General features: G+C 46.2%; 1 protein-coding gene across 1 annotated transcript; it reads right to left on the reverse strand.

The window, feature by feature from the left end:
- Positions 1-26,400: 26,400 nt before the first annotated feature.
- Positions 26,401-49,696, reverse strand: RIPK4 (receptor interacting serine/threonine kinase 4). The gene is given in 11 exon segments (XM_032678168.1): positions 26,401-27,542; positions 27,544-27,819; positions 27,821-28,206; positions 28,209-28,571; positions 29,545-29,797; positions 30,319-30,425; positions 31,321-31,479; positions 32,510-32,559; positions 33,363-33,511; positions 41,192-41,483; positions 49,292-49,696. Coding segments are annotated over 11 exon segments (2,367 nt in total). The 5' UTR covers positions 49,474-49,696; the 3' UTR covers positions 26,401-27,392.
- Positions 49,697-60,948: the final 11,252 nt, after the last annotated feature.

The raw sequence follows: 60,948 nt of genomic DNA on the forward strand, positions 1-60,948 counted from the left end.
AACGTTGTACAGAGATGTGACTTTTTTGGCTGTTTGGACCATGCATTGCACTCTGGTCTCTGGACTGAGCTGTTGTTATCACTATGTTTCATAAGGACAATATTTAGTTTGACACCCATGGTGTTTTTCTTTCCTGTATCTTACCATTAAATCCCCAACTGAAAGCACGTTGCTGCATAATTACACACACACACACCCCTTCCTTGGGGCTTAGAAACAAAATTGCAAGTGTCTGCAAGGGGCTTCTCTTTCTGTCTTTTCAAATAAATAGCAGCCACGTCGTAAAACTTGCAATGTTCTCCTTTCAGCCTCAACTGGAATGAATTCTGCAGTGACAGAGGTCACCAAAACGTGTGACGGGGTTTTTTTTCATCCTCAGAAACGATGTTTGATGATGCTGAAACACTTTACAGCTCTTAGAGGGTGTTATATAACAACTTAAGTGTGTGCTCAGAGGAGCTGGAGAAGTTTGACCAGGAAATTGGGCTGGGGAGAAGAGTCATCGCGGGTCAGGCCCGTGTCAGGGAGTGCGGCTGCCTGCGGTGGGGAGGAGGTCGGGCAGCCTCCGAGTTTTGGAGCAGAGCCTGATTGCAGACACTGCTGCTTTGGTGGAGAAGCATTAAACCACAAACAGGACGAGAGGTGTCTGTCAATCTGTGGGCAGTGCTGGGGAGGGTTGTCCTGAGAACTGAATAGAGAGGTGCTTTGTGACCTATGCCCTGGTGGTAAATGTCTGCTTGTGGGCAGAGCTGTCATCAGGGTGAGCAGGTGGTGTTCAAGTGCTTTCCTTGCCCCACGAACCCCAGCTGCCCCCACAGCCTTCAGCAAAGACAGCACAAGGTCACATCTTTGCAGTTCACTGGTATAGTCCCAGCACCTTATGGGACAGGAGATGGTGGATAAAGTCTACCATGAACAACAGTGCCTGTGCCTGGTGGAAACGTTCCCATCCATACTGTAGTCCAAAGCAGAGTTGGACTTTCCCTGCCACCGCTCCTGGTGCATGCCTAAAGCGTGCAGTGAGTTTGCATTTGTGCACCTCATAGCTGTGCTCCAGCTGCAGCAGGGAGCCAGGAACCCCCAGGTGTCTCCTAAGGCCATCACAGGTGCTATTAAATAGAGGAGGGGTTAGAGGAAAATAGGCTTGTCTAGTGCTGTTTTGTCAAAATACAACCAGGACAAGTGCAAACTAATTAGAAATCTAGACAACTCCCATACAGAATGCAACGGTGTGTCATGTGTGTGCCAACAGGCAGAGTCATTACTCAGTTGTTGTTCAGGCAAATTCCCACTGAGTAAGGTCAGAGTAATCACCTCAGGATCTGGCCCTCCTGTGTTCCCCTCCAGTTGCCATAGTGCTTTCCATGTGACAGGCACCAGGTTCTTTTTGACCTTGTCTGGGTGCGTGTCTCACGCTCACGGCTTTGCTGAGTCAAGGCAAGGCTTCGCACGACACCTGGACATCACCCATCTTCTCTGAGAGGAAACACAACCTTTTGGGCTTCTGCACATTGTCCTCCTGCCCCTCTACCCCTGCCACAATTGCCACAGCGATTAGGCAACGCTGCGTGGAGGTTGCTGCCTGTGGGAGTGATCACAGTCAATTGATCCTCATTATCCATTCACTTCATCTTCCCCTGCCTTCCCATACCAGTGGGCAGGCTAACTGGAGGCAGCTGGGGTGATGCCCTTCACTCAGTCTTCCCCAGAAGCCCTCCTGGGCTTTTCCCCAGCGTGGTGAGGGAGGAGGACCAACGCCTGGGTGCTCTCTGACAGCCCATGTGCTGCCTCAGCACCCTGAGCCTCACAGTTTCCTGAGGCAGACGCATGTTTTCCTCCACTTGTACATGTTTGGTGCTTTGAAGCACGTGGGGCTCCTCCTGTGCTACCTCAAGATCAGTAGTGGTAGAGCTGTGGTATTTCTGGTCAGAATCCTGGCTGTGTCAGACCCTTCATGCACCTCTCCCTGAATCAGTGCTTCTCCTCAAAGGCCACCTCCAGGGCCTGTCCTGAGCCTTGCTGGTCTCTCTGGAGGTCCATGGGTTGGTCTGGTTCCCTTATGCTGGGTCAGCTTTCAGGATCCAGACCAAAGTTTTTGATCTACAGATGGGAGGAGAGGGTGGGCGCCTTTTTTTTTTTTTTTTTTTTTTTTTGAGGGGTAGCACTCTGGTATGGCTGCAGTACTTTTAGTAGGCTGGGTAGTCCTTAATGTCAGTGCAACGAGCACTGCTAGGCACTAACTGTGTCACACTGTGTTCCCCTCCTTCTGTTTCAGGGATTTTCAGTTCCCTTCTGGATCTTTCAAACCTGCCCCAGGCCAGCTCCCCTCTGCTCTCCTTTCCTCCTTGGGCTCCACCCAGCTTTATCTAACAGAGGGACAGAGGGATATGACACACAGCTGTGTTCAGGGCTTACTTCACTTGGCTGATGATGTTTCCCCAATTAGCCTAAACGCAAGCTAGCACAGCAAGAAGGAAAGGAAGTTATAGGAGGGCTTGAGAGAAAATAGCATTTCTGTGGCAATAGCAGGGGAAATGGATTTGATTTACAACGAAATGAGGCTGCAAGGTGGACTTCTAGGCCAGTTAACAGGAAATTAATGAAAAGCATAAAGTGTGCATGTTTTGGCCTTGATTATTTTGTTGCCTCTGTGCAATGGGCACCTGACTAAAGACAGTGAGAGGTGAGCTCTGGGAGATGTACCTGTGGCTGTTTGTCCTTTTCCTGTGCTCTGCTCTTTGTTGAAGGCTGGTGGTGTATGTGCAGTGGGGAAAACACTGAAGACAGGAGCACCTACAGCCCAGCTGCTGCTCTGTGTTCCAGCCCAGTTCCTGAAATCAGTAATGATGGGAGAATTGCACTGAGATGCTGTGAACCCATGGGATTGCAGGATGGACATAAGCCAATTTCTGGTCCCTCTTCTGAGAAGACCCTTTGGAAAAGACTGTGGGGTATGTGGGAATGTAGTATCTTGTCCAGCAGGGCTCATTGACAGTTCCCACTTCAACTTCATTTTCTTGTGCTTAGTAGTGGTTTTCTCTCTATATGCCCCATGGCTTGATGAATAATAGAATGAATAACAGAATCACAGAATGGTTTGGGTTGGAAGGGACCTTAAAGATCATCTAGTTCCAATCTCCTGCCATAGACAGGGGCACCTTCCACTAGAGAAGATGGAGATGTACTTTTTGACATTGTGTAACAGCAGTGCTTTGGAAGGAAATGTCTCCCTTTATGCTGATGTGGGTATTAAGTATGGCTGCTGGGAAGGAAAAGGCATGTCCTTTAGAAGAGTCTTATTAAGGGAAACCAGCTATTAACAAGTATATATGGAAAGGGTGGGGTTCCTCATTACTCCACTCATTTCAGCATCTCCTATCTGCCTCAGGAGTGCATCATGGTGATATCAGCCTTTATTAACATAAAACTCAGGATTACGCACCCAAGATTACACAGGGGTGTAATTCAGTGGGTCTCTGACACTGCAGCCTGTCTGATTAAAGTGGTAGTACAGAGATCAGTGACAGCAAATTAAGCTGTCAGTATCAAGGAGCATTTGGTGTTATGGTGTAAACTTTAAATTACATTCAAGGATTAAAACCTGGGAGATGGTGATGTAATTACCTGAAGTTTATCCTACGAGTGGTTGGGATTTAATGACTTGGTGATGCAGAGATGAAAATGCCCAATGGCCAATTTTCTCTGTGGGAAAGTGTGGAATTACTTGGGTTTGGTATGTGCTGCTTGACTTTTCTGTGTGCTTTTTTCGATTGGTTTTGTCCAGTCTGAAGAATATGCCATTGAGGAAGGATGTATTAACTTGAAATCTTTTCCAAGCAAGTATGGGTTGCAGAGTTTTCCCACTCTCCTTGAGGAGAAATATCTTTATCTGGTTCCTGCTTTTATTACAGGAGTTACCACGAAACTTAATTAGGGGAAGCATGTTTTTGGTGGTGGAGCTGCTGAGAAATTAGTACTTCTGTTCTGAAGGCCAGTGTTGACATTTAAATGCTATGTGGGAATAAAAAGCCCGCATTTCTCGCAAAACAAAACTCAGTAATTCCTAATAAAAACTCTCCAGAAACCTTTCATTTTGGTAGTATGGACCTCTTATGCTCTACTCTTCTACTGTTTTACGGGAAAACAGATTTTAATAGAGAGATCACAGTTTAAAGAAAAAAAGTCACACTATCAAAACAATTTGCTCACTCCATTTGTTAAACTGAACAATTGTTTGGTCTCTTCCTTTCTTGAAACACTTATATCAAACCATTTCTGCAAAACATTTAATTTTGTTTAAACTGACTTTTTTTCCCTTTTAATAGAAAACTTTTCCCTCGGATGTTTTGATCAGCGTTATTTAGCATATGAGTGACCAGTGCTTCACCTGAGAGGTGCAGGGTGGCTTGGGGTGAATTTTAAGGGACTCAGCACTCCCCAGGGTGAGTCCCACGATATTTACCCAGTGATGAGACAAGCAGGTGTAATTATATTGGCCTTTATCATTTTCTCAGAGCTCTCTTGCTGATAAGCTGCCCCTGGGGAGAAGTGCTCACGCATATTCAGTGACAAACCAGCGTGTTTGTGTTTGTGTCTGTGTGTCTGTGTGCACACAGAGACATCAGGGCTGCCCACTGGTAACATTCCCACCCAGCCCCAAAAGGAGGGAGGAAACTCTGGGCTCTTGCTGTCAGGATTAAGGGGTTTTGGGTCCTGCTGTGGTATTGTGGATTTCTGGTGTGATTCAGTCATGGCTCAGGACACCCCTTTCCCTCTAATCCTCTTCCTTCCCTCATACTTGGCTCTGTGAAATCAGGTCCCTTAAAGCTGACCCTTGCTTCGGAGAGCTTGGCATCCAAGCTGGCCTTGTTCTCCACAACTTGGCAATAAATCACCTTCTCAAAGTTCCATTATGCTCTGTTCTCATGATAGCTACTTGCTTGTTCTTGCTTTTTTTTTCTTCTTTTTTTCTTTTTTTTCTTTTTTCTTTCTTTCTCTTTCTTCTTTCTTTCTTTCTTTCTTTCTTCTTTTTTTTTTTTTTTCTTTTTCCTTTTTTTCTCTTTCTCCCTTTTCTTTCTCTTTATTCTTTCTTTTCTTTCTGTATTTCTTTTAAACTTCCTCTTTCTTTTCTCTTCTCTCTTTTTCTTTCTCTTTCTTTCTCTTTCTTTCTCTTTCTTCTCTCTTTCTCTTCTAGCTTTTTTTTTCTTCTTCTTTTTCTTCTTCCTTTCTTCTCTCTTTTTCTTTTCCTTCTTTTTCCTTTTTTTCCTTCCTTTCTTCCTTCCTTTCCTTCTTTTCCTTCTTTTTTTCTTTTCCTTCCTTTCCTTCCTTTCCTTCCTTTCCTTCCTTTCCTTCCTTTCCTTCCTTTCCCTCCTTTCCTTCTCCCTCCTCCCTCTTTTCTCCTTTCTCCCTCTTTCTCTCTCCTTCTTTCCTCTCTTCTTTTTTCTTTCTCTCTGTTTCTTTCATTCTTTCCTTCTTCTTCTCCTAAATCCAAGCTGTCCATGTATATAGAAGCCAAGTCATCCAGCTCTGTCAGTGAGCTCACAGCTCTTTACCTGGCTGTTTATGGAAAGAAGATTTTATTATTTCCAGTCAGTGGATGCAGGTGAACAGAGTGGGCAAAAGATGAGCTAAGAAAAAACCCCAAAACACAGGTATGTTTCAATGACAGTAAGAAAGTGATATAGGGATCAAAATAACTGTGTGCAACTTAAGGAATGAAAAACATTCCAGGTTCAGCTTATTTTCTATATGTCGATATTTAACTGTATTTAACTGTAAAATTCTATGGAGGGGGATATCTTGGGATCAATAGTTGTCTTTCAAATAGTGCCTTTGACCTACTTAGACGACAAGCTTATTACTCGCAGTCTAAATAAAAGCTCTGGTGATAAGCAAATGATGCTGTTCCCAGGTGAACTGTACAGGAAATGTGCTGGTTATTAGGTCACTCATTTTTCAGCCTGGGAGACAGACACCAGTGAAAGCTGAGCCTGAACTTGCTCCTGTAAGAGTCAAGCACTGGAAATGTTCATTGTTGCTCACAGCCTGTTAACTTGGTTTCCCATTCCCCAGTACTCTTTTGTGTTTACACTGTCAGGTTTCTCTCCTAAGGGATGATTTTCCAGCCTCGTCACCTCTCTCATTCCTCTTTTCATCAGCACTGCATCTCCTGTTGAGCTTCCTTATACCTTTAAAACACTTCCCACGTCTCATGGCCAGAAAATTCACCATTCTCCTCCACATCATCACTGGGGAAGCAAAGCAGATGTATTGAGGAAGATGTGAGGAGCTGGGGTGACATTTTTACAGTGGGTTTGGGATGGTTATTTTAAGGGAAAAAATTTGTAATTTGCTCAGAATTTACATTCATGTCAATTAGCATTTCACAAAAATGAAGTCGTTGTTCTTGTTCCATTTTTAATTGGCATTTTAAATATATCCTACTGTGTGCTGGCAAAGAGGAACATTTTCTCTTTAGTGTTTGTTCTCACTTTTGACTCTTTCCTTTCACTCTGTTTGATTCCAACATCTTATCAGCCAATTTGTCTACTTAAGGTTTTTAAGGTAAATATGTGATTTGTTATACGTATCAAAATATGTTATTCAGATGAATAGAAATAAGGAATGTCAGGGATTTTTTTAAGTCCTCAAAATATCTACATTATATTAATTTTCACAACAAATTATTTTGGAGGCATGTCACGTAATGAAGACTTTTTCAGGGTTCTTCTCTCGATTCTTTTTTTTTCCCCTTAACCAAAAATTCATGTTCTTTTGCCCGGTTACCATTATCTCCCATGCATATCTTTTCCTTTAAGTATTTCATTATTGCTGGAGACTGTGCTCTGTTTAAAAACAATTACATTAATTCCTGTATTTTTCACATAATGTGGTGTGTGTCTGCTGCAGTCTACAAAGGCTTAATAACATGGCTAAAAACTGTATGTTGGTGCAGTGAAGATTAAGCTGGTCTGAGCATGGAAAGTGCAGAAGCTGGAGGGGAAAGGCTTTGTTCAGATAAAGTGGGGTGAGAAACCTTTTCCTTACCTGGGGCCACACAGGATTCTTGGATACCAGTGTCTCTTGCAGTAGCACACACACCAGTCTGCATTTCCTTATCACCAGACTATCACCAATCAGTTCATCACAGGGCTGGAGCACCTCTTCTCTGAAGACAGGCTGAGGGAATTGGAGTTGTTCAGCCTGGAGAAGAGAAGGCTCCAGGGTGACCTTAAGGCTCCTTCCAATGCCTAAAGGGGCTACAAGAGCTCTGGGAGGGAGTTTTCACAGGGGCATGGAGTGACAGGACAAGGGGAACAGCTTTAGGCTGAAAGAGTGTAGGTTTAGGAAGAAATTCTTTACTCTGAGGGGGGGTGGGCTGTGGAATAGGTTGTCCAGAGAGGTTGTGGATTCTGCATCTCTGGAAGTGTTCAAGACCAGTCTGGATGGGTCTCTGAGCAACCTGGGATAGTGGAAGGTGTCCCTGCCCATGGCAGGGGGCTTGCAATGAGCTGATCTTTAAGGTCCCTTCAACCCAAACCATTCTATGAGTCGGGAAGTGGGAGTCCAGGATCATCCTTTGGGACAAAAGAGTGGAAATGAAGACTGGACAAATACCAGCAGAAGAGATGAGGAACAGAGGTGGGACTTTGCAGGGCACTGCGCTGTGCCAGGGAAGTTGCCATGAGATCTCACAGGAGGTTTCACAGCTCTGTGCTTGGGAGTCAACTTTCAAAATCAACCTAGCAAGGAAACAGTTCAGCCTAGCCCTGTACAGTGGGATTTGTGTATGCACAGATATATTCCCTGCTGAAAAACAGCACCTGTGGCTGTGGCAGAAGGAGAAGCTCATCCCTTTGGGGAGGGTAATGGCAGAAGAGGAGGGAGGTCCACACTGGTGCAGGCACAGGCAATATGTTACAAAATGATGATTGTGTCAGCAGCCAGCCAAGTCATGTGGATGTAGTAGGCAGACTTGTTGCCTTTAGCCTCTTTTTAGGGAGCCAGATTGGCTAAAACAGATTTACTAACCCAGGATTTAATTTCTAATTTCTCTTGGAGGAAAAATCAGAATTAATCTTACTCTTTCCTCCCTTCTCTTGACAACACCTCTGAAGCAAAAGTAACCAGCAGAGGTTTAAAGTGTTTTCTGAACCAATCCTGATGCAATGGCATACAGGGTGCAATAACAAGTTGCAAACCCTGCCTGGGAGCATGGAAGGTCAATGGTGCCGTGCTGGGGACACGAGCTGCCACCGGTGGTCCTGAGCCGTGGCTTCCCAGGCACAGTCTCACCTTTTAGCCTGTGGTGTGGGCTTACCTTTGGTGTTACTGGCTCAGCAGCCACAAGTGCTGAGCCAGTGCTGCCTGTTTAGCTAGGGCTCTCCCATCCCATCTCCCAAGGAAATCGGAGTTGCGCAAGGGCACAAATTGGAATCTTGCTGGGGCACAGGGAAAATGGAAGTTGTAATGGATAACTGTATGCAAGGGAAGATCCTGTGGAGAGGAAAGGGTATCAGCCAGGTTTCTCTCTGTTGGCTGGGAGCAGACATCATCCACCTGCTAGTTTTATTTTAACTCCTCAATCTACTCATCTTTCATGGTCTTTGCCTGATGTAAATTCTCTCGGTCCTATTTTCCGTCCTCCTCTGTCCAGCGGGACCCTGTGCCATCATAACAGCTGCTGGAAATGTTGGACCTGGTCTCCAAAACTAGATGCCTCCCTCTGGATTCAATTTGTCCGGAGACATATGTACGAATGTGTCCTTCACACACACACACACCTGATTGAGTGGCTGGGAAAAACTGTCCCGCCAAGTTCCTTACATTTTGCACACAAACCCTCAATTATAAAGAGAAAAAGGTAATATGCTGTAACAGGCCCCTAGAGTATGGAAAGGGATGCATGTGACTTTTTTAATCCCTGCCATGCCTGTCTGAGGGATGGGACCTTGCAGTAAGCAGACTTCTCACTCTCCCAAAGGTCACCAGGAGAAGGTCAACAGGAGAAGCAGTCGGGTGGCCAAGTTCCTTCAACATAAGGAGAAACAAGAGCGTAGAGACAACTAATCTCAGAAATAGGAGGCAGCTAATAATGGACTGGCTATTTCAGTATCTGTCCTGATTAATAGAAACTGATTGAACAATCCAGAGGTGGGAGTTAACTGAGTGATCATAAATAAGCCAGGTCACCACGATAAGAATCGTGGATTTCAGGAAAGGTATGGAGGTGTTTGGTTGTTATCCGGGACAAAAGTCTAAAGGGATGACTGGCACTAAGATGCTGTATCCAAAACATGCTGGTAGACTTTCCTGAGGTAGCAGCCAGCTGGAAAGCATTGTCTGAAATGCCCTGCAGTCCCTGGAGAGGAGTTCAGTACAGACAGGTGTGATCTCACTCCAGGATGTGGCACAAACTCAAGTGTGGGGAATAATTCCTTGGCAGCAATGGACCAGAAAGATCCAGCTGTGAACAGAGCACAGGGGATGTCCAGTGGCAAACTTGGCCTTCAGCAAGAATGGCCAAACTCTAAACAGACCTGTGCACCTTTATGGGCTCTCTGGGGTTGTTTGTTTTTGGGATTCCAGCACGTTGTATCCCAAGTGTTTCGCGCCCGCAGGAATGTGAAAAGCATTGAAATCAAGATTGGGCTGATTGATACAGTGCTGTTTGTTTGCTAACCGGTTACCAAAGGTATCCTGCTTTGTGGTGCACTCTGGGTTAGAAATGAAAGTATCCTGATGTCTGGGGCTGCTCCGAAACGTGCTCAGTGTAGCCAAAGGTTCACAGTGCCCCCCAGCAGTGCTGACGTGTTGGCCTTCGAGCACTCTGGGGTACAAGGGAGTACTCACCTTAGCTTATAAAATATTAATGAGAATAATAATGAAAAATAAGATATTTGAAAGAAATCCCACCTAATTACCAAAGCCCTCCAATTCAGCTGCACTTTTACTGTCCTGCAGCCCTCTGATGCCCCAAGGACGTTCTGTTAGCTAATGCTAGTGGTTCCTTTTACTGTTACAAAGCTGGATCATGATGAGAAATATGTGCCATGTCCAGCTTTTCCTGTTCAGGGAGTAATTTTTTCCATGACGTCTAATCTTTTCTTCTTTTGCTGAACTGTCAGCAAAGCCAGACCACTTTGGCTTGGCATTTTGCCCACATCCACCTACATATTTTCTTAACAGCAAACAAACTAATTAATGCCTTTATCTTATGAGGCATTCCTTTCTCTCAGGTAGTTACTGATTAAAACAAATAAATAAAACTCTCACTATTTTGAGAAAACAAGAGATGAGTCAGTGTGTTCACAGCCTGGTTTATTATTAAATAAGAAGCCAGGATCAAAAAAAAAAAAAGATGTGAGCAGGGGTGGAAAAAATTGTTAGTGCCATCATACTGTGTTTGTGGCCAGTGAAAAGAGCATGTTCTCATTCCAGTGAGCATTTCCAATATCCATTAAGTTCATGAGCATTACATTTGCACATGAAGGTGGATGGGGCACATAAATGAGGCAGAGGTACCTCTCACGTGAAAGATTATTGTAATAAAATGTAAATGTTATAACCGTAGTTCATAGCTTCTGTGTTCAATAGCCTTTCCAATAATGCCAACCTGAAGCAGAAAGGTCAGAGTCCATAGAGGTTCTACAAATCTATAGATAACAATGACCTTAAAAAGAAGACAAAGCTTTAAGATAGTGACTTAAAATAATTTGTACATTTATAGGGGAATTAATTGGAAACGGAAAAATTCAGAGAGCTCATCTAAGCCATTATCTACTGTTGGAGGAGTGGGGTGGGGGGCACAGCAGCTATGTGTAGTATGTAGAAGTTATAGCTCCCAAGCAATTTCCCCTAATGATTTGTATGTGTTCCCTGTATAAGACACATCTTGTCTAGTGGGTGTCAGGACATGTCTGGGCAGCCAGAACAGCACAGGTTAAAAAGGGAGCAGGACAAGGGACAAAAAACCTGGATGGGTGGTACCATGGGAGCAGGGGGCTTGTGCCTACGTGGCTTCACCTGCTAGTACTGAGGAGCAAAGGTGATGCTGGTGAGGCAGATGGCTCTGGTGTTAACTTGAGCTGAACCCCAGGGACCTCCTGGGCCTGAGTAAGAAAGAGCCACTGCCTGAGCACTTGACTGCAGCACCTGATCACCCAAGGCACCAGCCAGGCAGTGAGGGCTGAATATTTTGGTAATCTCCGTGCCAGGGCAGCAGTGGCTGTAATGCTCTAAGCTAAAGAGAAAACAACAATAAAGAGGTCTTCAGTTGTCTCCTTCCTTAATATTAAGCCCAGTTCTAGGCTTGCCTGTGTTTGTCTGGAGAACATTTGTGCCCCCAGACAAACCGGAGGACGCTTGCTGCTATTACCAGCAGCCCTCATTCTACCTTGGGAGGTGTTGCAAGATGTGTAAATCAGCTTAGCTCTTCATCCCTTGGTTTCCTAATCAGGACTTCAGCTCCAGCCTTTGAAGCAGGCTTTACTCACAACAGACCTATTAAGTTATTTGCTCCTGCTATTGTATATCCAGGAGATCCACACATGCCCCACAGTTACACAGAAGCCATCCAGACTGACACCAGTGTTTATGTAAATCTGCAGGATTTATCGCTTGGCGTAGACTTTGGGCTAAAGTGCCAACTCTATTTAAAAACCACTGTGCCATGGAGTAGCATCCCCAGCAAACTCTCCCTGCCCTAGAAAAAAAGCAGGAGCTGTTGGCTTCCAGTGGCACCATCTCTAATCCTCCCTCCAAGGGCTGAATGATTCAGAAGCAGACTGAGATCTCCCATGTATTTGTTTTGATCCCTAATCCTGCCCTGTCCTCCTTGCTTTGATATGCAATAGAGGGCTGCTGGCAGCTGTGGTGAGAGGCTGCTGGTTGCCAAAGGGTGATTAGGAGACACCAGTTGCTGGAGGTGCTGAGGTTTGGTGGCACTGGGCAGGGTAGTCACTGGGGAATTTTGCTGCTGGAGCTGGGAAGGCCCCAGAGGTGGAGCTGATGGTGAGTTTGGCCAGGACAGTGCTCACTATGATGGTGAGAAGGGCTAAATAACCCCAACTGTGACACCAGCTCCCATCCTGCCTTCCCACTGGGCAATTCAGCAGGAAAAACAGGCTCTTCCAAACCAAGCATTAAGTGTTGTGCCCATAGACATAAATGTGGGAGTCTCTGCTTCATCACCAAAATAGCCCACGAGTCATTTCCTCACTTTAATGCCAGCCCTCCTCCTGCTTGTGAATTTTTTCTAATCACTTGGGCTCCACGAACCCTGCTGTTCCTAATCCTACCCCTCATCTCAGTAGAGGATCTCAGGGAGCTCATCCCTATGAAAAACATATAATCCCTTGAGGACGCCGCGCAGGTTCTCATCCAGGCCCCAAGATTTACCTCATGGTAAAACAGGAAACTCCTCAGCTCCTGTTGAATGAAAGCTCTGGCCCTGCCCTAAGCTTTCTGGGGCGTTTCCACTGCCTTTGGGCTTTGATTAGCACTGGTGCCACGTGGGTGGGAGTTTGAGGCTCCTCTGTCTGAGGGACCATGTGGGAAGGTAAGAGCCTGAAGAGCTGCATGGGTCAATACATTCACAGAATCATGGAATGTTGAGGGTTGGAAGGGACCTTGAAGATCATGGAGCCCCAGCCCCCTCTGCTACAAGCATGGCACCTCCCACTAGACTAGTTTGCTCAAGGACTTATCCAAACCTGGCCTTGAACACTGCCAGGGCTAGGACATTCATAACTTTGCTGGGCAACCTGTCCCATATCTCACCACCCTCACAGTGAAGAATTTTCTGCCATATATCTAACCTAAATTGCCCCTCTTTCTATTTGTTACCCATTCCCCCTTGTCCTATCACTACAGTTCCTGATGAAGAGTCCCTCTCCTGCTTCCCTGTAACCCTTTCAGATACTGGAAGGTGCTGCGAGGTCTCCACACAACCTTCTCTTCTCCAGGCTGAACAGCCCCACCTTCCTCAAGCCTGTCTTTGCAGGGGAGATGATCCAGTCCTCTTATCAACTTCGTGTCCCTCCTCTGATTTCATGTGCCTGCAAGGCTGAACAAGCAAACGTGATGGGTGGCATCCTGAGGGAAAACATCAATCTTTGATTTGTTCAGGCAAAAAGTGTGATGGTTAGGGGTTGGTTAGCATGGCTGAAGGTCTCTGGGGCTTTATGTCCTATTCTGCTGTGTCCTGCCATGCATTTAAAAGTAGAATGGCAAACTGTTGTAGGTGAGAGGTCCTCATTCATTTCATGCCAACTCAGGATCCGTAAGCAGGATATCACCCTGTTATTAGAGCTCAGCAAAGCCCACAAAGAGCTGTTATTTCTCCTTGGTTCCTGTAGTCCTGTAAAATCGAAGAGTTAGCATCACCTGGGGCAAAAGGGTCATCCTTCACTTAGGTTCAGCTCAACATCACTGGACTAGAGTGCTGAGAGCAAAACTGGAGAGTTTGGTATAACGTAAGCATCTGCCGGGCCTGTCTGGCTGAGATAAGGGTTGCATCATGTGGAGGCAAATTGGCTTTGATTTGCTTGGAAGTGGGATGAGATTTTTCCACAAGGCTAAAACGAGCCAGTGCCCTCCTGGAGTGATCCAGTGTTGATTATTCTGGGCCAGATTCAACTCATTCGAAACAGGTATTATGGTTTGTACCTCGGGTACAGAAACTACAGCACAAAAGCAGATAGGATTATGGACTAGCTTAAGACAAGGGGCAAGGTGGGTGTTAGGTCTCCGAAAAGCAGAATAGCCCTCATTGTAAAGAGAAGTGAGTGGCAAGCTTGGCTGATAACTGATTGTGAGACTGATGCCAGGAATGCTGAATGGATCTTTCTTAGGACAAATGGAAATGGTTGAGTGTTACTGGAAGGCTGGAAGCTACTTCTGCCTATGACAACCATTGGCCTGCATTCACCTCCCAGGCAGCGTTCCTCAGGTTATTTCTTGTTATCCTGTTCTTAACCTTGACTCTGGCCTTAGTAGATAACCCAAAGTACATGCTGATAATCCCTGCTGTCACCCTGCCTCGTCCTTTGTCTTTAGGCTGTGTTTGATCCATCTCTGAATTTTCTCAGACCACTTGTACCAATGTGGTGGCTTGACAATGGCTGGTAGAAGGTGCCTACCAAAGCTGCTCTGTCACTCCCCTCCTCAGCTGGACAGGGGGAAAAAAATATAACAGAAGGCTCATTGGTGGAGATAAGGACAGGGAGAGATCACTCATCGATTACTGTCATGGGCAGAACAGACTCCATTTGGGAAAACTGGTTTAGATTGGTTTTAATTGATTGCCAATCAAATCAGAGTAGTATAAGCAGATAAACAAAACCAAATCTTAAAAATACCTCTCCCCCACTCCCACTCCTGTGCTCAGCTTTACTCCTGATTTTCTCTATCTCCTCCCCCAAGCGGCTCAGGAGACAGGGAATGGGGGTTGTGGTCAATTCATGACACATTTTCTCTGCTGCTCTTTTGTCCCCCTCAATCCTCAAATCCCCCTCCATCGTGGGGTCCTTCCCATGGGAAACGTTCATGAATTTCTCTGACATGAGTCCTTCTCATGGGCTGCAGTTCCTCACAAACAGCTCCAGAATGGGTCCCTTCCACAGGGTCACAAGTCCTGACAGCAAACCTGCTCCAAGCTCCTCTCTCCACGGGTCTGCAGGTCCCTGCCAGGAGCCTGCTCCAGCATGGGCTCTCTCTCGGCATCCACCTGCTCCAGGATGGGATCCTTCAGGGGCTGCAGGGTGGGTCTCAGCTCCCCCATGGACCTCCATGGCTGCAGGGTACAGCTGCCTCACCAGGGTCTTCACCACGAGCTGCAGGGGAATTGCAGGTCTGGTTCCTGGAGCACCTCCTCCTCTCCTTCTCCACTGACCTCAGTGTCTGCAGAGCTGTTCCCTCTCACATACTCTCACCTCCTCTCTCTCCAGCTGCAATGGAGCAGGGTTTCTCCCACCATCACTTTTTAAATGTTAGCACCAAGGCACCACCACCTTTGCCAATGGGCTCAACCTTGACCAGTGGCAAGTTCATCTTGGAGTTGGCTGCATTGGCTCTGTGGAGCACAGAGCTTCTCATAGAAGCCAACCCTGTAGCCCCTGCCCCCCACCCTCAATGTTTCCACACAAACCCAATACACCCAAATGATCATCTGATGTATCCTTCCAGCTCTGAACTTCCCTACATCCAGGAATCCTCAGTCATTTCAGAATTATCTACAGCCCTTCAGAAACTGACTCCATCCTCTGTCAGGACAGCCCTAAGCTTCCTATCACAGGAGACCACTTCAGGAAGCACCAGTAGCTCAGGGGTTGATGATGCAACAACGCCTGGAGACAGCAGCACTTACTGTAGGTCTCCAGTCCTTGCTAGACTCAGCTCTTTTGGTTCCTTCTGGACTTGTGTCCATAAGAATAACCCTAAGCTTAGTGTTAGCCCATTACTCTGGTCAGCTCAGCCCAAACTATTAAACAATGAGCTCTGCCAGCAATCTCTCACAAGTAGCACTTGCCCCAGGAGGACCACATTAGAGGAGATTCCTGCTCTGCTGTTCTCACACTCCTTTTCCTCCCTCAAGACACGCTCATGAGCCCAGTGCTCCAGCTCCTAGACCAAAATCCTCTCATAGCTCCAGTGATACCCTGAGGCACATCCTAGGAGCTTCTCATTGCTTGCCTCTCCTGGGGCTGTTTTAACAACAAAACATAGGCAATCTGGGTGGGATTTGGCTCTTCTGCCTTTGGACAACCCAGTTCCCCTTGGGCTCACCTGGGCTGTGTGCTCTCCCTGTTCTGGTCAGTGCAGGGCCTCAGCTCACCCAGAGGCACAGCTCTGTGGCTGAGAAAGGTGGGATGAATAAATGCACTGGGTTTTCCTCATTTTCTCTCATGGATTGCTGGGAGAGCATTGGCACACTTGCAGCCTATGGGACACCTGAAGTTGGGTGTGCTGCATTCTACCCGCTATGAACATTTATATTATGAATAACCTAAACAACTGTGTGTGAGTGTTTGCTCGACTAGCCCTATTCCCCTGTTTTATTAGTCTCTGACTTGGTCATGTGTATCTAGCAGTTGATTCTTTGTTGGTGCTCTCAATAATTAGCTGTTAAACAACTTCCCTGCTGTGGTGTGAGTACAGTGCCCTGGTCTGGGATGTGCCAGAGGGAAGCCCATGCTGCAGGGTCTGCCTGGTCCTGCTGTGGGAGGGTTGTGGGTGAATCCTCCAGTGATTCTTAGACACTTGGTGCTGCGGATTTCAGCTCTGAGGAGCTGGAATGCTGTGCTCAGGCAGTCAGCTGAGGCCCTTCCTTGGGATCCCTGTCACTTCTGAAACAGCCTCTGAGACCACACAATCATGTTCATTCAGCTTGTGCTGAACAGGAAAGGATGGTAAGAGGAGGCCATGGAGAGATGTGGCAGTCAGAGGAAAAACAAACCAAACCCACAAACTCCTTTTTGTTAGGACCTGTCAGAAAACCACCTGCTGGAGAGCTGATTTCAGCTGCTACCTGACACCAGGTGACATCATGGTGCCGTCTTGGGTGGGGTCTGCAGAGAACAACTTTGGTACAAGAACATTAAAGCTGCAATGTCTGGCTCAAACACTGAGAGCGAAGGGAAATAAAAGAGGAGGATAAGAAAGTAATTGTCATAATTAGGCAGGAGGAGAAAACTGAATAGACTGTGTTGGGGGGAGCAGAGGTAGCAAGCGCTGCTGGGTTACCTGCTGCAGGTGCTGAACTGTAATGGCAAAGACTCAAAAAGAAAAATTAAGAGTTGTATAATTAATGCCCTATGGATTAATGCAAATAGGTGCCCTCACAGGTAGTTGTATAAATGATTTCTTTGCAGGGATGCTGCACAATGTGCTTTTCATTTCCAGCTCTCTTACTGATGTTCTTCCTCTTCCCCCACATTTCTGTTTCAGGAGTTGGCTTTCTTTTCATTGACTCCCTAATTTGCCATGTCTCACCCTACTTTGCTGCTGGTAGAGAGAGATCCTTAATAACTTAGCCTAGCTAAGGCAGAAGGAAGTGAAAGAGGGATCTCAGGGGACCCCCATCGTAGGTGAAGGAGAGAGGGGAAAAAACCTGTAGTGACTGGGCTGGGTAACAGGTAGGCTGGGATACAGAGGATGTTGGTAGCTGTACTATCACAAAACAGACACCTGCTGCCTCCAAGCTCTGGAGATCACAGTGCAGCCCTGCAGGATAAAGAGGGGAGAGAAAAAAAAAACACGAGCTGGCCCTTGTCTTCATTTCCCTCCCTCCCCTCCTGCCCTGTGAGTCACTGAGAACTCATCTTTCAGCTCTGGATGCATTGGTTCACCACAGCTCAAAGGGCAGAACCCGAAGAGGAGCAGGAGATGAGGACAGGCTTAAGCAGCCTTCCAGTGGCAGCTGCACACCTAAGGGCAGGCTGGATCCTTGGCATGTGTGGTGACTGCAGGCACATCTACTGTGTCTGGGAGGTACATCCAGGACAGCACCCCTGTCAACTGCTGCTTTTGGGGACACCAAATGTAGCCATCCAGGAGCTGCCTGTAAGGTCTGGTGGGTGAACTTTACAGCCAAGACTGAGTCTAAGAAAGACAGGACAGATACATTTGCAGCTTAATGACCTTTTTCAGACAAAGGATCAGCATTTAACATAACCTAGGCACAAAGCAGGCACTAGCTGAGAGCAGCCATTCCCTTGGAGAGCTCACAACTTCTCATCTGCACGTATGTTAGAAAAAAATCTCAGCCAGATGTGAGCATTTCTGGTGAGGAACAAGAATAGCTTCCTGCCCCAGGTTCGTTTAATGGCTTGATTGAAGGATGGGATGTCATACAGCACTAAATTTAATCCGTGGTTAAAGGATTATTTCTTGGCTCCTCAACAATAACATATTTGTGTGGAAACCTGATGATCTTATGTATGTCACAACATAATATGTATATCCTCATTATGTATTAATCTGTCACAACTGGGATCTGCAGCCAAGCTCTGCTGGCAACAGGCAGTTTGTACTGACATCTCAACTTCACTGCTTGTCAGCCAAATGCCTTTTGGGCAACATAGGAGGATTGGATTGGTTGTTCAGGAAGGGCATTGAGGAGTTAAAAGCACTGACAGGGGCAGCCAAACCCAAAAACCTGGCTCTGGGATTCTGGCAGGTGAATTTCCCCTTCGGGCTCACCCATATCCCATTCCTCTTGTGGGCAGCAGCAGAGCTGCCCCCCCCCCCCAAGCACCAGCATCTCTTGAGAGCTTGCCTGTGTCTCTCCAGAAACAAAACTTCCTGGGGAGCCAAGGTGCTGGGGCTCACCCTCCCTGCAGGCAACCCAGTGCCTTGCCCAGGAGCCCATCTTCTCCCCGGCTGGGTCTGCTCCCATCACTCACTGCTGGCACAGGAGCTCCGGTATCTGATCGAGGAAGATAATTGAAGCCTCTCAAGACCTTCGAGGAAGCCATAATCCTCTGGCATGTCAGGGTGGCTGCGTGGCTGGTGAGGAGTGGCCAGGCTTGGCATGGAGCCCCTGGCACCCACCAGGCATCAGGAAGGGCCAAGGGGACATTTAAACTGAGATATATGGGCCTGACATTGCTGGAGGCCATGAGATCCACTTGGCTGGAAGATTTTGCCCCTTGTGTCTTGGTAGCCGGTGAATTTTATTCATCTGGAAACATATTTAAGGCCTGGAGCAAACCTGGGAAAACAGCAGAAGGGCAGGAAGAGGCTTGATAAAAAGCAGTTTAGCACTGCAGCTGACCACCTACTCTGGTGTGTGCATGGGTATGTCTGCAATGGATGGAGAACACTGGTTAAATACCTTCTCTGAAGGCCAGAGACTGCCCTTTAGTGGAGCACAGTTATAAAAGGAGTGTTGAAGAAGGCTGCTGGAGGACAAGGGGAGGAATGATAGGCTGGTTTAGGTTGGAAGGACGATAAAGATCATCTCATTCCAACCCCTGCCATGGGCTAGGGACCCTTCCACTAGACCAGGTTGCTCAGAGCTCCAACCAGCCTGTCATAAATAAACCACTATAAACCACTGCAAAGATATACGGTCAAAAGTAAGTAATTACTTGCAGCTCCTTGAGTTTTTGGTGATGCAGGAGCAGCAGCCTCATGTACCATTCTGGACCCAAGTCCTTGCAGCTGGGTTTGGATTTGAGTTGTTAGGATGGGATGAGGTGGAGCTATTGTCAACAGGGAGCATCGGAGAGGAATCAGTAAGAGTTTGTATCCTGTGTCTCATGTGGCTGCCAGAGAGAAGATAAAGATGACTTACTCTGTCACAACAGGAGGTGGAAGCAGAATCCAAAGGCAGCATGTCTTTAGACTGATCAAATAAATGTTTTCAAGGGTTTTTCTGTGTGTGTGTGCATATATATATATATATATATATATGCAAACACATATATATTTATGTGTGTGAATATGTATAAAATTACATATATATAAATATTTTTAAAATGGTAACTCTTAAGAACAGTACTGGATTCTGGAAACATTGAAATATTTATTATAGGTAATGTGAACACTGTGAAAAGTGACTGGGATGTGGAAGGCGTTTTCCCTATGAGCACTGTATTTCCTAACTGCTTAGAGCAGGATTATGTTTTGATTCCTCCTTGGGCTTTCAACATGGGAAACTCTGAGGCAAAACACTGAATTTGGGAATCGCTGGTCTGATCCAGATTGTGTTTACTGGGTTGGGAACAACCATACCATACCATACCATACCATACCATACCATACCATACCATACCATACCATACCATACCATACCATGCCATGCCATGCCCTTGTCAGGAACAACAATGGTTCATGGCTGAGCAACTGGATGTTTCTTCCTCTTTCTTTTGCAGATGGGATTTGATTTCTTTCTGGCAGCGTCAGTATCTCGTGGGAATGAATTACCAGGTTGTGGCAGTGTGCTGTGATGTGTCTAACTAGAATCTTTGGCAGCCTCAAGGGACACACCCTGAGGCAAATTTTAGCCATCCACATGCTTTGATAGACCACAGGGAGCTGGGAATGGAGTAGCTTAAGGGGAGAGCTGCAAACTGCTGTGGGACTGAGAGGGCAGTGGGAACAGGTTGAGCAGTGATGCACTCCTGCCCATCTCCTTCCTTGGTTTTTAATCTGTTTCTGAAAGCAAAGAGTGACAGACCTGTCTGTGAGTGGCTTGGACTGGGGGGAGTTCGGTGGATGTAGTGATCTGGAGCCTTGAAAAGTGGCTAATTTTCACCATAAACCCAAGAAATGAACATTGCACATGTGACCCGCGGTGTGCACAGGAGCGTGCCCGGGTGTGTGGGCAGGGAATGGACACGTGTGTGTGTGGCTGTAAACCCGCGTGTGCAGGTTGGCAGGAGCGTGGTGCCTGTGTAGGTAGGAGCACATGCACGGGCACCTGGCATGGCCCTGTGATGGCAGTGAGGAAAGAGCCACATAAAAGCTGGGATAGCCTGAGATCCCATCCCTGTTGCCTCCAGTCTCCTACCTCGGCCCAGCCTCACCTGTCCCACGTCCCTGGTATTGCTCACCAAACAGCAGCAGGGACACAGCACAGCAGGACGATCCGTGGGTTGTGTCCTCCTCTGGGAAGCCCCACTGCCTTGCTGTGATGCTCGTGCCAACCTGTGACACCCAGGAGGGCCCTGCCCGCGAGCTCACAGCGGGGACAAACTAATGGCGCGCACAGGGGCACCTTGTGGCACACCTCAGAGCACAGTTCTGGGGATTTTACATGGAAACCACTTGACTTTAGGCCTTTTTCTAGATGCCTTAGAGCTGTCAGCTGGAGAGAGGCAGCAGGGTGCTAAGATTTGGGGCAGGAGGGAGAAGAGGAGGGTGCAGCTGAAAGAGCAGTTCCAGACGCCTGCAGGCAGCAAGCACAGCGCTGGCCAAGTCCCTTAGGTTGGAGTCCCTCTGGTTTTAATGGGAGTCAGATGCATAAAACCCCTTGGAAACGGGTTGCTGGTGTTAAGGGAATGACAACCTCCCGTGCAGCACCTTTTCTTGGCCTGCTCCAGGCTAGAGAGACTGTCAGGGGGCTGGCACAGCCCCACTGCCCCCAGAATACTATGGAACAGAACAGTCCCTTTCCAAGGGTGAGCCTGGCCGTGCTGCTACCAGGGAGCTGCACCCTCTGCCTGACCCCAAGCCTGCCCTGCTTTACCCCTGCCTTTCAGCTGCCATCATGCACCCCAGCAGCGGGGGGGAAACAGGGAAACCCCTCCAGGCACAAGCCTCTGCCAGCAGGGAGAAGACATTATGTTCCTCTGCGTTTGCTGGCCTTTTAGTTTTTTTCTTTTAACTCCTCTAGGAAGGAGCAAACTAATTGAGAGGTGAGGGAAGCTCAGAGGGAGGAAGGGGAGGATCAGGGAGGCCTCAGCTGGCTCTGAGCCACGAAAGACTCCCCAGCCATTTTGCTTTGCTGGGTGAGCTGCCAGCACAGCTAATTACCGCTGCCTTCACTGTCGGGCTGCACCCTGGCTCGGGCAGCTGTTTTGGTTTCTAATGAGAGAAACGAATGGATGAAGTCCAGTGGCATCTGCAACGCCACCTCCTTGCCAAAAAAGCTGGCTGGCAAACCTCAGCCAGCCCCGTCTGGGCAGGATTCTCCCGTGATGGAAAGGCAGCGGCGGTGAAGCCGGAGCCACCCGTGGCGCGGTGCGTGCCGGCACACGCCGAGCGAGTGCCACCCAGGGCAGAGGGCTGCTGCAGAGCTGCCTAGTCCTGGCAGGCCTTTGGGAAGGAAAGGGAGAAGGTGCTACGCTGAAAGCATGTCTTGGGCTGTGTCCTTGGCACTGTTGTGGCCCTGGAAGGGGGTGCCCAGAGCAGTTCTGCACCTCTCTGCTTCCTCAAAGCTGGCAGAGACAAAGAGAGCAGTGAGCCCCTCGGTTGCAAACTCTGCAAAGGTTTTTGCTTTGGGAACATCCCAGAGCTGGGACCTTTTCAGCAGAGAGAACACTGCCCTGGTGAAAGGGAGGGAGGTGCACGCTGCGGGTTGTAGCTGTGGCCAGAGAGCTTGTCTGCATCTGCACCGGTTGGCCTGGTTGCTGCACTAAAACAAACTTCTTCCCTGGGAATTGGTGCACTGACAAATGTGTCAGAAACCCAAAGGGTGAAGGGAGAGCAGGGATGGTCCTGAGAGTGGTTTGCCTTGGTGAGCAATGGAGCAATACTGCCTTTCCTTAATAAACCACCATCCGAATCTGGATTTAGGTCAAGTGGAGACAGAAAGCCCTGGCTGCTCATCAGTGGTCAGTGGTCCTTTGCTGCTCTGCTCCCCCAGGCCATGGTTATCACTATATCAGCTGCCATGCAGTGCAGCTTCCTCCTATCCTCCCCTTCCCTCCTGCTCCACAAAAGGGAATTCAGTTGGAGTGTAGGCTCACATGTCCTTGTGTGGAAAAACAAGGAGCCTCAACATGGAGAGAAAGCCTGGTACCTCCCACCAATCCTGACAGTACTACTCAAGTTGTACCCCAGGCAGAGGGGGTGCAGCTGTGCCTCAGCAATAGGGACCTACTGGGAAGATACTGCTTTGGGAAGTTGGTAGTCAGGTAAAGTTAATCTTGGGGTATCTGGCATCTTTAATTTGGGATTAAATAGTCTGCTGATTAGATTTCAATTTTTTTTTCCTTTTTAAAGAAAGATGTTGCAGATTTTTGTGAGCTGCAAGACTGGCAGAGCGACTCAGGTTGGGCTGAACCAGCCTTTATATTCACCACAGACAAACATCTAGACTTTGATTTTGCAAATGCCTAAATCCCAGTGCACGTGTGCTTTTGGATATAGAACCTGTGATAGAAGTTTCCCAATGTCAGTTATATTTGTGGCCTGCCTAGCCTCCTACAGTGCCCCTAGCTAAGCATCTTTGCAAAGAGCAAGGTGGTGCTGGGGCAAAGCCAGGCCCACTGGGGGTTTTAAAACACGTCAGACATCAGTAATGCAGCACAGGACTTGGCATGTTTCGCCTGTTAGTGGACTAGGAAAAGCAAGTACTATTTAAATAGATAAAAAGGAAGCGTATTGGACCCAGTCCCTGTTGAGGCAGGGTCAGGGCATGAACTCATGTGAAAACTGGCTCGGACAGGGTTTTTTCCTCTGATCCGATCAGGTAATGGAGAATGGGGCAGGGGGGACTCATCAGGCAAATTTCTGTCCTTGTGCATGTTCTGAGTTGGCCCATGGCCCTTATTCCTGTCACGGTCAAGGGTTACTCTGCCTCTGGGGCAGAGCAAACGGGCTCCTGCCTGCTCTTCCAGGGGAGAGGGCAGAGCATCTTTGCCCTTGTCATTGCCACAGCTGTAGTATGTGTCTTATGCTTCTGCATGTTTCTACTCAAGTCTCGTAGACAAGGTGTTTCTGCACAGATCACAAGCTGCTCTTTATTAGCTTTTAAATGGTCTTTGCTCTACATCACTTCAGAGCAAAGCCTGACAGCCTCTCCCACAGCAATTTAAAACCACCAGGTAAATAAGCCGGTGACAGCACTGACTTTAAACCCTTTTTTTTCCTCAAGTGCCTGCCGAGTGGTTCCCTATAAGCTCAGGACTTCCCTGGTGCAGCAGCATTTCCCAGCCCAGCTGGGTGTCGTGCCAACCTCCCCAGGGCACAGCTTCCCCACCCCTCTCTCCATCACCACTCTGTGCCAGCAGCCCCTGATGTTCAGCCGCCGAGCAGCCACAGCAGCCCAACGTGTTGGGATCTGCCTGCGCCGCCTCCCCTGCGAAAGGGCTTCCTGTGCTCTTACCCTGCCCTGCTTAATCAGCGCTCGCTTTGGGGTGTGAATCTCTCCCTTGCTCGGGTTGACAGTGGTGCTGGACCTGGTGGTGCTGGGTTAATGGTTGGGCTCGATGATCCTAGAGATCTTTTCCAAGCTAAATGTTCGGTGTTTTGCCACAGCCCTGGATTAAAGTGCATCCCAGGAGCAGGGAGAGGGGGAGGCAGTGCATGATCCGTCCCTCCACAGTACCAAGCCGGTGTTGCAAAAGTGGTCAAAGGCTTCTTGCAGAGCCCTGGGTGCACATGTGGGCGGTTTTGGCCCAAGAACAGGACAGGCTAAGTGCAGCTGACATATTCCCTTAAACCCCTGGCCCCAGGACTTGTGTGTAAAAGAAGCCCCCTGCTCTGTCTCCCTTGCTTGTGTGGGTCTCCTTCAAAGAAACACATCAAAATGAACACTGCTTGATGAAAGTTAAAGAAGGGGAAAGGCTGGATGCCCTCTCCCTAATGCACAGGGACAACGGGATCTGATCAGCAGCTGAGCCCGGGTGCTGCCAGGGAGGTAACACAGATTTGCACCCCATGAGCACTGTGGCACCCAAGGCTTCTCCTGGGATTTTTGGGGACATCCATGTATCTTATGCCACCCAGCTGGGGTTAAAGGAGCATGGAGGAGAGGAGATATCCCCCCCTCCCAACCTCTCCGCTAAGGGAGACCTTGCAGAGCAGCTCCCACATGCCTTGTTTTTCTTGCAACCCTGTTGAGCAGAGCCAAGGTGGTGCAAGAGGTGAGGCAGGAACGAGAGGGCTGAGGTTTGCCTCCGGGCCTCTTTGCAATCACCCAGCAATTCCCTCCCCTTGGCCCAGCAGCGTGTTTGAACCGCAGGCTTGTTGAGTCCTCCCGAGGCCTGTAGGAACACGGTGCCGAGCGCCCCGTGCTAAGCAGCAGGTAAATAAAGCTGCCTGGCGCTGGGAACAAACTGCTGCAGAGACAGGTAATGCATCAGGGGCTGTGCTATCCCCCGGAGGCAGAGGCTGGGATGGAGGAGTGAGGAATGGGGATGGTGCGAGGCACCTTCCTCGTTGCTGGGGCTCCTGCACGGGGAACTGGCACCAGCGGGTGCTGGCAGGAACCCAGACTGTGCTGCCACAGGTGTGTGGGCAGAGGCCAGGCTGAAAAATCACTTCTAGAGACAAAAAGATGAAGCTTTTGGTCACTAGAGCCATTTCACTGTCTCTTATTTTCTGACATTCTTTGCTCCTTGGGCTGAAAGAGCCACCCGGGGCCGTGGTCAGAAGCCCTAAGGAAGCAGATTGGCACAGTGTACACAGATACACAGAAGCCTTGCAAGCAGCCTCTGCCTGATTTTGGAGGTGAGCAAGAGGTTGCTGATATTCATCTTCCAGCCCTGTCTGATGCCAGGGAGCAGTTAGGCAGCACAGGGGACCTGGAGCAAGGCTCGGTTCCATGGAGCCCTCCATGCAGTCACACCACCTCCCAAACCCACCCTCCCAAGCCTGCAGGGTGTTCTAAAGAACACACCTAAGATTGGAAGAGACAAATAAATGCCTGTAAGCTTCAGGTCAACAGCGCAGTTAGGACTTGAACAAAGTTAAAGGACGCACAATCAACCAGAAAAGTCACCAGTAGGAGACCTTTACAAAACAGCAATTCCTAATTGCTGCATTAGTGCTAATTTAGCACCCCCAATCACCCCTCCTGCCCCCAAGGAAGGCTGGTTCACAGGGACAAATACCCAGTCCAACAGTGGCAGCATGTCTTTGCAATCCCTTGGTTGTTTTTTGTCCAGTGCCAGCTGTGTTGCCTCTATGTAATGCATAGCTGGTGCCTGTTATTGTGAAAGACAGCATGGAAACAAAGACTCATGAGTGTGGCCTCATGTTTAATTAGAAGCTAATGTGCTATTATTATTAGGCACCGAAGGAATGTACCAGCAAAGCACTGCTTGAGCTCTTTTAAAAGCATTTTATAAGTGTACTTTCCCCTTGCCTTGCTGGTGTGAACCACCTTTATTACGAGGTGCAAGACTGCTGTTCCCTGGTCTTACAGCTCTTTTGCAGTTCAGGCAGATACTGGAATTAAAGTATCTCAAATCTCACTGTTCAGGGTACTCTGTAATAGAAGGGAATGGTGTGTGCTGGGCCAGGCCAAGGGTTTAAGCACAGTGCTAAGAGACCCAGTGGTCTAATGAGAGACTGATTAAGCACAGCTTAATGAAACATGATCACCTTACTGGTCTCAAAAGAAGCTGAAGGAAGCAGTAGGAAAAATACAGTTTTGTTTGTTTAATGAGAAGCTTCACTGTCAGTAGCTGAGGAGCTTGCTGGGACTGCCATGCTCTGCTAACAGGGGTATTGCTTTGTAACCTCCACGTATTGGCACAAGCGTGGCTTCACCATCTACTTGCAGTCGGTGAACTGTCTTAAAACTCAAGACAGAGCTCTGAGCAACCTGGTCTAGTGGAAGGTGTCCCCCACCATAGCAACGGGGTTGGAACTGGATGATCTTTAAAGATCTCTCCCAACCTGGAGCATGCTATGATTCCATGATCATTAACACATGACAGTTGTGTGCTGCTGCTGCTCAATGGGTTTTCAGTTGCTTTAACAACTACAAAATACAGACAGATATAGAACACAATCTTTTATTAATAACAGATCACATTTGTACTTTGAAAAGAGTGAAATTAAAAGGTGTATTAAAACATACCCACTCTAAGCAATCTATTTTCTTCAGTAGAAAAAAGCATACAACAGGTAGAAATCCTATATACACAGTATATCAGTCTGGTCATCGGCCCCTCCAAACGTTGTTTTGTAAATTGGTACAACAGTGTGAGAATATACCATCCAGTTCCAGTCCAGTATGAATTTTAGCTTTTGACTTGTTTATTTAAGACAAACCACTAAGCACTTAGTTCAGCTTACTGATTTTAGAATACACACAAGGTGGTACTGCATATGAAGACACCAGTGTTAAGCTTTTACTTCTGCTTATTATTTTTGGAATCCTGCATTGCTATTAAGTCTGCCTCATAAATTTTGAGTACGTGGAAATCTGTAATCAGTGTCTCCATTAAAAAAAGTACCAGAAACATGATTATCTTAAATAGCTCTTTCCTCATCTCTTGTGTTAACTTCAAGCAGATTGGTGTTTTATTTATTCTACACTGGAGGCATTCATCCCAAAATACAGATCACTGCAGTAAACCAGAAATCTATGACATCTTTTTGTTTTGTTTTGAGGAAAATAAAAAAGCATAATGTTAGTTCTTAAATTAGTTTGGCACATTAAAAAAAAAAAAAAAAAAAAAAAAAGAAGGCGGGGGAACCCACAAGTCACATCCTTCTCTCACAACATTCTCAGGAGGGGAATGTCCAGATCCAGCCAGGGCAGGGCATGTGCAGAATGAATGAGACAGACCACGGCGTGGCAGACTCCAGCTCGGGGCCTTACATCCACGTGCAGTCTCATCACACATTCAAACTTCTGCTGGCTGCACCTCAGTCCATCACTGACACCGCCGGTGGGGTCACTGCACAGCTGCAGGAGGCCCTGAGGAGCTGAGCTCCAGCAGCCTCCTCACACCAGGTACAAAAGTATCGCGTCTGGCACCTTTGGCTTAAGTGTCACTCAACAACACAGTAAGTGAGCTATTGCTGCCATGCTGAGCAAGGGGCAGTGGGGTGTGACACTTGGGCCTCGGCATGTCAGTGTGTGCCCCGTGCTTCAGGAGAACCTCGACTGTTTTCGCGTGCCCTCCTCGCGCAGCCCAGGTGAAGAGCTGTGAACCCTTCGCTGTCAGGCACGTTGATATTTTCTGCACTGACAAGTTCTTCCACTACCTCAGAATGCCCGTTTTCCGCAGCAAGATGTAAGGCTGTCCTGTCTAACGGGCCCCTGGCCAGAACGCTGGCCCTTTCCTCCATCAGCAGCTTTGTTGTGGCCAAGTGGCCGCTGCGCGACGCCAAGTGCAGAGCCGTGTATCCCTCTGCCGTGGCTGCCTCGATGTCTGCGCCGTGCTTCAGGAGCAGCCTGGAGGTGCTGGTTGTGGCCGGTTTCAGCAGCTATGTGCAGGGCAGTTTGCAGGAGGGCGTTCTGGACGTTGACATCCGACTCCAGGTCTATGAGGAGCCGGGCGACGCGGTAGTGCCCTCGCTGGGCGGCCAAGTGCAGCGAGGTCCTTCCGTCCACGGTCTGCACGTTCACGTCCGCTCCCCGCTGCTTGGCCAGGAGCTTCACGATGGGGAGGTGGCCCTGCCAGGCAGCGTAGTGCAGTGGCACCCAGTCGTCCTTCCCCTTGATGTTCACGTTGACGCCTCTCCTCAGCAGGATCCGCACGATGTTCTCCTGGCCGTACTGACAGGCTATGTGGATGGGGGCTCTGCCTTCAAAATCGACCTCGTTTAGGGAGGCATTCTTATCAAGCAGCATTTGGTGCTGAAATCATCCCCGTTTTGGGCAGCAAAGTGAAGGGCAGTCCACTGGTCCTCGTCTTTGGCATTAACGTTGATTTTCCTAGCCATAATCAGCTCCACGATGGTTTTAACTTTCTTCTCAATGGCTATGTGAAGAGGGGTGGATCCCTTCTTGTTGGTGAGGTTAGGGTTAGCGTTGTACAGGAGGAGCCACTTGACACATTCTTCTTGACCAGCTTCAACAGCCAAGTGCAAAAGGCTGGAGTTCCCATCTAAAACAATATCAACATCTTGAGGCTGGAGGATCTTCATCAGCTTGCTGGTATCTCCAGACAGAATTGCCTCCGTTAGCTTCCTCTTCTGTATGTCTGTAGTACCAATATCTAAATGGATATGAGGAAGAAAATTTTCACAATGAGGGTGGTGAAACACTGGAACAGCAGGTTGCCCAGAGAGGTGATAGATGCCCCATGCCCCATCCATGGAAACATTCCACTCAATCTAATTGAAGAGGCCCCTGCCCATTGCAAAAAGGTTGTACTAGATGACCTTTAAAGGTCCATTCTAACCCAAACTGTCCTATAATTCCATGGAAAAGACATCATCACATTTCTGATACCCACCAAACCTTACCTGCCCATGGCAAACAGATGTGCTGGTTTCAGCAATGAGTCGACTGCAAACCCATCCACCCTTCTGTCCCACAGCTGTCCCAGAACAATTTCAGGTCAAATGTGGAACCCCACTAACTCTGTTTCTGGTGACAGGAAGACCAGAGGATGCTGTGGTTGATCTCCCTATGTTAATCATTGTTTAATCAACTGGAAATAGATGCCTGGGTTTTGCAGCACTGGACTGAAAAGTGAGGGGGGCTTTATTACATTGTTCACAGGGGCTGCTGAGAGGGTGGTTTGAATCTTCTCCAAAAATAAAGGTGCTCAGATTTAGGCTTGGTATAACTGAAAAAGCCACAAACTCAGCTGACCTGACTGGGCATTGGCTTTAATCCCACTTCAAGCGGGACGCTGGACTATGTGACCTCCCTTCCAAACCAACCTCTACATGACTGATTCTCCAACTGCTTTGATGGGAGTTCAGGTCACTCCTTTTCAAAGAGTAAATGAGATTTATTATTTCTCATTAGATCACATTTGGGAACCACATAATTTTTTTTTATTTATATTATTTTTTTTCTTTTAAATAACTACCTCCAGTAAACAAATTTGTAGCGCTGACAGCAAGAGAAAGCAAGGCTAACAGTAATTTCCAGAATGTTATTCTTTACATGACTACTCTCCAACCCATTGACTCCCATGCCCCAGTCCAAACAACTACAAAGAAAAACTTGACCATTACCTGAACTCTCCCTTTCAAAGGAAAGGGAAAGGGAGCCTCTGGATGAAAAAGCTGAATCTACAGATGAAACTCCTGAAAGCCGCTTGTCACTGGAGGCAAGTTTGGACTCAGAAGAGCTGCGGCTGAGATCCTCAGGGCCTTCAATAGTCTGTGAAATCCCTGAATCCAACTGGGACAATAACTCTGAGAGACTGTAATCCTTAACTGATGGTAGAGCAGGCTCCTGTTTCTTCTGGGACAGTGCACAAATCCCCTTCAAGAGAAGCACACAAGCATTTTAGAAGGGTCAGCAAAGAAAACTGAGCAGGAGGCCCTACAGAAGAAACATAAATTTCTTAATTTGCAGGTAGCCTTTAAAGACTATTTGTATTAAATGAAAACTATGAACCAGGTCGCTGAAATTTTTCCAGAAGCAGGAGGGCAGCTTCCATCAGTACTCACACAGCCAGTAAAGCCATGTGGCTCTTCTGTCTACAGTGGTTTTTAAGATCAGTCACACCCACATCATTCCAGCTTTTGTTTCCTAACTGTCTTGCTCTCCCTCAACAGAGTAAGATCCACTTGCATTTGGTGCTGCACTGAGGTTTTCCTGAGCTGGTTCCATGCTCCTGCTGTCACTTTGGCATTCCAGTCCTTCACCAAGACCCACTTCTATCAGGCAAGGTAGTGTTCAAAAGCAGCAAAGAGAAGGTTGCTTGGGACGTTACAGGTCACAGAGGAAACTGTTCCTCACAAAACCCATCATGTTTGAACAAGAAGTGGAAGAGAAAATACCTCAGGCTGCTGCTCCGGGGAATTCTTGGTGTCCAGGTCCTGAGTTATCATCTCTTTTGTTTCATCTTCTGGTTTTTCACAGAGGGCCTCTGTTTGTGAAGTGATTTCTTCAAAGAAAGTAAGAGAAGGTTTTAGGGTTTTCTTACAGGAGACTTTCTGAGATGCCCTGCTGCCTCTCTCTGCCAATAGAACTTAACAGCTTCGAGATATTGTGGGAGAAAGACTCCAATTCTGACTATTCCATCTAACACCTTATCAGTGGGCACAAGAGTGCAGCGAAGCAAAATGTGCACAGGGCTGCCCAAACAATTCATTTTTACATTCAAACCAGACTGGTGTTACACAGTGGCTACGCTGCAGGACTGACTGTGAAATGAGAACCAATGTACTGCTGGTAGACTTCGACATGTTTATTGAAATATGAGGTCCCTTCAGTCCCCATTCCTTGTTTGACCAGAAGGAGAGGGAAGAGGCAAATCTCTCCAATAATGCTACATCCTTCTGCACATTTGAATTCCTAGCGGGTGCTTTGGACAATTTCAAGCCTTTCACCAGAGTTGCCTTTTATTGAAGAAAAATGATAGTACAAATGGTTTTGTTACAAGAAAATAACCCAGTTTCTCAACACACAAGAGCAAATTTCAAGAGCCAGGGCCTTCGGTGCTTTGGTATGGTGAAAACCACACCAACTCCAGCTTGCCCTCTGCCCCAACACACACAATCAGAAATTAACACAATTTCTGGCTAAATGGATCGACTGGTTCAGTACCAGGCTTGTTCCTGACCCGTTTACATAACACCATCATGGTCAGACATGTCCTCAGATAATCCCTTCCTCCACAAATGAGTAAGTGGCCTGTATCATTGTCTCTGCCACACAATGTGCTCTATTTATTCTGTCACAGAGGTTCACAGCATTTACCCCAAGGATTAGCAGAGTCCTGAGCAATAACGTGACTCACAGAAGAATAAATGGGGAGCCAAGTTACGAGGAAATCTTACCTTGAAATGTTGGCCGTTCACCAGGATCATCTTGCCAACATTTTTGCATCAGTTTGATCAAGTTATTACATGAATGAGGTCTGGATTTGGAAACAGCAGGTAGCTCTGGGCGGTGGCCTTTAACTACTTTTACCATAATATGTAAAATGTTGTTTTCCTCTGTAAAGTAAAGGCAACACAAATTAAGATCTCCCAGCAAAAGGAATCATTTCTCTTTTGTCTAAGAGCATTAACAGTGCTGAAATTTTGTTTTCATGCATTTTTTTCCAGAGTTCTTATTGACAGGGGGAAAAAAAGTTGGTTATCTTCTCCCACAATACATTTTTCAATGCAGTAACACCTGCTCCCCATGTATCAGTTAAAAACAATTGTCCATGAGCGACTGTGCTCTTTCTCCACCCAAAAAAAAAAAGACACAGAACCAGAGAAAAAAAAACTCAAACATTTCTTTGCTACCTCTCTTTTGTATTTCCATATCTGCTGCGAGAAAACTGAACCTTAAGTTTTATTTAGACCAAGTACCTGAACTGTTCATAGAGGTGAAGGAAGAACACGAATCAAGAAGTGCAGTAATGTGGCCCCTGATTCTGAATCAACCACTGGGCTAAACGGAATCTCTCACAGGGAGGAAAAATTAATAGTAGACTGGAACTTGTTCAGACATGTCTGCTATACATAGACCAGTCATAGACACAGGAAAAGTCATAAAGAATAAATAGCTGCCTGTTGAGAGGTGCATCTACTGCAGGGTGGAACAAGGCTGATTCTCACAGACAGCTTGCCTTTTTTTTTTTTTTTTTTAAAGGAACAAATCTGTACCCACAATCTACAAATAAACTACAGAACGTCTCTAGAGAGAGAAAACAGCAGAGCTGCCTGCCAGGTTGGCTTTGCCAGCGTATCAGAAGTCTGAGCAGGCCACACACCAACGTGGAGCTTTGTGCAGCAAACGCCAGCGGGAGCAAAAAGGGGCAGACAAGGGCCCCTGCAGCAATATGGGCTCTGCTTTTATGAGCAGGACACAGGAGGACTTATATTTGTGATCACAACTGGAGAACTTAAAAGGGTTTACCACGTAAGTGTGCAGGACTTCGGAGGTCATGCACATAACCTGGGGATGGTGGGGCAGGAAGCGTGCTTATCAATGGGAAAATGGAAAAAAAAATTCCAAGACAAACCCACAACTTACCTGCAAAAGGCTTCTTTTGTGTAAGAACTCCCCAAACCACAATGGAAAAGCTACCAAAAAAAAAAAAAAAGGCAAAAAAATTATTTCTAGAAATAGTAGTTTTTTAATTTTATTTTTTAAACAAAGCCAAAAAACCCACAGAAGTATAATTAATTTTTCTAAGTTCCTAGGTTATTTTCTTTGTCCCTCCACTTCTGCATCTAATTCAGCTGAACACACACAGCAAGATGCAGCCAAGAAGCACGACTTCAAAGTCAAGCTTTTGCAGGGAGGAACCTGAGGCAGCAAACAGAGGGACTTGCTGGAGGCTGCCAAGTTCTTGGTAGCATTTACCAACTACCCCACATCAACACTGACAAAATCAGAGAGCAGCAGAGCATTACAGTGGATTTAATTTAATGCTTCTACCCTGTGAGATGACTTTAAAGAAATACATTCCATTTAGAATAAGACATATCTCTTTAATCTACAGCTCTGATTTCCTTTTCCTAATCATCTTGCCATGAAAGAACAGCCAAAGACCTAGTGATGAAATCCACTGAAGATAACTAAGAATTCTGTCACAGACTCAAGAAGTAGGTCAAGATGTACCTTTAGATGGGACATTAAAGGTGGACAGATTGCCTCCCATGCCAGTTGCTAATAAATAACTTCAAGACCAAGGATCAGATGCATTTTTTTTTAAAAGGCCTCTACCCTGTAAAGGCTTTGCAAAAAGCAAAGCAAATGTGACACGTGAGGCTCTAACTAGATTTAGGGGTTTCATACTCAATTAGGTTTTATAACCAGAAAAAGAGGGCTCATTTTACAGCATTACTAACAGTGCTTTTAAGTGTTTTCATAGTTAACTGACCTGTACACATCGTGTTTGGTGTCAAAACACCTGTTTTTCTCTTTGATGCGCTCTGGAGGAAGGTAGGCAATTGTACCACACAAGCCATCCATGCTGATGTCATGGGAATGGGACAAGCCATTGCACTTTGCAAGTCCAAAGTCAGAAATCTGCAAGAAAAAAAAAAAAAAAGAGGAGCAGGGGAGAGGGGAAGAAAAGTAGAGGGTACCATTAGATTTTTCAAGGTGTTCACAAAAAATTTTCAGCAAAGAACTACAGGTGTAACAGGATGACCCAACAAATACAGTGAGCTGCTGTTCAGAAATATTAAGCCAAGAAAACACCTCTGGAAGCGTAATGCTATGGTAAGTTTTTCTTGATGGTTAAGCTAAAAGAAGCAAATAAAATAAAGGCAAGCAGTTTTTGCAAGCAGCAGCATGTCAGCCCATTACATAGCAAACACAACACAAACAGTCAAGACAATTTATTGTAATTTAAACCCAGTCAAATTTAGCTAGTGCAAACTACTTTAACGTAATTATTGGTCCTGCCACCCCCTTTCCCTACGTAACCTCACGTTGTGTGCTGTGCTAAAACAACCTGGGCTCTCCAGTGAGCTCTAGAGAATTGCCCTTTCAGATACCACTGTTACACTGACCATGCCAACAAGGACCAAACCAAACACCAGAGGAACCAAATGTTTAAAAAAAACCCCAGATGAAAACACACACACACACACACACACACACACACACACACACACATCCAAAACCCACACAGGGAATTCTTTCTGGCAACCAGGAGATGCAGCAAGTTGGAGCAGTGACGCAGCGAGCGCAGCTGAAATGAACAAAACAAGTGACAGCAAGTTTATATAAAAAGGACACACCTCCACTTTAATTTGAAGTGTCAAACAAATATGCATTCATTTGCTCTCAAGGGCATACCAATCGTTGAGCAAACAGATAGGCAAGGAATTTCCTTTGTCTTAGTTATTTCCCACTGGACAAAAATGTCTATTATGTTAAGTGTAAATTACAAGGAAAGTCAAGTCTTTTTGGACCACTCAGCCCACTGATTTTTGCCTACATGTTAGGTAAGATTCCCCCTCACTCTGACTTATACATGCTTTTTATCTAATAAATACTCAGGTCTTTCAGTGACTCATTCCCCTTTTGATCTTCACGGCTTCCCCTTTGAGAAAGTTCTCCCTCAAAACAACAAGCATAATTAAAAAAAGCTTTTTTTTTTTTTTAATAGGCTGTGACTTTACACTTTCAGAAGTTTCTCTCTAAAGATACCACAAAACCAGTTGTAACATGTGTCCATTACTGGAAAGGGAGAAAACTGCTGCCAGCTTCAGCCTCCTGGAGAAGAGGCAGGTTACACAGCCATGCTAGGAATCTCCCTTTGCCATAAAACAAACAAAGCAACCCACACAGCTTCAGGAAGAACCTCTCCCATGCACAAAGAGCTCAACAGAGGCATTCTCAGGAGATGGAGAAGTCCTGTCCCCTAGCACACAGGTATATCCAACCTGCTGTCCATCTGCGTCTTAAATCTGCAGGGTAATGTGGGAATGAGTGGAGAAAGAAAAATGAAAGGGAAAAAAAGGGGGAAAAAAAGAAAAAAGTGTAGTCAGCTGGAGGAATAGTTGCTTGTGGGGTTACAGTCTCAGCAGGGGATTGCTGGACTCCTCAACAAGCCAAGCAGTGGAGTTCAGGAGAGCAGCAAGGAGTCAAGAAACCCGGGTCTTCGATCCAGCTTAACTCTGGGAAGAGCTGAATCAACCACCCCAGGAAGCGCTGCTTGAGTATGGGGCACTTAGTGCTCCACAGGAGAACAAAAGCACAGCCCCAACATCCCACAAGCCCCGTGGTGGTGTCAGGGTAAGGAATGAACCGAAGGCTGCAAGTCTGAACGGATCCGACTCGGAGAAGCGCCGCTGTCCTTTGATTAACGCGGAGCAGAGGCTTGGATACACCTCAAGAAATCCAGGCATAATTACAGCCATTCACCTTCCTCTTTGTCTAAACAATGCACAGCGTTTCCTCCTGTGTCAGTTAAGAAACAAAGATGAAATGCAGGCAGCACGGTGACACTCCTGCCTTCAGAGCCACCAGCCATGTGGGAATGTAAGGCTGGGGGCTAAGGCAGGAGCTAAGCACGTCAGACAGAAAAAGTCTCAGTCACCCTACAAACTAAGAAATGGCTAAAGTACATAGAATATCCCTCCTAGCCTAGCAAAAACTTCACCTTGCGGACCTGCCCCTACCTACTGTGAAGGACTGGGTTTTATACCAACTAACAGGAAATTCACCTGTAGAGCAGGACTTCGATCACACCAAACCCTGCAGAAAGCACTGGACACTGGGAACTGTTTATCTTTCAGGCTGCGACCAAAACAGTGTGATTCTGCAGACAGCTTTTTGTGGCTTTATTAGTTTCCTTTAGGGTAAATTTTCCACAACTGCACGGTGTGTTTAGTATGCAGTTTCTTTAAACACCAGTGGGGAACTGCGCAGTGGGTGGAAGATACAGCCACTTACTTACCTATTTGCCTTTAAACTGCTTGCCAGGTACCTCGTTCTGCAACACAAGGCACCCTTGCTGGTGCAGGGCAGTGAAAGTGGAGCAGCCCTCCCCGCTCCCTCCTCTGCATCCCCACTATCCCTGCAGCCCACCCCGGGATCTGCCCTGCGAACCCGCAGTCTCGCTCCTCGCACCGGTTATTTTTATTCCAGGTGGGTCCCACCGTGCTTCAAAAGCACCCCTGGTATCAGCAGAGCTGAGAGGAGACACGGAGGCGACGGAGGCTTCATGCAAAACCCGCGGTGAAGGGGTAGGAAGAAGAGAAAAAGGAAACCTTGGCCAGAGCCCACGCAGACAGTGGGATGGTTCATGTTCAGACAGCTCCGCTCCTTAAAGGTCTGCATGAGAACAAACACGTGAGCACCGGCTGGGGAGGGGAGCTGCACGTGTTTTCCTTCCTTCCCAGCAACACTGACTTTACCGAGAGATCCCAAGACCTGAAGATTTGGGTTTCTTTTTTTTTTTTTTTAAGTTTAGTTTGTTTTAACTCGAGCGCACCGTGCACACTGGCCCTTCTCTGCCTCTGCCGTTTGTGGGTTTTTTCCCATTCTGGTTTGTAGAAAAACACTCACTTGCAAAGTTTCAGATAGTTTAGGTTTGTTACAGTATTTTTGTAATTTTCTTTTTTTTAAACTAGAAGATATGCTCACGTAACTACAATGGTTACTACAGTCAGCTATTCCCAAACGCTGCAGGGATCTAGCTTGGAAATCAGTGCTTGGAAAGTGTTTTCTTTAACTAATGACTCCTGACAGACCATCCTGAACTGTGCCCTTAGCTCCTGATGTCCTGAATGAGCCCCCTAGCTCCTGATGCTGCAAGGCATTTTCCTGCAAGTAAGACTCAAGAACCCACTGCCATGGACTCAGGGACAGAGTTCAACAAAAGGTTTTCTTCATCAAATAGGTAACAAATCCATCAGAGTAATTTTTAATCGCTTGCTGGCACATCCAGTATTTGTCTCTGTCCAAAGTCTGTTGTGCACCTGGATGCTGAGAATGCCACCACATTTGTCTACAGGGTTTCAGATGTCTGGGGGTGGGAGGGTTGCTTTGTTTGGTTGGTTTTTCTGGGGGTAGGGGAGAAAGGGCTCTTTGTTTCAGTTTTGTTCTTTAAGAAAGACAGAAATTTAAAGAAATATGCACACGTTTGGACTACTAAAAATTATGATTAAAAATTAACTCCAGGTATAGACACAACCAGGATCTGCACTTCAAACCTAGTTCATTACTTCAGTGTTTATGAACACACTTCAGTTAGCTACTAAAAGAAGTTTTTCTGAAACAGGCTGTATTTCCATCCTTTTCCAGTCTGCCCTGAAACCTTAACTCCTCAAAACCCATTCCAGGTGGGACAATTGTAATGCTTCTCTTCAGAAGCAAGCACAAACCAAAGCCAACATCCATTTCAATCCATCATAAATCTGCATTACTGTAACAGGGGTGGTTTTGTTCCCTCCCCTGTGCCACCACAATTAGATCAATTAGACAACTGATCAAGGTGCAAACCAGCTTGTTGGTTGGGATTAAAGAGCCATACAACAACAGCCCTGCATGGAAACCTTGATCAGGAAAGGTGGGAAACAGCCAGAAGGGACACACAAAATAAAGATCCTCCTCATTTCTGATAACAGGAGAGCAATTGCACCTGATAAGAAAGTGGCTGTGCTAACTACATCAGGTATTCTAAGAGACAACTACTCTTCATCAGCCTGGCCTCTGGGTATCACTTGGACCTACACTTAACCACCTACATTAAGAAGAATTCTGATCAAGAAATTTGCCAACTGACTAGGCTGCCTCTAAATCCACGCTCAGAAATTCTGCAGCCTCTTCTTCAGCTGAATCAAGTAAAAGTGAAGACCACTTCTACTACCCATGTTTAGCAAGACCATCAATGCACGGTACAAACACAGCAGCAAACTTCATACTGGTTTAAACTGGAGAACTGGGGAGGGATAAAAGCAACTACAGTGAGCTCACAGCAGTGCACAGCTGAGGGCAGCTCACTCTGCTTCAAGTTCTTTAAAAGCAAAATCTGGGAGATGAAAAATAACTGGTCGGGCTTGCCTCTGTGTGTGCATGAACCCACACATATACATACACATGTATCTGTCTGTGTGTGTGCACACATATATAGGATAAGATGAGGAGCTGCAAAAAATCAGGCTGGAGAGCAAGAGAAGCAGAACTTAAAAATAAGGCTTTTGCCCTGAAGTATTAGGCTGCAGGTTGACTTCATTTTAAATACCTGAGCAAAAACCAACACTCTTGACCATGAGATACTGAAGATAAAAAACCTGGGAAGCAGCAGAGAGAGAGAGCACGAGGGCATGGGCAGCTGGCAACAAGTCAGGTATGAGATTTCTGCACGTGGTGGGGTGTTTAGTCTCCTGCAAAGGGCCCCTGGACAGAGATCACATCCAAGCAGGGATCACAGCAAACCCACAGCCCACGAGGGCAGTGCTGGAATGTGGCATTGCTTCCCCTGTGCCAGCGATTGCCACATCACAGGCAGCTCAGGGGAGACAATCCACAACGTGCACGGAGGGCAGGAAAGAGGAAGAAGCAGCTCTTAAGATGTGGGGGAGTTAAGCAAAAAATAGGTACTGAACAGCCTGTGAATACTGGAAGGCTGCATATATGCACTGGAGAAAGGGGCAGGGAGGATGTTGGCACAAATAGAAGCAAGAGGTTGATAGTAAGGAAAAGAAAAAATGCAGGTTGATCCCTGCTAACAAAGCCTGCCTGGGTATGGGATAATCCTCCCAAGGAAACCACACTGTTTAAGGCAACCAAGATGGAGCAAGACATGGTAGGGAAGGAAGGTCCCACCACCAGCTCCCAAGGGAGGATGCATGAATCCATCCTCCAAAAAACAGCAAAGCTTCACCTTGTGTTGCACGTATTATACCCATGTATTTTAAACCACCAAGGAATCCCCCAACGAGCCTTTGGTAAAGTTAATATCTCTCTATCTGTATCCCTGCTCAGGCTAATCCCATCCTCTTAATTACCCTCCCAAGGACAAAATTCAGCACACACTTATGTAAGACACAGGCTTTATGATATGGAGGCACCCACTTGATGATAAGTTCTGTAGAACTGCACCGTGTTAGTCATCAGCCTCACTCGGGGCTTTACAGTGAGTACTGTCCTCGTAAAAGAAGGAGGGTGTGTTGCCATTTAACTCAAGTATGGCACAGCAGCATTTCTAATGTGCTCCACTGCAAGGCTGGCTGCTTCCTGGCTCAAGGGCAAACAGTTTATAAAAGTCCTCCCTATCTCCAAACTCTTCTTTTGCAGCGTGCAACACCGCTCACCTCAGGATTCTGTTAGGGACAGGTCACCTACAAAATTAATGCCAACATTTTAAAAAAACACCTCCATCAGCAGCTCCAGTAGCCTTCCAGCAAGAAAATGCACATTAAATCAAGCTGCAGGGTCTGAAATTTAATTATGAGTTTCACATCACTCAAAAAGAAGGTTTGGGGCCACACTTTTAAAGTGAAGGCACCTCACAGAACACGTTCATCTCTTGTTTTGCATATAGGTTCCTAGGTCTGCTTTGCTGCTGGGAGGGGTTCCCAAGATGCCTGCAGATGTAAAGGACTGCTGGCTGGAAAAGTTTTGGATTAGACCATTCTTTTCTGAACTTAATGGGAAGGGTCTGAAGACCTTCATGTGTTTCATGTAGGGAGTGAGTAGCAACAGTTTAGAGATGTCAGCAATGACCTCACCAGAAACTTTTTAGTTTTTGTACATTTTGCACTTTGCCCCCTCTTATTACATCACCACCCAGATATAGGCTGTACAGCAGGCAGAATATCAGGCATTTCAACCTCCTGAAACAGTGAGAAAAATACAGCCTTCATATCTTGGCTCATGGATGAGTCAGGAATTAGGAATTTAAGAAGTTATGCAAGCAAGTATGAACTTTAAGTAAATAAATACCTAGCACAGGCCTCTCAGCACCAATGTGTGAGAACAGGCTTTCAGCAGTTCAGATCCTGATGTCCCTGTATGAATAGCATGACCACCTGTAGATGCCTCCTGCCTCAGAAAGAAAATTCTTCTAAGAAGTAAAGCACCCAGAGGCCCAGTGAAAAAAGCTGAGATTGTCACAGATGTGATTTCATTAGAGGCTCACTCCTCTCATGGCTCCAACCCTCTCATGACATCAGCAGAGATGTCTTTATTCAATGAAAACTTCATTTTCAGAAGGGTACAGCCAGACCAAAGCCACTTGACCAGTGAGGGGGGCAGGAAAACAAGGAGCAGATGGATTATGGCACTGCTAAACACACAAACAACAAACAAAAACAAAAAACCAAGCCCTAAAAAACCCAGGAAAAAGCTGTATTTCAGTCTGTTTCCTCTCCAAAAGGAAAGATGAGAAAGCAAGCACAACCTCCTTGGTCCAGCTGTCAAAACAGAACTTCCAACAGAGAAGGCTAACAAGTTTTCTGGCTTACTCTGGAAATGGATAACAAAAAGAATTTCATGCTGTTACAGCCACAAAAAATTCCTTTAAGTGACCTCTGGCAGACACAAACAGTCAGGACAGAGATACTTGTTCACTGTACATGCTCTGAGCAAATGCAAGAGGAAAATGAGTTGCCTCTGGGAAGGCTTCTCCAGACTCCAGCTGTAAATGAGATTTGTGTACTTAGTGGTGCATACAAAGCCAGGAAGACCCAGACAGAACAAGGCAACCACTGGGAGCTGTGCAAGTGGCAGAGATGATTTAGAGGTTCACACTGCTTTTCTTTCCTCGTTCTCATCTGCCTCATGGCCCTACTGTGAGGGAATTTATAGCAGGACCCATTAGGTCTCAAAACCAGAGTTCACTGCATCCTTCTAAAATTTCAGGGGAGTTCTCACAAGTTTGCTAACCGTACTTCTATTTATGTACCAAAATGGTGCATAATCAGGTGGATTTAGTTTTGGGTTTTATTTGGGTATATTTTCACAGAGTATTCTGAGTTGGAAGGGACCCACAAAGGTCATCAAGTGCCACTCTTAAGAGAATGGATCAGACAGGAATAGAACCCAGAACCTTGGTGTTATTAGCACCATGCTCTAACCAACTGAGCTAATCTCAAGATTTAAACTTGGAGATTGGCAGGGCTGGCTCAGTGGGCATTTTCTAATTCAAAAGGAATGCTGCTGGTTTTTTCCCAGGCTTTCTGCACCTGGCAGGAGCCACGCGGGAATATCCAAAGGTGGGGTCCCTGGCACAGACTGTCCAGTGCATACCTTGACATGGTAGTGGGCATCAAGCAGGATGTTTGCAGGCTTGAGGTCCAGGTGGAGCAGTGGGGGGGACATGCAGTGCAGGAAGTTCATCCCCACGGCTGTCTCGTGGATGATGCGGAAGCGCAGTTCCCAGGGCAGAGGTTCGGAGGCCAGGAGCTTCTCCAGAGACCCCGTTTCCATGTATTCCATGACCAAGCCAACCGGCTCCTTACAGATGCCATAAACAGGGAGGATGTAGCGAAACTTCGCCATTTCCATCTTCCTGGCTTCTTCCAGTAACTCCATGCGCTCCCTGGGTAGGAGAAGGGGAGGTGAAGGATGGAGTAAATGTTTTTCCTCCCGCCAGACGTGCACAGAACATTTCTTATAACCCACTTGACTGAACCATGCTACACCTCACCAGCCTGCACTCCAGGTGTATTTCCACGTTTACTAATTCTGTTTTTTATGCTTCTAAAGGACAAAAAACAGGCGAGGCACACACTTCCACAGTGCAAATATCCCGAGCACAAAGCCCATCTCCCCGCTTTGATGTTTATGCTGTGCTGTTAAGAACGAGGACAATACATGCAGAGCCCACATTTACCACTGCTGTAAGTCCTTGGGCTAAAGTCATTAACTTTTTGTGAGTCATAAGGCTGAGTTAATCAGGAGAGAGCACGGACAGCATTGCTCCAGCAGCCATGCACCGACCCAAGTGCTGGGAGAGGAATCCCTGGGAGCCACCATTTAGGGGAGCAAGCTGCCTGCTGTAGGCAGGGAGGCACAACAAAAGCCTCCTTGTCCTCAAAATACAGATTTGACAACATTACTGTGCTCGCTCAGCTCCAGCAGATGCCAAAAACTCGCAGTGCACCATTTTAAATGATGTAACAGGCCTGGTCCTGGCAGGTGTAATGAGCACCCCGGGTTGTTTACAGGTCATTTCAGCCTGACCCTGTGGAGGGTTAAGTGTTACTCAGTCCAAGCTGCAGCCTCCCAGGTCAAGACCCTTAATTGCTGTGCCCTTCTCCTGCACCTCACTCACTTCTGCAACAGCCCAGAGGGACCCGCTGGGCATCGAACTGAAAAGAGGAAACAAATGTCCTCTCCCCAGTCTGACTGTGCCCACAAAGAGGGGCCACAAACGGTGGGTGAAAGAACCTTCAGTCTCTAAAAAACTGCTTTATTAGTGATGATGAACAATACCCAGAGCAGCTTTGGGCTGTGGGTATTGTTCACAATTGGTGACATCACTGTTGCTGTCACCCACCGATGCACAGGAGGACACAGGGAGGTCAGACAGGTCAGATTTCTTGAACAGACCCTCTCTTGTTTCACAACAGCTCCTGCAATGTACCCAAGATGTGTATGCTATTTAATGGAGAGCGGTACCCGAAGTAACAGGAAGAAGTTTTAACACAGATACCTGGTAAGCAGAGGGTCCTACTTTGAAAGAAAAAAAAAAAATCACATTGCTTTGATGTTCCCCTACCCCGTGCAGGCATTTTGGGGTGACCAGCTCTCCTGGGAGATATCAGGGTTTAAACATAAAGCTGAGGGAGCACATTCTCAGCAACTGCAACAGCTGATCAGAAGATGCTTGTACCCTCTGCAAGGCAAAAAGCTCTGTCGCCTGGAAAACACCTGGAGACAAATCCTGCCCCAGCCGCAGTCTGTGCCCTGTGCCAACAACAAGTGATGCCAGTTACTGCTGCGGGACCCTCTGCCACAGCACAGCTATCAGCTCCATCAAACTTCTTTTTAAAAAAAAAAAATTAAATCCAAGCTAGAAGCACTCTTCTCTTCCACAAAGAGAAATGCCGAGTCCAACCTTCATGCAGCAAAGTCTCCCCTTCCCACGAGTCCCCCCAGTGCTTGGATGAGTCGGGGGCAGCACACACCACTCACAGCCTGCAAGGGACCCTCAGTGCTCCCACGTGGGAGCGATTTTGGGAGCTGTCATTTGGCCCTCAGACTCCACTTTAGGACGCTCCGGTTCCCCTCTGCTTTGCCTGCTGTGGGATGTAAACCCAACCAAGGTGGGAACACGGTCAGCTGCCTGCTCCTCACCTGCTGTGGCAGCCTGCAACCACCTGATTCAGGTAACATTTCACACCAGGGGCAAGTCGAGCTTAGCCAGAAGCACCAGACCTATTTCAGAGGCAAGATCAGGCTGAGAAATGGTTTAAGAAGGACATACACGCTGAGAGGAAAAAAAAGATAAGGGAAATCTTTTCTCTCTATTAACCATGTTGGCTCCTGCTGCTCCCTACAGCAACTTTCTTGTGAAATAATTGCCTTTGCAGACAAGTACCCAGTTTGCACCTTGGCACGCTGGAAGGGAGCGCCCATGAATAACACAACCAACTCCTTGCCCCCAAGCCACATGCATAGCCAGCATAATTCACCAGGCCTCGGCGGGCTGAGCTCTGGAGTCAGGGATGTAAAATACCTGTCTGAGCCCTCCAAGGCAAGGCAAGAACCCAGCAACAGCTAAAGTCTAGCAAGAACCACCAGGCTCCCGGGGATGGGGTCCCCGGGCTAACAACAGCCTCAGAGAGCATCACCAAAAACACAGAGATCATCGGCTGGGGCATTTTCTCTACAAAAAGAGAAATTTCACTTTCAACAAAATAATAATAAAAAGCTCCCTTTCTGCTTGAACCAGACCCGGTTAACTGAGTGAATTAACTTATTAACGAACAGGCAAGTGCCCTTTATCTAATTTGCCTGCTTAAATAAAGCCCCCATACAACAGTTGCCACCTTTAGCGCTTTCCCATACCCAGAGCATTCAAAACTGAATCAGACAGCGGTCTGGCACAGCCAGGGTAGACACGTCGGCTTTCAAATACCTTTCCAAAAGGCCCCTGTCACCTTTTGAAAACAGAAAAGGAAAGAAGACAAAAGAAATAAAGAGAGCCAAAAGAGTCATTAGCCAAGTGCTGGAGTGCACTTGCATTAATCGTATTAACACAAACAGCTCGTTAAAACAAGATCTCCTCCATCAGGTAAAGATCAAAGGTCTTTCCCTCCCTTTTCCCTTACGAGGTGCCACTGGCAGTCGGCTGAGGTGTTCTCAGTGAGCCCATCGCCTCAATACACAAGTGCTAATGCTGCAACAAAGGATGCTGCAGGGATCCTCCAAGTTCACATTTAACAGATCAAAGGATGGGACGGGGGTGTGTGTTACACCGCTCAGTTACTCCCAGCGCTTAGAAATTATTCTGCACTATCCAAAGTGGAGGAAAAGAAAAGCTCCAGGTGGGGTTTCTCAGTCAAGAGGCACAGGACTAGTCTCTGTTATAATAGTTTCTTATTTAACGCCTACACGATTAAAGAGTCGGAATTATCTTCTCTAAGAACCTTGGCTCCATTCCCCTCCCCCTCCAGTATTATATCCTAACATTATGGTAATAAAAATTTAACAAAAAAAGGGAAAAAAGAAAAGGAAGAAGGAAAAAAAAGGGAAAGGAGGAAAAGGAGGAAAAGGAGGAAAAGGAGGAAAAGGAGGAAAAGGAGGAAAAGGAGGAAAAGGAGGAAAAGGAGGAAAAGGAGGAAAGGAGGAAAGGAGGAAAGGAGAAAAAAGAGAAAAAAAGGAAAAAAAGGGAAAAAGGAAAAAAGGAAAAAAGGAAAAAGGAAAAAAGGAAAAAAGGGGAAAAAAGGAAAAAAGGAAAAAAGGGGAAAAAAGGAAAAAAGAAAAAAGGAAAAAATAAAAAAGGGGAAAAAGGAAAAAAAAGAAAAAAGGAGGAAAAGGAGAAAAAGGAGGAAAAGGAGAAAAGGAGAAAAAGAAGGAGAAAAAGGAGAAAAAGAAAAATAAAAAAGGAAAGAAGGAAAAAAGGAAAAAGAAAAAAAAGGGAAAAGAAAAAAAAGGAAAAAGAAAAAAAGGAAAAATGAAAAAAAAGGAAAAAGCAAAAAAAAGGAAAAAGGAAAAAAAAGGAAAAAGGAAAAAAAAGGAAAAAGGAAAAACTTGCACACAGGACAGTTGAACTCATGTAAATCATGGGGTGCACACACTTCCCCCTATAATGGACCTAGAAGACAGGGGCACACACATCAAGAGCTCTAGCACTGAGTCCAGTGCCAAACAACACCTCTGTCAGAGAAGTCGATAACAGAACAGCCATTTTCAAAGCAATCACGAATATTACATGAATGGGAGACCTCTGACATCCTCAAAAGAGCTGTCTGCTTCCACTCAAAGTCAGACCTCGGACAGACAGGGCTGCATTCTTTGGATTCTGCAGGAGAGACAAGGGACTTGCTCTTGCCCACCACCTCACTCCCCAGGGCCCAGCCTTTGTACCACAAACCCTGCCACAAGAACAGCAGGAATTACGGCTGTATCTGCATTTGTGTGTATCCAATCTTTATGCCCTAGAGATAACACTGTTATAAAAACACAGCTTTAAACTCACGAGGCAGTCCTTGCAGTTTTATATTCCCCCACCGCTGCCACCACATTTCCCTAATGGAGTCTGAGACAGAGCAGTTAAAAGTCGCTCCAGAGAAACTCAAAAAAGGCCCTGAAAACCTGTCATGGGGCCATTTGTGTTAAACACCTCCAGAGGCAGAGCAGCCAGGCTTTTCCCAGCCCAGGGAAGTCAGGAATGCAAAAACTGCTGGTGGTGCAGACGGGGTCCACAAAATTATTAACACCTCTGAATTTCTTCAGGAACCCTTTTCATCTGCATCGTGGCATAGGTTTTAAGGGCATACAGTGTCCTCTGCTCTGCAGGGAACATCTTTAACGACCTGCACATTGCTAACCCTCAGAGAAGAACATGAATAAGGGAATACAGGAAAAACCACTGCGTGATCTGGGCAGAATATGTTGGGGGAAAAAAAGGAAAAAAAAGAAAAAAACCCCTTATTTCAGGTTAACAGAGCTCAACCCTGCTAACAGACCTCTGTAGCACAGCCCTGGTACCAGAGGATTACAGGTTAAACTGGAGAGCCAGGCTCACTTTTACTCCTTAAGGAGCACAAGGAGAGTATTAGGTTCTATCTACACATCCAGAGGCCGAGATTTTTATTCACCTTCATCACCTAAATAAACACAGATTCCGCTAACAGCAAGGCACTTCCAAAACCTCCTAAACTTCTAAGTCCTGCCCCACTCCCAAATCCAGGATATGCAGAGGGAGGTACACACAGGGCTTTGCTAATTTTTTTTTTTCCCCAAAGAAGAAGGCAGATCTTTCTACCTCCACAACCCTGCAGTCACCCCCCACGGCCGACACCTCCAGTGAGGAGCCCTCTCCAGGAAAGGTTGCCTCCTTCACACCCGTTACAGCCTGCACATTCTGTTCAGATGTAAGAGATCCACAAAGGATCCTTTCCAAGATCCCCACCCTTTTTCTCCAGACCACACTTCCATCCTGGCCCACATGGGTAAAGAGAAGTGACTTCGCCCTCTCCACTGCAAGTCCTGGGGGAAGAGGCTCCTCCACCTTTCTTTGTCACACTCTTTTCCTTCGCACTTACATCGACCCTCCCCACCTTGAGAGCACCTTGAGTCATATTTGGAAATGCAATCTCAGGGGACTGGGGAAAGTGGGAGCAAACAAGGTGTTAGGAATGGAATTTGGCTGGATTGTCTGAGAGGGCTTGGGCTTAAAGGTAAAAGCACTTCTGGCTCTACATTCAGTTTTTCTTCTGCTGGAGGCCACTTGGCTCTGTGATGTGATAATTGCCAAGGGAATTACTCCAAATCTCTCACTGTCTGCAGAAAGCACAGCAAGAGAGACTACAGAGCGTTACCGCCACCGAGCCATTACAAACAGGGTTTTAATGTGGTACCAAATAAATACATCAGAAAAAGCCTCCCTGTTTTTCAGTTAATGTTTCTGATACCACTGGCAATTCTTCTAGCTCTTCACAGGGTTCCAAGTAACAGCTAGTGAAGTTAATCTCCTGGATTAACAGTCTAATTACACAGGCTTGTTTCGACCTGCGGACTAAAGAGGCAGTGTTTGATTTTGTCTGTGCCCCCCACTCCACCATTTGAATAGCACAAGTTTATTAGAAAAGTTTTTTGGGTGAAAAGTCTCAGTGGAACCAACTCCTGAAAGGCAGAGCAACCCAAAAACCAAAGGAGAAATAGTTATAAAAAAAAAAAAATTTAGCTAAGCTTTATTTTGTAAGGGCAGCTGCTTCAAAGGCCAGGAACCCTCCAGTTTCTAATCAGTGCTCCCCCTCAAGCATCTGAAGCACAAATTCTACAGTAAAATAAATTAGTGTTTCAAGGATTGGTTTATTGAAATGAATCAGAAGCTGCAGGAGCCCCACCATGCCCTCAAAGTTCCCAAATTCTCAAGGCATTTTCACTTATTGCACTGGATGTTTGTATGGTCTTCCAGTATGTGCACACTTCATAGCCACTGAGGGACAGGTGATTCCCTGCACACAGTATATATTAATATGCAGCTGTGGTAGCAACTCTCAAAATTAATTGTTCATATTAAAATAGGTGACAGCATCCTTTGACTAAGAGTGAAAATTAACTTCTGGAGTAAACTTCCAGATGTGTTTTGCAAGCTAAAAGTGTAACAAACGTTCTGGCTTATTTTTAAGACATGTTTTAATCCTAACTGAAAAATTAATCAGCTACAGTACTATTTTCATTAGGCCTCAATAAGCATAAAGCCTGAAATCTACTTTGAAGTTTTAATGCTAGGGGGGCTTGCAGGTTAACCCAACAAAACAACCTCTGCAACTCTGAGGTGTTTTCCATTTTATTCACAGACAGCACAGCTACCCTATGCATACATTAAACTCTCCCTTTCCCCTTTCTTAAAAAGGACATTTAATTTCATTTACTATTCTACATAAGCCATGCCTATAGCAAAGTCAGCAATTCAGATAATGGAAAAGATGCCCCACTACCCCAGAAATCTTGTAGAAGAGAGGCTTACAAACATTTTCAATCTTGGGGCAGCTTATCTCCCTCCTCCCGCAGGATCCATAAGGAAAACCTTTTGGGACCGAACCAACCCCACGCCTCAAAAAATGAACTGCAGCATCAGCTCACGAGTTGGTAAAGATCCCAAAGATCAAGGTGGAGCTGGAAAAGCTCCATGAATGCGATTGGACCCTACTCACCTCCTTCTGCACAGATGCTGACTGCTGGAAATCACTCCTGTCCCTAAAACAGAAGGATGTTTCTAAAGATGCATCTGACAGCCTTCCTCTCCTAGGAAAGGAGAGCTGCACTCAGTAGGCCCCCACCCCTGGAAGTGTCCAAGGCCAGGCTGGACAGGGCTTGGAGCAACCTGGTGTAGTGGAAGGTGTCCTTGCCCACGGTGGGGTGTTGGAACAGAGTGATCTTTAAGGTCCCTTCGAACCCAAATCATTTTATGATCCCATACACAGCATGAGCCCAGCCCAGCCCATCGTCCAGCACCACGGACCACAGCTACTCACAGAGGGCAGGTGGGCTGGAGGGGGTTCCCACTGTGTGGTACCTCTACCTACAACACAGCCCCACACTGGACTGCCCAGTGAGGACTCACCCTGAGCACACACACACAGGGAAAGGCGCTGGCCCTGAGCTGAACGTGGTGAACACATTTCCCAGCACGTCTCCTTCCAGCACCCACTCCCAAAAGACACCAAGCCCGCGGCTACAGCACCCACACCCCAACACCCCCCACCCTAAACCTGCTACTACCGCACAGGAGTCCCGGCTAACACACCTGCGAGCTAAAGGACTGCTTTGCTTAAGGCAGGGAGCCCACTGAGAAGCCCCTGGGTCCCATTCAGCATTTCCCGTTCGGGACTGGTTTCCAGGACCTTTGGAGCCGCAGCAGGCCCACTGCTTTTAGCACGAGCCAACACACGCACAACCTGGGCAGGGCAAAAATGCTTTCCGAGTGGCTCCGAGGGAACAGGCAAGGCACATGGAATATTTGATCCTAACTGCTGCTGTCGGAAGAAAGGGCTGCGAGACGGGCAAGGCTGCGGATGGAGAGCCCTCGGTCACCCCGCGGCTCCCCCCAGCTGCACATCCACGCAAGGGCAACCGCAGGGAGCTGTGGGGCAACCGAGGGCTCCGGGATGCCCCCGTGGGAAAAGCACCGTCGTCCCCCCCCCCAAATTCCCCTCGTCGGCCCCTTACTTCTCGTCCACATGGAGGCTGGGCGAACACTTGATGGCGAGCCAGGTCTTCCAGTGGAGGTGCCGCACCTTGTACACCTGCCCGAACCCCCCCGAGCCGATCTTCTCCCAGCTGCCGAACTCGCTCTCCTCGAAGGTTTTCAGCAGTCCCATGGCCCACGGGGAGCCGCTGTCCTTGGCCATCGCTGCCGCTGTGCCCGGACACCGCCGGCTCCGCGGAGCGAGCGCAGCCGCCGCCGCTCCCTCCCTCCCTCCGTCCCCGCCGTCCGCCCGCCCCGGGGAGTCAGGTGAGTCAGGTGTGTGCCGGGGGGGGACCGGCCCAGCGTCACTTCCTGGGCCGGGCGAGTGGGGTGGGTTTTCCAGAGGCCCCTCTTGTCTCCCGGGACCGGGGAAGGGGGGCAGTTCCCAGGTTACGGCTGCCCCGGGGCAAAGTTCTTGTCCGGAGCTCCTCGGGCGGGAGGGGAGCGAGCGCACGCTGTTGAGCCGTGACAAATCAGCTGTTAAATAAAGGGCAGGGAAGCACCAGCCACCGTATTCCTGCCTTTTCTTCTTCCCTTGCTCGGGGAACCCCGTCCCTCCATCCCTTCCCCTGTGCATCCCACTCGGCTCTGCGGGACTCCGGGAGCCTTCACTGCGTGGCCAAGGCTGGTATCTCTCCAGGCAAGCTCTGGAGCAACAGCTTTTAGGCTTCTGGGAAACTAGTGCTGAGAACTGACACGTCTCTGGGTTTTAGTTGCCCCTGGGATTAGAAGCTTGGATGATCCCAGTGGCAGATTGCAGTGCCTGGTTCCTTTTGTTGATCTAATTGCAGGTACCACTGGACTCAGAGTCATAGAATCAGTTAGGCTGGAGAATAACCTCCAAAATCATGAAGTCCAACCTGTGACCATTCTCCACCTTGTCACCCAGCCCAGAGCACTGAGTGCCACATCCAGTTGTTCCTTGAACACCTCCAGGGATGGAGACTCCACCACCTCCCTGGGCAGACCCTGCCAATGCCTGACCACCCTTTCCATGAAGAAATTCTTTCTGATATCCAACCTGAACATCCCCTGGTGCAGCTTGAGGCCATTTTTTCTTGTTCTGTCACTTGTTGCCTGGAAGAAGAGCCCGACCTCCACTTGGCTACAACGTCCTTTCAAGTAGTTGTAGAGAGGGATCAGGTCTCCCTTGAGCATCTTTTTGCCCAGGATAAGGCAAGTCCAGCTCCCTCAGTTGCTCATCATAGGACTGACTCTCCAGACCATTCCCCATCTCCTCTGCTCTTCTCTGGACCTGCTCCAGCACCTCAATGTCTTTCCTGGATTGAGGCACCCAGAACTGGACACAGCACTTGAGGTATGACATCACCAGTGCTGAGTACAGGGAGACAAATCACTTCCCTGGTCCTGCTGGCCACACTAGTTTTGATACAGGCCAGGATGCCACTGGCCTTCTTGCTCACCTGGGCACACCTGGGCCTCGTGTTCAGCCACGACTCAGACCAATGGACACGGGGTCTCATTGTGTCACTGAGATGCTGCAGTTGGAAGGAAGGAGCCTGCAACTTTTGGTATGTAACACGGAGGCAAAGAGGCTGTTCCTGTCTGCATCACGACCTTCACACCTATCACAGGTCTAAAGGTTAATAAAGCTCGTGTTTGTTTGTTACACTGATATCAGACTCGAGGTGATTGTTCTAGGCAGCCAGTGTGTGTCATTTAATCTGGCAGGTTAGGCAATAGATAGAGGACAATGTGTTTTAAAGCCAGGATAATAGCAGTTCTTTGCAAAGCTCCATTTAAAAAAGAATCTACAGAGACATTTAATTACTTTCAAAAGACACGGGACGTCAAGTCTGTTCTCAGGGCTTTATTCCACATGGACTTCTTCCTGCTTAATTTACTATGGATTAAACTAAACAATGGCTTACTGTGAATGAGAACATCAATGTATAAATAAATCAGGAATACAAAATAGCTGTGTGGAGAGACAAGTCCATAGGTCACTTCTATATGGCCTCCTTCTGGCTATCACCCTGACTTGTTCCTTGATTTTATTTGGGGCTTCAGGTCTCACTGGATCAGCCTGGAGAGAGTGCCATGCTCTCAAAGAACTCTGCTTAAATTGATTTGGAGAACCAGGGCCTTGGACACTTCTGAAGGTGTGCATGACTCTGTTACAAATAGCACACCAGAGACTTTATTTCTCTAATGAACATTGTTATTCAAACTCCTGTTTCATTGGGAAGATGGCTAAAGTTGTAAAACTGAACTAGATGAAACCCAGCTTGCACTTAGTTGGCACTTAAGTTTAATCAAAAAGTAGATTGTATACCTTCTACCTGCACTGTGATTTGAGAATTATTTCAACAAACCTCAGCAAGAAAGGAGTCAGGATTCATGATAGAATGTGGAAAGAGTTCGTCTGAGAGAATTTCAGTTATTTAAATGCTTTCAAAAGGGCTAGTCTTAAACAAAATTCACAGTTAGGGTGCTCGGAGAACTGGCTGTCTAGGCTCTGAGCTTTTAGTTGATGAAGTGTAAGAAGGCTGGAAAAGGTCACCAGAAGAGCTTGTCTTCCAGAGGCAGAAAAGAAAGGTAGCAAGTGAATTCCAGAGCACTCAGAGGTCCCTGACAATAAATAAATAAATAAAATGCTAATAGTTAGCCAGGCTGACAAACAGCAGTCAGTACTAGGTTTATTGAGAACAAATCATATGAAACCAACCTAATTTAGCTTTTTGTGGCAAGGCAGCCAGCCTTGTATAAATCCTTCTCTCCTGTGCATGTATGTTAGCAGAAGCATCACAAAGAAACTCTCTCTCACTCTGTTTCATTGTCTTGCAGTATTTCTCAGTCCTTTCAGAGAACAGGATTTAATCCAATGCTTCAGCTTTTTCTTTTTAGATTGAAATCCTTCTAAAGGGTTGCTTGGCATGTATGAACTCAACCAACCCGGTGCTTCAAGAGGTCAAAGGGCACCTTTGTCCTGTATGTTGGAGCTAAATTATTTTGCACCTATTTTTTGTGAGCAGTAGCTGGCAACTAGGTAATAGCCTTAAAGCTGAAATAAAAGAGCATTAATTTGCAGGTTGCAATTTTCCAGACCTATTAAACAAAAATCCGTCTATTTGCCCACTGCCACCTTGTCTCTGAGGGAGGCTGCCATCCCCTTCTTGTGTCATGCTGGTGTTCCTGAGGTTCCTCTTGCATTCACGTGGTTGAACAGTAACTGAATCAGCTCAGTGGTAACTGAATCAGCTCAGTGATCTCACTTAAAAAAAACCCCACTCCCTCGGTGAATTTTTCAGGCAGACCAGAAAGTTGGCCTGGCTTACCAGGTGCTCCTGGATGTCGACAGCAAGGGAGGGTTTTAGGCTGGAAGGAACCTACCTCGGAAGAAGGTGATGAAAGGGACACAATTGCACATTGTAGGAGATGCTGGAGTTCCTTGCTGATGTCATTTAAAGCACACCCTCACAGGCAACTGAGGAGCGTGGTGTGGGGATGGGAATGAGCGGTAGGAAGAGGGTGGGAAATCTTAAACCACCGTGGCTGCTGAAGAAAATTTTAAAGCAGTGTAGATAATCCTACTGGTCAATGACATTCCAGCTGGAATGTCCTCCAGGCAGCCAGGCACACATGAATTTTTGCTAGTTCAGAGCTTAGGGTAATGGCAGCTCTGCCTGCTCAGTACCCCAAGAGTCAGTTCCTTTATGGATTGGTTTGGACGTACAAAAGTTAAGCCATTAATTAAAAGGCAGGTTGGGAGACCATGCTTGGGCCTTCAGCGGAGTGCTTTTAGTTCTTGTGACTATAATAGCTGAACAAATGAGAACACAAGTTAATAAAAATCTTCTGGCTTCCTTGTAAATCTGAGAACTCTTCTTTAGAGGCAGAGAACTGAGGCACATCATCATTTGATGGAGATCACATAAGCTCCTTACTGTAGACAGTAACAGAACATAGTCTGTACTGGATGTGATCTAGTAAGAAAATTACTGGTTTGGGGCTTTAGGGAGGCTTTGCAGATTGCTTTTAACATGTCTTATTTCATGGAATTATATGCTAAAAACTGTATCAGGGCAACCACTCCTCTCCCAGACACTAAACTTTAAAGCCTGTGCAAAATAATAGCACTGCTTAGTGATCCAGCTTTGAGATTTTTTTTTTCCCCAGAGACACCTCTGCTATCTTAGAAACTAATGAACTACATTTGCTAACACTTTTCCTCTGCAAGGATGATAAAAAAGCCCTGCATTCGGGAACCTGATTGAGAAGTATTAAACAACCAACATTTTACATATATCTTGCTATCAACTCTGTTTGTGATGGTAGAGAGCCCGCACAAAGTGAAAAAAATACCAATTAAAAAAAGCCCTCAAAGATTAATCACATTTGCATTAGCAGCAGATGACTAAACACGGTTGTTTTTGTGGTACCGAGGAAAGAATGCCTAGTTTAAATTCTCATTCTCAGAGAACGGAGAAGGTGTTCTGCATGATTTCCTCAAGCTGGGTCTTGCTCTGCTTCTTGGCAGACGCCGGTCATTTTTCAGGGCACATTTTATTTTTTTTTCTCCCCCCCTGCTGGTTGGCTGTGCTGCAGGGCACCATCTCCGGGGTCATTATCAGGGGGAGGCCTCTTGTCCAGCGGGGCAGGGCTGGCTCCTCCTGCCTCCACAGAGCCAAGGGCTTAGTCTGGTCGCCCGAAATCCGCAGAGATGCCGTGCCAGAGCCGCGCTCCAGCCATCGCGCTGGTTTTACGGAGCCCGGTGGACCCGCGCCAGGTCCTTATCTGATGATCTGGCTCCATGAGAACGAGTCCCTCATGACTCACGGCCGCCTCATACCTGCTGTGCGCGGGAGAAGTGGTTTTTCAGGCTGGATCCCACAAAATCCTGGCAAATAACGCCCTGTCTCCCGTGGAGCCGCTTTCTCCCAGGAGGTACCGGATAAAAGGATGTGTGGGGCAAAGATATTGCCTGACAAATTCACACCGTGTCGTGGGACAGGTGGCAGGTGAGTCAGAGCTTTCAGTCCCCACTGCAGCCTCTTTTTATGGGATCACACTCAGAGCGTTCAGTTCATAGTGCAGCCTCTTTTATGGATCACACTCAGAGCGTTCAGTCCTAGTTGCAGCCTCTTTTATGGATCACTCAGAGTGTTCAGTCCCCACTGCGCCTCTTTTATGGGATCACATCAGAGCGTTCAGTTCCTAGTGCAGCTCTTTTATGGGATCACACTCAGAGCGTTTCAGTTCCTAGTGCATCCTCTTCTATGGGATCCACTCAGCAGCCCTTGCTGTGTGTATGGGGAAAAGAGTTGAGAATCACTTCGAAATTAAGCAGAAACAAAATTCTAGTTTTCAAACCCAAAAAGATTTACACGCAGTTACTGGAGTACAAATAACCGGCCTCAAAAAAAAAATAAAAAATTAAAATTTGGTATGTCAAACGTCAGAAAAAAGAAAAAAAAAAAACTTTTCACCAAAATGCTTTCAGATAGTTGTTTTGTTTTGCTTCGTACGTGCAAACCAGCATCTTGTAGTGGTAACAATCTTAACAATAATAAAATCTTAACACAAATCTTTAAAAAACACTGAAAAAACCCCCTTAAAAATCATAATTTCTAACTACTCTTGCCTTGCAGATGTGTTAGCAAAGCCTCTGCATATAAACTATACACAAGACTGCAAATTCTAAAATAAATTAATGACAAAAAAAAAGGATGTAAATTTTTTGCTTTGCAAAGCCCTTGTGTGAATGCCAAACTCTGTGAATAATAGTAATAAAGCGAAGCAGGTACCTAAGCAATAGCAGGATAAAAACTCTAGCGTGTCATTAAGCAGGATAAGTGAGGGAAATTATTTTAAAATATGATTTTCAAAAATAGGTCTCCGTCAATAAAGTTCTCATCCATTGGGTCTGCCCCTGCAGCTGATTTTGCCTTCCCAAAATGTATTTAACAGACTCACACGCAGCTGTGGGAATTTGGGACTTGGAGGTCATGTTCTTGCCCAGCTAGTGCAGTCTCACAGCTCGAGTAAAAATCTATAATGCCGTGTCTAAATCTGTCATGTGAACCCCTGAATGGCCTTGGTGCAAATTAACCTTGGTACCCTGCAGTGCAGCTTGCACTGGAGGCACCAACCTCCCCAACCGGGCAGGCATGGGAACAAATGGTTGGACTATGGATTAGAGACTTCTGGTAAGCTATGTGTAAAAGATCTGGGAAGGACTCCTCTGTGTTTCTGGTTGACTAATACTTTCCATTATAAGGACTCTTTAGTTCGGGAAGCATTAACACCTCGGTTGTTTGTTGCAGGCCTTTGATATTTAGCAGGGGAAATCCCAGAGGCTATAGTGGTACTATTCATTGCCCAGAGAAACGTGAGTCAGTTTTCCCTGCGCTGTAAAGTATTAAAAATGCTGGCTCTCCTGGTTCCTGCACAAGAGGCAGATATTAAAATCAGGCTGCCACCCACATCTGTCTGGCTGCCCCACCGCTCGAATGGCTCAACAGCCCTTGAAACATCACCTGAATCGCCACGACTTAGGGCCCAGCACATGTAATAAGATTAAAACCCGGGCACAAAGGTCTCCGCCGACTGCAAAGCAGGAGCTTTCGAGGCAGCGGCACGGGTGGAAGGAGATTTTTGCCTCGTTTAATCTGACTATATTTAGACGGCTTTAAAACTCCTTTGCGTCTCTCTGGCCAGGTTTGCTAAACACGACAGACAGACTGGAGTAGGTTGTGAGGCTGAAGCAGCGGTGAGCACGTGTGATAAGTGGTATAGAAATCCTGAAGTCACGCTGTGAGCATCTTTAACCGTTTTATTTAGACACACCTTCTTTTTTAATTTCAAATTTATTCATTTAAGGATAGACTGTAACTTAAAAGTCCACTCTAGAAGAAGACTCTAATACTACATTCTTGAAATAATTTGAAAGTCATAAGCAAAGCTAAGAACTTGCCAAAATTGTAATTTCCTGATATACCATCTCACAACCTGTTATCTAAGTCTAATAAATAATGTGGTGGACTAATATAAAATGGGATATTTTACCTACCAGTTCAAACTCTTTGTCTTGGCATCAGCTCAACACTTCTCCCATGGGCTATATTTTTGAAATAAATAAATATGCTATATTTAGAATATATAGAACTTAAAAGTTTCTTCTCCAAAATGAAACATCATATAAGGAATATAAATGGCTATAAATTAAAGTACGTTATGTGCATAATGTTGTGTTTGTCTTGCATATATTCTCTAAGCACATCAGAATAATTTAACAAGAAAGCTGAGAAACCACAGTGTTGTAAAAGATTTGACAAGGATAAAAGTGAAAACTTTAAGACATATTTTGTTTAAAAAAGCAAGCCTCTTCGGAGAGTAAAAAAAAAAATTGATTTATTCACAGTAAAAATCCAATAGAACCTGTGTTTCTAGCAATATCTCTGATTCCCAAGCCCAGATCCATTCCTACTGGGGTTTTCCATCGTGTTGGTTGGTGTTGCTCCATCAGCTTCAGTGGAAGTACAACAGGTTCCAAACAGCCTGAAGTTCAGCCCAGACTGGCTCTTGCCAGAGAAGTCCCTGTTTCCACCAGAACATTTTCTCCAGTAGCTGGTGACTGTGGCTGAAGCTCATTCAAGTGTCCCCTCTTCCTTCCAAAGCATTTTGACTTGGTCAAGACTTACTTGTTACCATCTGGGGATCCTGACCCCAACCCACAGCAGTTACATCCAAACTCTGATGGCTTCACTGTCATCTTTATATCTAAGGGAATGCAATTGAAAATAATGAAAATATAAGTTGCACGCGTATGCATTTGCAGCAGAAAATAAGAATAATCTAAATTAGATTGCCAAAACTGATAATGTCAGCAATTAAAAGTTGAATTAGATTGCTTTATACTATGTGGCACTCAAACAAAGACACTCTGTGTGAAGGAACACCTGCATGAGAGTTCCAGTAAGTAGTTTTTATCAAATACACATCACATAACAGAAAAAAAGAGGTACCTATTTATTAATATTTAATTTGTTGGGCTCTTTTGTCCCAAAATGTCTGTCTTATTTATACTAAAGCTGTTCCTATATTTACATACTCTCTTTGGGTGGATACAAACTTGTAGGGTTAAAAAATTTCTTCCGACAGTCAAGGCTACAAGTTTTCACAGTGGAAAAAGCAATAAAAGCAAAAAGACCTTTTATTTCCTTGGTTTAGCCATCTTTAGACTAAGTTTTCCTCACCATGATAGCGAAACTTTAGTAGCAAATTGTTTCACACTCAGAATGCCTAAAATGCAATCAAACTTAAGAGAGCTTTTAATTAAATATTTGCAGCTCTTAAACAAAATGTTTTAGGAAAAAATACTTTATGGTCTGTACAAGAATCATCTGGTAACGCACCTGGAATGAGAATGATTGTGAGATTATGAACTTTTCGAAGATGTCAGGTCAATGAATAACTCCAGGATAAACGCTTCTGAAAGATGTGGTATTTATATTTCAGAATGCCATTATTCTTGGGAAAAATGGCTGTTAGAGTCATGGAAGGCTTTCAAGTGTATATGACAAAAATTAATCCTTTGTTGAAAAAGGGAAAACCACAATAAGTAGCTGAAAACCTTTTTGAAGTCAGCTTCCTAAAACGTTTCCTATTTGAGGTTGTTAGAACTTGTCTGATTGAGGAACCCCAGTGGAAATCCTCTGCATTGACCATCAGTGCTGGAGATATCTCCAAGAGCAGTGTGACACACAACTCCCTAAAATTATTCATTTTACAACACAGCAGTGATTGCAGCTCAGAAAAGCTGAAGAAACAGGCAACAAGCATCCATAATTATAGCAACTCAAAATGAACTTTAATGTGTGACCACACTCACCCAACTAAAAGCTTTTCTATTTTCAAGTAACATATTAGTTCTAAGGGAGTATGAACATGAGGAGAAAAGTGACATGAGGTTTTAATCCCTGCAGTATTTTGCTGTTGAGATTAGAATTGGCATGTGGTTTATTTCTTTTAAAAAAAAAAAAAAAAAGAAAAAAAAGGGAGGGGGAGAGAGTTGGAGATGGTTTAAGACTCTGAGTATGCAACTGCATGTACCTATAGGAAGCACTCCAGACCTATAGATGAGGGGGAATCAGGCATTTGCATAATGATTACCAGAGCCCTAGAAATGTGTGCAAATAAATACCTGATTTGGTGCAAAAAATAGAACATTTCCTTAATTGGCGTGAAACTAAACGCACGTAAATTTGAAACTTTGGTCTCATTTACAGAAATATGTTTTACCCTGCTGTTTAATATACTCCCCACATGCACTCTCTTGCAGTGCTGTCTCCAAAGTCAGAGAAGTCCGTGAAATAAAACCACATCCTTCAACATCACAGCTGTAGGCACCTGATATCACTGTGTGTCGACATGTTTATGCAGATCAGAGGCACTCTTAAAACTGAAAACAAGGCAAAACAAATAACAGATATAATAGTACGAGGAGCAGCTGTGGTTAATGTTTAGGACTGGAGGTAGAAATTTTTGGCTCTGGCAATAACAAGTGAAAGCAGAATATGTGTAAATTGCTTCTCTACCTCAATTTTACCACCTGTGGAAAGGGGATAGTGCAGACATCTCTTTGATGTGCTCTGGATTTCATTTCCATTTCCCTCTTTCTTCCCACACATCCACACCGTGCCCAATCTGGGTGATTTTCCACAACTTATCACCCCCTTTTTTTATGTTCACTTAGAGAAAATTCTCGTCCACTGTCAAGCAGCGCTTCATCCTCTCTGGTCTAGAAATTCCAATATTTCCTTCTGTCACCCACAAATTGAACTGAAAGTGCTTAAATATTTTCGCCCACTTCCAGCATCCACAGGCCAAAGCTCTCATCTTCTCAGCAAGTTTAAACATAATTTGCCAGTGCTATATATTGCAACTTGGTCCACCAAATCACAATGCCATGAGCCTTAAGTTTTTCACCTGCTGTCACAGAGGGGACAACGGAAAGGATGTTCTTGTGCTGTCAGGAATGGATGGTGTTTGGCTTTCAGTGAAGAGGCCCTTGTGCCCACCATATCACAAAGGGCACATGTAACATGGTTAACTGGAAAGGATAATAGAAGAAAAAAAAACCCCTGCTTTCGTTCTATGTTGTCTGCTCTCATATTAGGACAAAAAAAAATTAAAATATCATATTAAAAATTACCGTATTTTAATATAGTGGGGAATAAATATACAGAGAAAGAACGAGATCAGAATGGAATGCAGATACAATAAAGGGTGTTGTGAAAATGGTCAAATAGAGCATTTCAGATTACTTCCAGAAAATAGATGGTAAGTGAAACAGACCTGGAGGATCGTGTTCACTCTCTGGCCCCTCACAAAAAGGATGATTGTTGTTTACCGTGGCACTTTTGGGGGGATTTCTAACAGGTGACGTTTTCTGGAGGCCTTCGACAGATGAGCACTGGCAAATCTACTTTTAAGAGTTTAAGTATTACCACTCTTAAAAAAAGTGGCAGAGAAAGAGTGTCTGCTCTCCACCTCCCCCGTTTCACATTGGGATCTATTTGCCTGGGGCAAAGCCATGCTCGGTGCTTGCTCAGCTGCCAGACTTGAGCTTGCAGTGGCTGAGACACAGGTTTGCTCTCTGGCAGCCTGGAGCTGGGAGAACCTCTGGCAGACGGGCAGGAAGGCTGTAACAATTTAATGCTGAACAAATGCTGCTCTGTGCCGCTGAATCAGCAACCGGATGAATTCCTGCAGCAGAAGAGTCTCCATGAGAAGTTTGAATTTAGCAGAACCTGGTTTATTTGAATTTGATGCCATGCATTATTTTGTAATCAGCCCAGTGTTTTAAAAATGTCCAGGGAACAAACATGCAGTTGAAGTGCTAATGTTTTCTCAAGAAAAGGAAGCAAATATAACGCACTGTAACTCTTCTGGAATCACTCCTTGCACAGGCACTTTTCCTTGTAGTTTGTCCTAGACCAGGAATTTTTTTTTTTTTTTAACTCCCTAAATTCATGTGGAAAACTAGTCTGGAATAATTTAATCTGCAGAACTGCATCAGTGAATCTCATCAGTCTCTCGAAATGGGAGCATCCAACAATTTGTTAGCGTGTAAATACGTCCACGTAGGGAGCGATTTCAGAATATCTTCAGCATTTGCATTCACATCACAGCTTATTTCAGCATCAATTCTTGTAGGTAAGCAGGCTCTTTAAAAGACAGTTTCAATGTTTATCAGAGAGCTGTTACACAATGCACTGGGGTAGGAGTAGGAGAGTGTCATGTCTGCACTGGCAGTCTGCACCAACATGCAGACGTGTGCTGCCAGGATTTTTAAAGAAGGCTGAATGATGGGGTAGGGATGAAACTGGCTTTAATATCTGAAGGGATTTGGGTTGTGCCTGAGCATTTGGACCCCAGGATGCTCCCAGCTCCCTCAGCCAGTTCACAGGGCAGCTGGCTCACTGTGGGTTGCTGGGCCACGACACAGGTTCATGTAATCCTTGCTCCTGGTCCAGCCACCTTGTGATTTTCCCTGGCTATGCAAGCAGAACACAGGCAGAATTAGCAGGGGACAAGGACAGCCAGGCACACTGTACAGTTCACAAGTGATCAGAAGGAAATAGTTCAGTTAGCCATGGGTTTATTTAATATA

Source organism: Chiroxiphia lanceolata, chromosome 2 (assembly GCF_009829145.1).
Source record: "Chiroxiphia lanceolata isolate bChiLan1 chromosome 2, bChiLan1.pri, whole genome shotgun sequence".
In the NCBI taxonomy this organism is placed as follows: domain Eukaryota; kingdom Metazoa; phylum Chordata; class Aves; order Passeriformes; family Pipridae; genus Chiroxiphia; species Chiroxiphia lanceolata.